This window comes from Abramis brama (genome assembly GCF_963993115.1).
Source record: "Abramis brama genome assembly, chromosome: 5".
Lineage (NCBI taxonomy): Eukaryota > Metazoa > Chordata > Actinopteri > Cypriniformes > Leuciscidae > Abramis > Abramis brama.
Window position 1 is genome coordinate 24,463,655 of NC_139967.1, and position 72,089 is coordinate 24,535,743.

At 32.8% G+C, this 72,089-nt stretch overlaps 4 protein-coding genes across 5 annotated transcripts; 3 read left to right on the forward strand and 1 right to left on the reverse strand.

The window, feature by feature from the left end:
* Positions 1-393: 393 nt before the first annotated feature.
* LOC311083027 (uncharacterized protein) lies at positions 394-7,925 on the forward strand. The gene is made up of 7 exons (XM_084114276.1): positions 394-435; positions 5,172-5,579; positions 5,695-5,781; positions 5,917-5,958; positions 6,249-6,373; positions 6,827-6,916; positions 7,341-7,925. The coding sequence occupies exons 2-7, from the start codon at positions 5,393-5,395 to the stop codon at positions 7,464-7,466; spliced, it is 657 nt and encodes a 218-aa protein (XP_083970402.1). The 5' UTR covers positions 394-435; positions 5,172-5,392; the 3' UTR covers positions 7,467-7,925.
* A 4,039-nt stretch (positions 7,926-11,964) lies between these two features.
* LOC311083029 (uncharacterized protein) lies at positions 11,965-20,673 on the forward strand. Its single transcript, XM_084114278.1, has 2 exons — positions 11,965-12,213; positions 18,019-20,673. Exons 1-2 carry the CDS (start codon positions 12,074-12,076, stop codon positions 18,248-18,250), a joined length of 372 nt encoding a protein of 123 aa, XP_083970404.1. The 5' UTR covers positions 11,965-12,073; the 3' UTR covers positions 18,251-20,673.
* Positions 20,674-29,996: 9,323 nt separating this feature from the next.
* LOC311082859 (uncharacterized protein) lies at positions 29,997-38,680 on the reverse strand. 2 transcript variants are annotated; one of them, XM_084114023.1, is made up of 9 exons: positions 38,548-38,680; positions 38,321-38,372; positions 34,716-34,913; positions 34,421-34,614; positions 34,152-34,170; positions 31,400-34,049; positions 30,728-30,881; positions 30,323-30,456; positions 29,997-30,219 (listed from the first exon to the last, which is right to left on the reverse strand). In XM_084114023.1, the coding sequence occupies exons 1-6, from the start codon at positions 38,575-38,577 to the stop codon at positions 34,000-34,002; spliced, it is 543 nt and encodes a 180-aa protein (XP_083970149.1). In that variant the 5' UTR covers positions 38,578-38,680; the 3' UTR covers positions 29,997-30,219; positions 30,323-30,456; positions 30,728-30,881; positions 31,400-33,999. The 2 variants fall into 2 exon arrangements, with proteins under 2 accessions (XP_083970149.1, XP_083970150.1); XM_084114024.1 differs by having other exon boundaries at positions 38,321-38,369; positions 38,548-38,677.
* Positions 38,681-41,731: 3,051 nt separating this feature from the next.
* Positions 41,732-44,709, forward strand: LOC311083928 (uncharacterized protein). Its single transcript, XM_084115704.1, has 3 exons — positions 41,732-42,260; positions 42,424-42,510; positions 42,925-44,709. Exons 1-3 carry the CDS (start codon positions 42,134-42,136, stop codon positions 44,094-44,096), a joined length of 1,386 nt encoding a protein of 461 aa, XP_083971830.1. The 5' UTR covers positions 41,732-42,133; the 3' UTR covers positions 44,097-44,709.
* The last annotated feature ends 27,380 nt before the right edge of the window (positions 44,710-72,089 follow it).

Consider the following 72,089-nt stretch of genomic DNA (forward strand, 5'->3'; position numbering starts at 1 on the left):
AGAGAAAGAGTTGCGACACTCATTGATGTCGCCGCTATGGCTGTCACGTGGTTCATGTAAGCCCCAATAGTTCCAAAACATACGCTGGCTGTCATGTTCTTCTATGGGACAGACAGCAGCGATTGCATTATTGAACGGTAAATATAAAATAAAACACACACCCAAGTAATTTTTCAGCTGTTATTGCATTATTGCATTTTGTTAATGTCAGTTTTGCATTTGGAGATAAGTTTTAGGCTATATTTTTGGAGGGAAAAGCTTAGTGTTCATGTTCGCATGGGTAGTAGCAGAGCCATAGAGAGAAAGAGTTGCGACACTCATTGATGTCGCCGCTATGGCTGTCACGTGGTTCATGTAAGCCGCAATAGTTCCAAAACACATGCTGGCTGTCATGTTCTTCTATGGGACAGACAGCAGCGATTGCATTATTGAACGGTAAATATAAAATAAAACACACACCCAAGTACTTTTTCAGCTGTTATTGCATTATTGCATTTTGTTAATGTCAGTTTTGCATTTGGAGATAAGTTTTAGGCTATATTTTTGGAGGGAAAAGCATAGTGTTCATGTTCGCATGGGTAGTAGCACTGGCTTTAGCGGCTCTAACTTAACTTTTCCATATCATTCATCTGATGATGGACGTCTCATGATATTTATTTTAGCACAACTGGGCTGTATTAGGCTATTGATTCCCGTGATTTTGCTTATAAATTTTGATTCAGCCATTACACCTTCGTGATCACGCAAAGAGGTCTGCCGTGGCCGTCCGTTCAGAGTTCGCTTAAATATTTTTTATTAAACAATGACAGACAACAAAAATGTGTGCTTGTGTGTGAACAAGAAAAACAAAAAACAGGGGCAGGTGATCCATGAAACAGACAGGACTGGTGATCCCATAACAATCCTAGAGGTCCAGCATTGTTCTCACAAGCCGCTTCACTCAAGACAATAAAACATAATGAAAAGTTAGTATATCCCAAAAAATTAAATTAAATAAAAGTTGCTATAAAGGTGGTATAGCGATTCATTACCGAACTCTTACTGTCACAGTGACAGCTGACGAAGTCGCGCTAGCTAACTAGCTAGCGCAGTGCTTGAAAATTGGTTGAAACATCCAACATAAAATATAAATAATTACGCTGTGCATACAAATGAAGACCAGTATAAGCATCGCAAAGGGCCTCTGATACAATATAGACAGTTGACAATTCAAAAGAGGTCGATATCTCAACAACTTAACTCTGGAACAACTCGACGCGCTGCAATGTAAGTGAATGGTGTCCAACGCCAAAATGACAGTGTTTGGAACTATTCCGATCTTCTAATCCCGGAAGTAGGCGGTTAAAAGCGCCGCCATTGTTTACAACGGAGGTCTATGGGAGTGTCGCAACTCTTTCTCTCTATGGCTCTGGTCCTAGGCTATATAAGCCAGTCTAAACTGACCTTGGGAAGGTAAAGACAGGGTCATGTGGCTGAATGTATCCATTGTAGATTTTGCTGCCTGTAGCAATTTGTTTTCTTGCGGTTGTTGATACATCAGAGTTTGCACTGAGTCAAGTGTATATTCATTTTTGTGAATATTTTATTTTTATTTAATTTCGTAATTTCTCTTTGACACCTCACTGTGAATATGTACACTCCTACTTCTCCACTGGCATTAAATAAAAATCCTCTTTGGATGATATCTAAGTCCTAAGCCTATCTACCACCTCCCCTTGATCTCTATGGGACAAGTTATGACAAGACATAAATTTAGTATAGTTCATTTAGTATACGCGGTTCTATGAATATGCAAATTAGCCCCGCCTCCACTCACTCACACGAGCTCAGAGATCCACTCGTTGACGTGATTGGTTACAAGGTAGTTTGTGACGTTAGAAACACCAGCGATTTCAAACTTCAATGCAGTTTTAAGGAGAAAATACTCAGCAATGGTTTGTCTTAAAACATATTAAAAACACCACATAGACATATAAACAACATTAAAAACTTGATTTTCACCACAGGGGGACTTCAAGTATAAATCAGATTATTTTACAGATTTTTTTATAAATTAAAACAACATTTAAATTGGTTCATTTTAAATGGATTGATTTCCAATTATTTCAGTAAATATGTAAATAAATATAGATTTAATGGCAGCAGTTGTTATGCTTGTGATTTTTATTATCTTTAAATTAAATGGTGAGATATCTTTTTTGTTGGCTTTATATCGGCTTTATATATATATTTATGTGTGTGTGTGTGTGTGTGTGTGTGTGTGTGTGTGTGTGTGTGTGTGTGTGTGTGAATTTAACTGCCACTTCAATTATTAATTTGGAGATAGAGATAGAGTCTTTTTATTGTCCCGTAGGGATAATCATTTCCACACATCCTTTTTTCCTTCTTCCATAGCACAGAAATATCACATATGAGGAACACAGAGAACGTAACACATATCCAAATACATATACAAACACACAGCTCATTAAGACACCCACATAAACACGTCAGATGTGAAAACTACAAGGCAACTGAGGTGGGGGGTGGCAGTATTACAGTTTGTTCAGCACTGTGATGGCGGTGGGGACAAAACTTTTTTTGAAATAGGCTTTAGTCCAGGTTAGTGCTCTGTATCTGCGACCGGATGGGAGTAGTGTGAAGAATTTATTCAGAGGATGGTCTATGTCAGCTGCTATTGCGCGTGCTAGGCGTGTGATGGCTGTGTCATTCATGTCTGATAGGCTGGGTGTGGGGAGATTGATAATCTTGGAGGCAATATGTGTGATTTTAGCGAGTTTGTTTTTGCAGGTGGCAGTTAGCATTGTGTAGAAACAGGTTGAGCAGTACAGCAGGGTGGGTTGAATGATGCTTTTGTAAAGTAGGAGCAGGAGGTGAGGGGCAACAGAGAGGGCTTTCAGTTTGCATATTACATGTCTTTGTTGTGCACGTTTCTGGATGGCAGTGACATGTTCCTTGAAGTTGATTTTATTATCTATAATGAGTCCCGGGTATTTAAAGCTGCTGACCTATGCCTACACCATTCCGGGAGGGGGCGGCGGGGGTCGCGGGGCTGAAGCCAACTTGATGTGTCGAATGCTCAGAGCACGTTATAAAACGTATTCTTAAAATACACATTTCTGTTTTAATAAATGCTCATGGTAAATCATAGCATATTGCCTAAAACATAAGGTAGGTACAAAAATAATCAGTGATACATTTGTGACCCATTAAAAATTAGGGTTGCAATGGCATTTCAAAAGGTCGCATATGCGACCATTTTGGTCGCAGTGTAGTTCCCTGCTGTCCCATGACAGTTTCACAGCATCCCTCCACCACCCCATCACCTCACTCTTGATTGGCTTTCTATCCCAGTCAAAAGGGGGGAGTACTCTGGGTTCAGGCTAAATTCCAAACTCGGACCCTTCCCCGAACAGCATGCTAAATATGCATAAATTACTATATCTGATTTCATGTATGTGTGAACTCGTGAAATGGAGGTGGAGGAACAGATTCCGAAAGCTGGATTTTTTGTTTCTTACACATATTTCTAATATGTAAAAAACTGATGCTGGTTAAGCTACATCCACACAGAATTAATTCAGCATCTTTTAAGCCACTGCATCAAAATCTCTCATCATGGGGTTGGGGGAACAGATTTTGACGGCTGGTTTTGCTAGAGTTGTGCCATGAGTATTGATTTGCCCTCCCTGATTCGGTTGATGACCTGAGGGAGCAGAGGCACTGGGGGGAAGGCATAATGGCGGAGAGAGGGCCACCTGCTGGCTAATGCGTCCTTTTCCTTCTAGAAGAATATTGGGCAGTGGGCCCAAGAACATATGTCCAGGAGCCAAAGCCCAGCCTGCTGTCGCATAGGACACCCCAATTTTGCTTGGAGGCATCCATCACGACTACTTACCTTGTAGAAAACCGAGCACACTTCTACTCTCAACTGATACAGATTGGGTGTTTCCAGGGGACCAGGGCTTTGGTACAGCCGTGATCCTGAGAATGAGGTGGCCCTCACCCATGCTCGAGGTGGGACGCAGGCTCCTTCAACCAATGTTGATGGCTGCATGTGTAACAGGTCTGCTGAGTAGGCTGCTGCCATTAGGCCCAGTAGCATCTGAAACATTTTCAGGGGGAGGTTGTCCCCAATTTTGAAGGACACAGCTAGTCTCTGAATTTTCAGGGAATGTTCCGATGAAATCCCCAAATATTTGGGACAAATCGAATACTGCCCCCAGGAACAAGATGCGTTGGCTGGGGGACAGAGAGCTTTTGCTTAGGTTGATCCTGAACCCCAGACTTTCCAAGTGGCTGAAGAGCAGAGATCTGTGCGCACATAGTTCCTCCTTCGATTGGGCTAAGAGCAACCAATCGTCAAGGTAATTCAGGATGCATACTCCCATCCGTCTCAGGGGAGAAAGGGCTGCATCCATGCATTTTTGCGCCTTAAAGGTTAATAGTAAACTAACTTGGGTTGTTGTCCTTGGAGGAGGCTCGAACCCGAGGCTCGGCTTGAGCTCCGAGTTAAAATCCCCCTATGATGGAATTGCACAGAAGAGGATAGAGATATTTTACTGGAGGAGAAGGGGAGGAGGAGGGCTGCCGGAAGAATTTGTCAATGGGATGACGTGGGATCTGCAGTTTATATAGTACACTCGTATTGATGAAAAACCTTCTATGAAGGCACATTCATACCTCCAGAACATTGCGTTTATGATTATTACTGTCCATTATTAGCTTTTGCATTTTGTATTACCATTTTATGCATGCTTGATGATAGAACCACCAGTTAATGCAACCACTGGTATCTACAAATTTTTATTTTGATGATCTTGATCGTGTATATTATATGTTGATACCAATGCAAACATATTCGTATTACAAGAATCTTTAATAGTTTCTGCATCAACATCCAATATGCAAATTACCATGCTCGAAGACAAAGAGTCGTAAACTTTCCCTCCAAAAGCACAGTGAAATCAACAGCACAGTGATATGCATATATTTAATTGCTGTCTGTGTGAACTGAGGTCTTCTGCACACTAAGTAAATGCAAGTAAGCAAGATTGCTTTTTGCTTTCCCTTCTGCTTTATTTGGCATTTTGCATAATGTGCAAAAAAAATATTAATACTAAAAAAGTTATAGTTATAAATCTTCCCGCTGCTTCCTTTTTTCGGTCTAGTCTGAGACTTAAACTGCACTGCTGCAATAAATCCATGTGGTCTGACTTTGGACAGAAAAGGAAGTGCAGAAGAGAAAAGAAAACCAGCAGCACAGAGAAATAAAGGTTTGCACGCAACGTTATCAGTATTTAGCATCACGACTAGTTTTTCAGTCTCGGAGGGTGTGATATATGATTCTTGTTATTGTGCGTATGTGTCATTACTTAAGTGTTTGAGAGTAATGGAGCTGGAGCAGCGTTTTTCTGTGTGTATAAATGAATATGAAGAGGGTGAGGGTGAGGGACAGGGACACACAGAAAATAGGGAGACACAGAAGAATTATGCTGTTAAAACAGAAGACATTTATCAATCTCTTCAGTACCCACCTGCAGACCAGGGAACTATTATTGGTACAACACTGTTCTCAGGTAAGACAACAGAGGATGTGTGGATGGAATTCATGGATGGATGGAATTCAAGCAAATTGTTCATGAAGTTTACAATCAGTGTTTCTATTAATCACTATTAATCTTTGTTTAACAGAGTTTTCTGAAAGGAAATATGTGTTTTTACTATTTGCTGTGAACATACTTATCTCAACCATCATCCTTATTATTGTGGGCCTAAATTGTAAGTTTCATGACACAGCATTTGAAATTTATTGAGGTATACTAATCGAGAAAAAATAAAAGTTTTGTGACAGTAAAGGTTTAAATGTATAGTTTGACAAAATATTTAAAAATAACATGCTTTTCCACCCCTTAGACTCTCACAATAAAGAAACACAACCAATAAAAGGACAAAAAGGTTAGTTTTAATTTTTATTAACTGATGAGAACAAACTAATTTTCAGCATGCATGTGTGAAACATCTGATATGTTACATTTATGTGTCTAAATGTTCACACATTTGATTGTTCTTAATTTTGGTTGTGTTGTTGATCATCGTATGAGCTACAACTGAAAACTGAATTGTTAAAATCGCTCTTGTGTGGTTTTGCTCTAGAACTGTCCTGGCATGGCAAGGAATATTAATACAAAACAATTTCTGTCAACTATACAGATACTTCATACTGAATGTTCTTTTTTATCTTTCAGAAGTGTGGCTTCTCTATGACAATGTGTTTTATTTGTTCTGGAGTGACAACAGTGACTGCTACGCTGCTGAGAGCTTCTGCTCTAAGAGGAATGCTAGTCTTGCCATGTTATCTGTGCATAACAAGGTGCAGCAACTATTCATCCACTTCTCTCTCTTTTTCTGCATAAGTACACTAGAAACTGATGCAAAAACAGAATGGAAAACAATGCATTAACAAACAATACCAGTAGCAGTAGTGGAATAAAAACACAATATTTAATATATTTTTTAAATCCAATATGAAATAATAAAGTGAACATTACTGTGCATGAGAGTAAACAGAATTAAAACGGTAATTACATTATTGTACAGAGCTTATGAAGATGATGTCTGATTCTGAGACTGGGTTGCACATTTGACTGTTCATATACTAAATCCATAATTTTACCTCATAAATTGGTTATTATTCATTATATGGTTAATATAGCTGAGAGGGTCTGAGAGTGGCTTAAATTATACTATATTACTAATCTTAAATGAATTAAAAGTGAACTTTGTTGTACACATGTTCTTGAATGTTGTCTGTGTACATGGGCAGGTCTGGTTGATGTCTAGAACCAATGGAAAGCAATTTCTGGTGTCAAAAGCCTCATTAGACGGATCTGGAGACAGTGCTTCTTCATTTGGGGTAATGCACTTACATTTTTTTTATTTTAAACCTTTAAGATATTTGTGAAAGATTTTTCTGAACAGTCAATTACCAAAATTAGACAGTTGAAAAGCTTTTGATGCTGTTGGATGGTTGTACAACTTCAGAGCAAAACAAATGGTGTACTGTATATGATGAATGACGAGGAGAACAGGCTCTACAGTTTATGTTTGTGGGTGAAAAAAAAAAGTAGGCCTATGTGTAGAAAAGATGAGAAAATTAATTCCAAAAAATTTCTGGGCTTAAAGTTTTGTTTTTTAGTAGGACTTTTATTTGTTAAAATCAATAAAATTATTAAGTATTTTAATATGAACTATATATGTTTAAATGTACATTCTGTGGACATAATTTTGATACATTTCCATAAAAATATATTTCTGACTGTATTCTGGTTGTGCTTCAGGATGATGATGATGATGATGATCATGAGTGTGGCATCATGACCTCTGATGTTGATATGGATCATGGTGAAGGATTTGTGTGTGAGAGAGTAGTGAGGGAACTCACTTCTTCACTAAAGAAGGCCTGAGAGCTGAAACATTTGTGCTTTTCCGCTAGAGTAAGCCTTTTGAATTTAATGTAGCCTATATATGGAGCAGTTCCATGTGTTTTTTGTTGTTGTTTTTTTTACTTTTTTTAAATAATATTTTCTACATTCAGTTTATATTATGAATTTTACTTACATTGAACTTTTTATATTGTTTTTTGCTGAATTTTTCTATCCCTGAATGTATAATGTTTAATGCTTTATTAATTTGTGCAAGGCGAAACTCTTCTCTGTAGCTACTAATAATAACTGTATTGTCTTCAGAAGTTAGAGATAAGAGGTTGTTTCCCTTCAAGGCTTTCAGTTACTTTTTAAAAAGCAATAGCCTACATTTATATTTGCTTTTTCTTGCTTTAAAAAGACTTGATGAATTAGTTTTTTAGTAAATGGAATCAGGTAGATCTTTGTCTATTCAATAAATTCAGTTCATTTCTTATGATCACTTGGTTTACTGTATTTTTATCCTCTCCTGCTTCTGCCCCAAGGCTGCAAAAGAGCTATCTTTATAAAAGTGGTATTTCCTCAAGGTAAATTTAAACGGATTTAAACTAGGCTTACTGTTTAATGCTGGGGCCGCACCAAGATATTTGGGCCGATTTCTCCCCTTCCGACAATCCTAAATTAAATCCTGATTATCTTGATGGTTCTTCAGATTATTTTATCAGATTTCCCTGTGGTGTGTGGTGTGAGGTGTGTTAAGAGTGACCGAACCTGCTCGGAAGAACGTCGGAGCCGCCCCGATCTCGAATACGGTGACGCATTGCTGCCACATACATATTATTTTTTCCCCTCAATTATGTCGTAATAACGAGATCTTATGTCGTTTTAACGACATCTTTTCTCGTAATAACGAGATCTTATGTCGTTAAAACGACATATTTTCTCGTAATAACGAGATCTTATGTCGTTTTAACGACATATTTTTCTCGTAATAACGAGATCCATATGTCGTTAAAACGACATCTTTTTCTCGTAATAACGAGATCCATATGTCGTTAAAACGACATCTTTTTCTCGTAATAATGAGATGCTATGTCGTTAAAACGACATATTTTTTTGCCCTTATAAGGACATGTGTAGTCATGTACAAAATATGCTTTATCCACATAAAATTGACAGCCTATCGCGCCTTTATCACACTTTTACGTTCAAAAAGCTTAAGCAAATAGTAGCAGCCCCCAATCATGCAAAATTAATCAATGAGGCCCTTTTTTTTAAATATATTTTATATAGGCCTATAAGTTTTTTTTTTTTAATATGATATTAGGCTATATAATAAGATTTATTTTGTTAATAGGCTATATCTTCATTACCTAGAGATATAATTAAACAAAAAGTAGTCAAAACACATCTAACAGAACATAGCCTAAGTTGTTTATTTTTTTACAACATTGTGTTCTTATTTTGTTTAATTAACGAAATGTCAATCTTCGTCTTTATAACAGAAGATACAATACAATACAAAAATCTTCAAGATGTATAACGGATTGTCACCTTATAAACAGTCCTTTGGAATGGAATAATAAACCCTTATAATAAAGAAAAAGCTTCAGTGATAAAGATCAAATGCTGTACACACAGAAAAGCAGATGAGCCCAGAATATGAACGCAATGCATTTAATTATACGTTAAGCGGTTTCCTTCCATAGAAACCCTTTATTATAAAGAAAATAAAGGTGGCTCTTAACGTGTCTTTCTATGGGAGGATGGGATTGCGGTGCAGCAAATCCTTTAAATGGTATTCAATGCAAAACAAAAATGAAAAATAGTAGGAGCCAATAAAATAAACAAATTATTGTGGCATTAATTAGCCCATAAACAATATTTATTTTAAAGCCTAAACGAATTTGTTTAAAGAAAAACACCAGCGCTGGGCGTTTATCTGTATAGGCTAAGTGTTTCAGCCGCCCTTTTCAAACTGGCGCAAGAAAATGCAATAGAATTTGATTTGTTAAACATGAAGAGGACTTATCAGTCTGGCATGGCCGCTCGCTTTAACGTAACCTAAATGTTTGCTATTATTAAGCGCATATCCGAGTGTTTGTGCGGAGTGTGGAGCGCGCACTGCATGACATGGATGCGCCGGTGCCATCACTCGCATTTTCCTATCAACAGTGGAAACAACTTAAAATACTCCATCATTTCTGGTCATAGTGTATAGACAAGCCTCACAGACATGAGAAATATAACTAACTATATAAAGTTTATTAAAAAAATGTCCACCAACGAAAAAAATCCAATCGAAAGCAAATACGGTACCATCTGATTATGTAATCCTGTCCGTATGAAAGGCGCATCTAGGCTACATTACAGCGGAGATGTATGGAGATACGTTTGCAGGGTGCCTAACCGCACTGATTTAGAAAAGACTAGTTCATTAATAAACAATTAAAATGCTTCGTTATTTTTTTCAGACACATTTATTATATCATTAGCCTACTTTTGCCAGTGCTTTGCGGCAAGTTTTGCATGCGCTTGAGCGCGGAATACAGGCTATAGCCATATATGAACCCAGGATTTAATATAAACGTGTGATTAGTCCTAATTGCTTAAATGAATGACTACTAGTCTAGAAAATCCTTTAGTCTATGGCAACTCTAATCAATAGCCTACATTTAATATTTGACATTATTTAATTAGTAATTAGTATCCAGCTCTTTACATTAAATTAGTTGAGTTAGCATAATTAGCTAATGAACTAATAAAATAAAGTTTAAATTAAGATAATACCGGTAACCATATATTTCTTTATTCCACCACCACACAAAGGACTGTTTATAAGGTGACAATCCGTTACATGTGAAGATTGTATGGCTGTATCTTGAAGATTTTTGTATTGTATTGTATCTTCTGTTATAAAGACGAAGATTGACATTTCGTTAATTAAACAAAATAAGAACACAATAAACAACTTAGGCTATGTTCTGTTAGATGTGTTTTGACTACTTTTTGTTTAATTATATCTCTAGGTAATGGAGATATAGCCTATTAACAAAAATAAATCTTAGGCTATATATAATATTATTTAAAAAAAAAACTTATAGGCCTATATAAAATATATTTTTAAAAAAGGGCCTCATTGATTAATTTTGCCTGATTGGGGGCTGCTACTATTTGCTTAAGCTTTTTGAACGTAGAAGTGTGATAAAGGCGCAATAGGCTGTCAATTTTATGTGGATAAAGGCATATTTTGTATATGACTACACATGTCCTTATAAGGGCAAAAAAAGATGTCGTTTTAACGACATAAGATCTCGTTATTACGAGAAAAAGATGTCGTTTTAACGACATAAGATCTCGTTATTACGAGAAAAGATGTCGTTAAAACGACATAAGATCTCGTTATTACGAGAAAAGATGTCGTTTTAACGACATAAGATCTCGTTATTACGACATAATTGAGTGGAAAAAATAGTATGTATGTGGCAGCAATGCGTCACCGTACGAATCGTAAATATTCAACAAGTTTTTAGATTTCTGATGGGGGGAACCCCGAGGACAAACCTATATGAGACAAACGCGCACATAGGCTAGCCTACTCTTTTGATTGTCAGGTGGAACGAAACGATATACCCAATCAGAAAGCGAGCTGACAGAAGAAGGAAGCACAAACGCAGTCATGGCGCAGCACAGAGTAAAATGGATATAGACACCAGAGATGGAGGATCAGCTTGTCGATTTGTGGCAATGTTCTGTTAAAAGCATTCCAAACACTACCATAGCAATTTCTCCCCGCCTATCGTCCGCAATATTTATTCTGAAGTCTCGAGAGATTTTGCGAGATTTCCCGTTTTCACAGTCGTAACGTTAGCTATCTCAGGTTGAAAATCTGTTCATGTGTGTTCTTCACATCGCGGCACACCACACTAGGAGCAAAGCTGTTAAATCTAACATTATTTGCCCTCATGTTTGTGGTCTCTCACATTTCAAAAATCGTATAAGATTTTAAATATATCTTGGTGTGGCCCCGGCATTTTGCAAACACCTGATAGAAGTCCTAAAGTCGCATGAGAGTTTTATCCTGGGGTTTAGCGCCCCCTTCCTGTAATGTTCTGAAGTGTTGGGTTTTAACCGTTAATTGTTGCAATTAAATAATAACAAAACGTAAATCTAACTAGTAGCCTAACATAAAGCTGGTATTCTCACATTAAGTTTTAAATAATTAAAATAATGTTATTATAGCCACAAATGTTTCTATATTTTTACTGTCTCCATCAATGACTGCAGCACGTTAACTGAGGTGATCAGAAGAATCAAACAGCGCAACTGAACAGACTAATCAGGTAACGTTAGGCTAACGTATAGCCTAATACATACAAAATCTTTTTGTTGTTGTTGTTTGTTTCAGTTCTCTAGAAATATTCTTTCAAAATAAGTAGTATTAAACAAACTTGCTGGCAGCGCTATATCAAACCGTTTCAGCAATTTCTAATGTAACTAGCGTTTATAGTTATTGTTCAAATTAACGTTACCTGTAGCCTATATTTTCTAGGTTTCACTTACCAGATTTAAATATCAGCAGCAAGACATGTTCATGAGTTTGTGTTAGCCTATTCCATTTCTAATCGATTTTAGTCTTTGCTGTAGGGATGGAATCAGGAGATTCTCTGTCACGGTGGCTGAACTCTGATATTTTCATCGTGTTTGTGGTGTTGCTGTTGCTCCTATTACTGGTCATCTTTGCTGTATGCTGGCTCATGAAAAGACATCGCACACAGAGATCAACAGAGTATTAAAACATACACAAACTCATATGCCTTCACACAGATAGGCTATTGTTTACTATAAACCAGTGGCGGAGCTAGGGGGTGGCCAGGGGTGGCCATGGCCACCCTTGGTCTAAGCTTGGCCACTTTGGCCACCCCTCTCACAACTGCTGTTTCTGTCTCTTTTTTTATTGACAAAAATCGCGTTTTTTAAAACGCTGAACCGTCTCTTTAAGACCACAAAAAAACGTGTGACTTTTCAGACGCACACTCCAACTTCACCTCAGCGCCAGGCGCAAGTCAAACGAGTGCAGAAATTTGCAAGTGCTGAATGAGCTTCAGCAGAACATCAGACAGTGATAAGCACATAGTAGGCTAAATATAGAGTCAATCTCAACTGGTGGGTTGCAAGACCGTTTTGAGGAAGTCGAATAGTGTGCAGTCAACAACAAACGTAATTCTCTTTTTTTCTGATGCTATTTTTATTTTAGAAAATGTGTGTGAAAGCTTGTGACACTTCTGTCAGATGCTGAGAAAAGCGCGTTGTCCTTATTCAGTTGGCTATCTTCGGTAAGATGAGATGTTGTCAGGCCAAATGTCAGTAAAACTAACTAACTTTCCTGTCATACGGCTGACAGCCGTTGTACTGTGCTTGCGGTACGCACATCACGTGCAAATGCGGCGTGCTGTAGCCGTAGTTCTGTCGTCAATTAACTCATGAATCAAAAAGGCGATTAAAGCTGTCAAAACTGCATGCATGTATTTGTTATACATGTGTCACATGTGTCTGGATTAAAATATTCTGCTATGTGAGATCACAATATAAGGCACAAATGGATATGTAATGTTTTAATGTCCAAATAAATGTGAGCACTGTGCATTTGTACTAGAAGATAGGCATTCATTTTGCGTTCATTTGTAAAGGACAAACAAAAATGGATAATTTTTAAATCCATAAAATAACTTAATTTTACATTCTGGCAACATTACATTATGAAAAACATAACATTTTACATTATGTGCTGTTGACTTCCGCCTTGTTCACATTCTTGCACATGGGGATTCAAAAGACAACTTTTGTTTTCCTTTTTAATTTATGTATGATAGAACTGTTGCAATTATTTATTTTGACAACTAATATAGAAAGTTAAACTTTTTTTTTTGACAAACTCAGAATTGGTTGAAGAGTTCATTGATTATATAAAACGCATTGAAGGTTCAATAATCTTTGGACTACAGTATTATCTGCATGTTATCTCATCCATGAAGATGCAACAATGTAGAACAAGCTATTAGAGATTTTGAGAACCAGAACCAAGCTAACAGAGCAAGTTGAACTTTAGCTATAGTGTGTGCCCTTTTATTACTATTTAATTAATTTTAATATGAGGTGGTGGGTAATAATAAAAAAATATATAAAATTCACTCAGTATTCCATGATTCCTAATTCACTACTATCTCAATTACAATTAAGTACAAATTAACTTTATTCAGTTGTGTAGGCACTAAAACAGTCCAATACATTATAGTCAAATTATTTTTTATGATAAAATAATTAAGATTTCTGTGCCACCCCAGACTGGTTGCTGGCCCTTGCCTGGCCACCCCTATGAAAAAATCCTGGCTCCGCCACTGCAGATCGGGTCGCGTTTCTGTAGTTCTAATCAAGGTTATTTTCGTAAACGAAAACTGAAACTTTAAGACTAAAACTATTGGTCAAAAAACATTTTCGTAAACTGAAATAAAATAGAAATTTCAACATTAATGAAAAACTAAAACTAAACAAAACTAACAACAGCATTTTTGTCTCAGTGCATGCATTGTTTTAGTTTGACAGGGTCGGCACTAGCTTAGCTTAGCACAATGAATGGAATCCTTTGTTGCCAGCTAGCATGTCCTGAGTAAAAGTGATAAAAACAAACAAAAAAAACCACATAATTACTTCTTGTGGCCTGCGTATTCACAACGAGTACAAATAGCGATGCAGATTAACACTAGGCGATTTCTTAGGCAGATATTGACTTGGGACTATATTATGGGGAAGCACAGGCGAAGCATGGCTACTTAGGCGAAGCACAGCTACTTGGGCGCAGACATATCACGCAACACATGAAATCCCACGACGAACAACACGCGTGATCTGCACCGAGTGTCTTCGCTTTTGGATTATTTTTTTTGAGAAGTTACAGCTACAGTTACAGCAAACATGGTAATTATCTGCGTAGCAAAAGGTTGTGAGAACAAGCAAAGGACATACACGAATGTAATGTTTCACAGAATTCCATCGAATGTGGAACTGAGAAATAAATGGCTAGCTGCTCTGGAGATCTGTACTTCAACACCTCTCTACAAAATCAAACAGTATCATGTTTGCAAAGAGCATTTTGCACCGGAGGACTAAGTTACTTTGAAAAAATGGAATATGGGCCCAGAAAGACGGTACTACGTCTGAAACATACGGCTGTCCCCATCCCATCTATTTTCAAAGCACAGGCAGAACAAAGTGCACATGTAAGTTGTCTTTTATTACTCTTCCTTATGTTAATCTGTGTCTTTATTCGGTTGTAAGATAGATGCTGAGAAGCTGTATATAGACTACGGTTCAAATAACGTTAGCCTCCTCTAGTATAACCTCACGTTGAATTCAACCTGTTTAGCATGAACAACCAAACTAAAATAAAAATCGCTGTTATCGTTACCTGTAAAATGAAATGACTGAGGGCTAAGTTAGCTATATTTCTCTCACCGAGTTAGGCTCAGGAGTTTTAGTATAACTACTATTCGAGGAGAAGGCTACAAGCAGTTTACTATACATGTGTCATGTTTAAAATAATCACTTACTCTGTGGACAGCTGTCCATTTGGTCCATTCGGCGTGGGGCGTTTTTTCCAGTTCACTTTATCACACCGGAAAAAAAAATCGAGTACTGCCGGATGGATCAGCACCGTGAAATCCTCGGTAGCTGTGACACAACTGCGGGCACGCTCATCTTGATCTGACACGTTGAGCCTGGTTATCGATGGCAGTAACTTGTCCCACTCGCCACAGCACAGACACTCTATTTCAGTCGGCATATTCCCCCACATTCACACCACCAGTTCGTGTTGGCTCTCATCCTCACGTCCTCGGGCTGTTGAGCGATCGCAACCTCCGCCTGTCGTTCTATTTCCACTAATTTTCTGTAAACTCTTGTGTATGGTTCTGGCTCACACAAAATCAGCCATGTTCATCGCCATTCATGTACTGTAGGGAAAATAGCCAGGCAGCTACTATTCACTATTCTAATAGGTATGTTGACGGAAGTCGTGGGATTTCATGTGTTGCGTGATATGTCTGCACCCAAGTAGCTGTGCTTCGCTTCGCCTAAGTAGCCGTGCTTCGCCTGTGCTTCCCCATAATATAGTCCCAAGTCAATATCTTCCTAAGAAATCACATAGTGTTAATCTGCATCGCTATTTGTACTCGTTGTGAATACGCAGGCCACAAGAAGTAATTAAGTGGGTTTTTTTATTTTTTTTTATCACTTTTACTTTCAGGACATGCTAGCTGGCAACAAAGGATTCCATTCATTGTGCTAAGCTAAGCTAGCGCCGACCCTGTCAAACTAAAACAATGCATGCACTGAGACAAAAATGCATTTACCCACCTATCTAAATGTATGAAAGAATGTGAATAAGCCCTATTTCAAAAAACGGTGGAGTGTTCCTTTAACTCAAATGGTTCTACCTTCTTTCCTCCAACGCTGGCCCTGACTCCACCCATTACTCTCTCTCTGTCTCTCGCGGTCACGCACGCGAGGGGGATGGGGGAGGGGGGTATGGTACGACCGTTTGATTGACGAACTCACTGTCCAATGATTCTAGGTGGTCTTGGAAATGATTGGCTGGAGTTTTTCGAGTCCTGCCCGTTCCACAGATTATTAAATTGCTTAATTTTCATTTCAGTGCTTCTAACTCAGTGGCTGTAAGTGGATTAGGAATAGGATTTCAAGTGATTTTGAAAAAATGGACAAAAAAGATAATCACATATAGGCCTACCCCACCTTTAATTCCAGGTATAAGCAGTGGCGGAGCCAGGATTTTTTCATAGGGGTGGCCAGGCAAGGGCCAGCAACCAGTCTGGGGTGGCATAGAAATCTTAATTATTTTATCATAAAAAATAATTTGACTATAATGTATTGGACTGTTTTAGTGCCTACACAACTGAATAAAGTTAATTTGTACTTAATTGTAATTGAGATAGTAGTGAATTAGGAATCACGGAATACTGAGTGAATTTTATATTTTTTTTATTATTACCCACCACCTCATATTAATTAAATAGTAATAAAAGGGCACACACTATAGCTAAAGTTCAACTTGCTCTGTTAGCTTGGTTCTGGTTCTCAAAATCTCTAATAGCTTGTTCTACATTGTTGCATCTTCATGGATGAGATAACATGCAGATAATACTGTAGTCCAAAGATTATTGAACCTTCAATGCATTTTATATAATCAATGAACTCTTCAACCAATTCTGAGTTTGTCAAAAAATGTTTTTAACTTTCTATATAAGTTCTATCATACAGTTTCTATCAACAGTTCTATCATACCTAAATTAAAAAGGAAAACAAAAGTTGTCTTTTGAATCCCCATGTGCAAGAATGTGAACAAGACGGAAGTCAACAGCACATTATGTAAAATGTTATGTTTTTCATAATGTAATGTTGCCAGAATGTAAAATTAAAATTATCCATTTTTGTTTGTCCTTTACAAATGAACGCAAAATGAATGCCTATCTTCTAGTACAAATGCACAGTGCTCACATTTATTTGGACATTAAAACATTACATATCCATTTGTGCCTCATATTGTGATCTCACATAGCAGAATATTTTAATCCAGACATATGTGACACATGTATAACAAATACATGCATGCAGTTTTGACAGCTTTAATCGCCTTTTTGATTCATGAGTTAATTGACGACAGAACTACGGCTACAGCACGCCGCATTTGCACGTGATGTGCGTACCGCAAGCACAGTACAACGGCTGTCAGCCGTATGACAGGAAAGTTAGTTAGTTTTACTGACATTTGGCCTGACAACATCTCATCTTACCGAAGATAGCCAACTGAATAAGGACAACGCGCTTTTCTCAGCATCTGACAGAAGTGTCACAAGCTTTCACACACATTTTCTAAAATAAAAGTAGCATCAGAAAAAAAGAGAATTACGTTTGTTGTTGACTGCACACTATTCGACTTCCTCAAAACGGTCTTGCAACCCACCAGTTGAGATTGACTCTATATTTACTATGTGCATATCACTGTCTGATGTTCTGCTGAAGCTCATTCAGCACTTGCAAATTTCCGCACTCGTTTGACTTGCGCCTGGCGCTGAGAAGTTGGAGTGTGCGTCTGAAAAGTCACACGTTTTTTGTGGTCTTAAAGAGACGGTTCAGCGTTTTAAAAAACGCGTTTTTTGTCAATAAAAAAAGAGACAGAAACAGCAGTTGTGAGAGGGGTGGCCAAAGGGGTGGCCATGGCCACCCCTGGCCACCCCCTAGCTCCGCTACTGCTATAAACACAGTATTAATCCCACTTCACCTTGTCTCACGGGTGCTCATTCCTGTTCCTGGTGATCCTGCAGAGTTCAGTTCTGCCTACTGGTCCAACACATCCGTTTTTTAATTATCAAGTGTTCATGAAGATCTTAATTAGATAGCCTAGTTATAGATAACTGGAGTTAAACTTTGATGGAAGGTAGATCTTCAGGAACAGGATTGAGCACCCCTGCTATTTAATTCTTGCTGACATTATGATTGACCTTGCTCTCTTCTTCTTAAGGAAAATGGCTGAAATAGAGATTACTCCAGTTGATGCTGCAGACTTGGGGAACTCAGCCAGATTCACCCTGAAGATTGTGACTGAGCAGACACATGCAACAGAGCTTGTGGAGATGTTAACTCGTAGAAGTTGCTCTGTTGAGGTTTCAGATTGCCATAGTAAACCCTCTGGCTCTGCTGTTGAAGATGATGACAACGATCAAGATTACACTGATGCGTTACAGAATATATAAATCATTGTGTAGTTTAGGATATATATATTTTTTAATCACAGCATTTAGTTTTCTTGAATGAATTCAATTATAAATATAGAACTATGTAAACAAGTGAATTTGTTATTTTGTGTGCAACAAGAACATGGACTGAAAGAGATATGAATCACTTTTTTTTATTTTATTATTGGACACACAAGTTCACTCATAGGCTCCAGCAATCCCAAAACCCTACACAGGACAAGCGGTTTGGAGATTGGATGGATAAATCTGGGCTACTCAGTCTAAATGCTTCATACATTGGCAGGGCCGTCGCTAGTGTGGTGAAAGGTGGTGACAATTATAGGGGCCCCCACAAAATCCAGCAGTTATACTATAGGCCCCTGTTGTATGAATAATTCTACTATTTATATTAGTTGTATGCCTGAGATTTAAATGAAAACCACAAAAACATGCAATTTGGTTAAATATGTTTTTCCAAATATCTGCTTCTCTTACCTTCCTAAAAATGCTTTAGTCCGATCTAAAGTATTTATTAACATCAAATGGACCCAATAAAATTGCAAGTCCCACCCCAGCTCGTGAACAGAACCAATCAGAGTTGAGGCGGCAGCTGCCTGATATGAACTTGGTGGAAGAGCAGGACTGACTGAAAAATGTCGGGGGAAAGAGGTTAGAGGTCAATTTGCATTGAATAGAAAGAATAAGAGGTTCAAAGTTCAGTTTTTATCTTTTTTTCTGATCTTTACATATAATTATACCTAAGTATTTAACTTTGGATTTGACTGGAATGTCACATATTTTATCATCAGTGGAATGTTTAATAGATAAAAGTTCACATTTGTGAATATTAAGAACTAAACCAGAAGAAGATGAAAAGAGATCAATTATATTTAAGGCTACAGAAACTTGATCTTTATTTTTCAGAAACAGTGTTGTATCATCAGCCAGTTGGCTTATTGATGATTGGTTTGCAACAGAGGTACCTTTCAAATTACTAGTTTAAATGTGGATGGCTAATAATTGCATAGGAAGCAGAAAAAGATACGGCGATATTGCCTTGACGGATGACTCTATATTAAATCTATGAGTAGTACCATGCTGTAATTTAATTGAAGCATTGGCATTATTGTACAAAGTTTGAATTGCATTGATAAAGTTGGGGCCAAAACCAAAAATATTCAAAGATTTAAGAATAAAAGGAAACTCAACAGAATCAAATGCTTTATAAAAATCAAGAAAAAACAAGAAACCGTCATCAGGGATCAGATCAGAGTAATCTAAAATATCAAGAACAAGCCTAATATTATTTGAAATAAGTCTTTCATGAAACTGAAAGTCATCATTATCTAAAACACATTTAATTACTTTAGTAAAAAATCATGGCTAGTATTTTTTAATCATTATTTAATAAGCTTATAGGTCGCCAATTTTCAAGTTGAGCAGAAAAATTTTGGTCCTTTTGAGGTTTAGGGATCAAATTTATAACACCCTGAGTCATAGAGCTTGGGAGAGGTCTGTTGGAAAGTTTTCTTTCATCGAAGCAGAGACCAGGAGACAGTTGGGATCGCGTTCAACAGAAGTAATTCTTTATTGAGAACTCCGCTGTACGTGACTGCAGTACTTCCAACATTATCTAACTAAACGCTCGTTTCCACTGAGCGGTACGGTACGGAACGGTACGCATTTATTTGCGTTTCCACTATCAAAAGTTGTGAATGGTACCAAAATGCCGAACCGTACCATACCACTTTTTAGGTACCCTTCCATTGGGGTACCTAGCACAGTGGAACGGTACTAAAAGGTGGAGCTAGACTCACTGCAGGACGTTGATTGGTTGACAGGGAATCGTCACTTGCGCGTGCCACAAGGGGAATGACAACATAAGAAGCGCCATTTTTTAATATACAGTTTAATATAATACTACTGTTACTGTATCACGAAATGTAATTTTAAGAGTTTTTCAGGCGAGAATGTAGTTGTTTAAAGCTCAAATCTGTGGTTTATTTATAAAGATGATTTTTTTTCCCCCGGTTGTGAGATCCATGCGGTCAGCGGGCGCTCGGCGCTCATGTTTCCCGGCTGGATGAGCCTTTCCTCGGCTAGTTCTTCTGACGTTCGCCGCTGACGGTAGTGGTTAAACATGAGAGATAATTTGTCTTGTGTAGACCTAACGGGCGATCTTTGGTCTCGTGAATATATAATTCGTTCCCTGTCAATCGTTTTGGCTAAGGGCTAAGTTTAGTTTCATATTAACGTTATAGGCTATTTGTATTTAACTTTACTGTTGTAATGTTAGACTAGAGCGCTGCATTTGGATATTTGACTGAATTGTTTGCTTTATGTCTTATTGTATAGCTTCTTGTACCTTTTACTTAAACTTTTATATTGGCTATTATTGATAAAACTGAAATTTTACAAAAAGAAATATGGTTTCTTGTCATTTTTTTATTACAAGATTATCACTGATGTTTATTGCAACATTTATACAAATGCATATATTGCCTGAAATATGTTGAATTTTTTTTTATTTAAACGAAAAGAGGTAACGTTAGGGTTGTTTTAAATTTCGTTTTGTTATAAATAGAATAACGAATAACGTGCAGTGAATAATCAATATGCGTTGCGCATGAACCACATTTGTGTCCCTATAATGTTTAATTTATTTAAAACGAAAATAAAATTATATTTATTTATATATGAAAACGAAAAGAGGCAGAGTGGTGTTTTATAACATATTACGTTTTATTGTTGCTTAAAATGTACATACAGAGTAACAGAGATAACCGGAGTAGCAGAGATGTAGCATGTAGGAGTCGCACATGGCAAGTACAAACTTTGCGTACTTGATATTGAGAAAAGCCTAATGTCGGCGCTTGTCTTCTTGTGACAAACATGTCGAGGAGCAAGAACAAGATCTGCTGTATGTCATCCATTGTAGTTTACTATGTTCTTCTTCGCGCAAAAATGACGTTGATCGAAACACCACGCCTAAGGGTACTGTTGGCAGTGGAAACGCTAGCCAGATCATGGATAACAGACCCGAACCGTACCGTACTGTCCCGTACCGTACCGTACTGCTCAGTGGAAACGAGCCATAAGGGAACTTTATATGGTATCTTATAGGCATTTTAGGAGGAGGGACTTTTGAAGGTGGAGACAAATTCAAACAAAGCATGTAACAGGTTTAGGTAACACCCTAGACTGAGGGTCTGGCCAATCCTAATTCAATCAGCATAAGGCTCCAAGAGCCATTTGGGTCCGAAAGCCATTTGCAGAACAAAAGGTGAGATTCTCAGTGAATCATTCGTGTGCTAATCCAATCAGCCTGACGGTATCACCCATACCTTCACATGATCACAGAGACAAAAGCACAGCTGTACATTGAGCTTACTGGTCAGGAAATGCATAAGGACAAAGGGTGAGGGAGAGAATCTCAGAAATTGACTCATTTAGAGAAACAGGACTGGCCGGAATCTCTTGATATAATCACCATAACCGCTGCTAAACTTTCTCAGTCTATATTGGAATCTAAATTAAAACCTCAAATGCTAAAATCAGAATTCTTCACCATGATGTTTATGTAAGGAAGCATATCTGAAATAGATTCTTTAAATTTGAAATTCCACAGTCCCCCGTTTGAGAGTTCTTAAAAACTCTCACAAAATACAAATTTAGACACTTAAAAGTTCATTCTTGTAACTTGAAAAAAGTAACAGGCACATATAACTTATTCTGTGTTGTGTCCTTGATTTACATGAGTGTCATAGTTCTTCTCAAAACCATAACTGTTGACATAAAATGTCGTATAAACTACATGATTACACAGAAAAACATGTAGCATAAGAGTGGAAGTCTTGGAAGTCCATGGCGCCTGAATTGCTGTGAAGTCTGTTTCCTGTAGAGTCCATTTCGCACGTAGAGTCGCTCTGATGACTTTTCCCTCATGAGGCTTGTTCATGGAAATCTGAGGTGATGCTTTCCACCGCTTGCGAAGACATCATGGCATACACACATACCTGTAACACAAGAAAACAAAGAAACGGCAGAACAGCAATATTCATGCATAGACTTCATTCTTCCATAAGTTATTTGATCGTATAGTGGTTTTAAGTCTAACTTTTATCAAAGTACACTTAAAAGTTCATTCTTGTAACTTGAAAAAGTTACAGGCACAAGCATGATCTGTGTTGTTCATCTGTAATTGCATGCTGACACAGAAACATAACATGCAATTAGGGTCCGTGAAGTCTTTACGAGTAGTAGTCTTTTCTGGTTGAAAACTGTTATTTCCTTGTGCTGGACGTGAGTCATTTGTTGGTTGACACACTTGATATTAACAGGTTTCTGAACCATGAAGAGTTATCTTCAGTCATATGTTGTAAAGATCAAGAATGTCTTGTAGTTTGTTCAAGTTCTCTGATGGATAACTGAAGTTCCCGTAGGTCTCTGCGTTGTGTATTTTTTCTTTTTCTTTTGTGATAGTTCGTTCAGCAGTTGTCGTCTTGAGGTTGTGGCTTCATATGCAGGTGTGACGGTCGTTGCATATGGGTCTCGGGACAAGTGTTTATCTGCACAGAGTAAGAAAGAAAACAAGAGACGACAGAGCAGTATTTCTTCAAACACTAGGGTTGTAGCAGTATTTGTTTAAATACGGGTTGTATCGTTTTCAGAGTCTGCTTTTGTTGTTTCATTCTTTCCCTATTTCTTAATTTATTTGACACCTATGGACCAGTGAGGTGGGGATAAGAGGGGGATGAGGAAATCTTCACCACAAGGTTTTGCCCCCGATGCCTGTTGCACTTCGGTTCTTCCCTGGGCTCCGCACTGGTCTGTGTGTCCTATTCTGTCCCTGTTGTGTGCACACTGTACAGTGTGTGAGAAAATTGGCACATTTCCATTCTCCAGTGAAACATCAGTCTTAATAGACATCATATAATACAGCATGGGGGTCTGACTGGAATATTTCTGTGGTATAACATTTAAGGCTGTGAGTATACTGAATGTCCCCCAAAAAAAGGCTGTGACAGTCAATAAGTCTTTCATCTTTGTTGTTAGTTACTGGGGAGATTAAGCAATCACAGCCCAAATGGTTAACACCTCAAAAAGCTTACCCACGAGTCCAATGACGAGGGGAGGGGCTGCTTCAGAGTAGCAAGCAAGTTTAGTAAAAGCTGCATAACATTGTTAACTTGTCTTAAGTTATTTTAGTTTTTTCTACATTCTTTTCCAAAATGTCCCTGCTTGCCACAGTAAGAACAACTGGCTTCTCTAAGACTTTTGCGTTTCTGTTTCTCTGAATTGACCTTAAAGGATGCTGCTGCAATTTTTACTCTTGCCTTGACATCAGAGTCTCTTTCCCAAGTAGCTAACTTGTCCAAGTTGTTTTGCACGGTTCTACTGGACCATGTTAATTCTAAGTAAGGCAATGCATTTTTATGTTCTGACAGAAGACCCTGAAACCATGCGCGAACTAGGGGACCATTATCACCTAGCACCTTCTCTGAAGTGTCAGCAATTCCACTGTACGCTGCAGCTGACTGACAGAATCGTTCTGTGTACTCACAAACAGTTTCACCCTTCTTCTGAACACAATTGGTAATTTTCGACCAAGTTGTTTTGGGTCCTAAGATATTCTTTAGGATTTTCAAAACACCTTCTCTCAAATCGCCTTTACTGGCATGTTGTAGTTCGGAAGTAACAGCAGACTCAAAATTGTTGAATTCAGATTCAGTTAGAATTTGTGACATCAGCTGTGTGACTTCTGGCAACGACATGTCGTAAAGACGCATTTTACTGATTAATGCTCTTCTAAATTCAGAAAAACTTGTGCGTGCTGAGGGTAAACTCTGGGATAGTCTATCTATATCCTTAGGACCTAAAGCTGTGTTGACTGCTTGTATTGGGGTTGCAGATGGAACTGGTGCATCAACCTCTTTTCCCCTATTCTGAGCCTTTTGTCTAGCTCCGCACACTTCAACTGCATTTACATCTGCATTGACATTGTCATCTATTCTATCAAAAGACTGTAAATCAGGATAGCTTTCATCTGACTGTTGGTTTTCTGAGTCACATTTGGTTGAGGCCTTGAGGCCCACCGTTTTCTTGAGAGAGAACACTTGAGTGTGCAATTGTTTGTTCTGTTCTTTTAACTTAGCAATACACTGAGCTTGTTCTTGTACAATGGATAAGCTAAATTCTCTGTGACAAAAGATAATACCTTTCACATTTTTCTTCCTGATACATGCACCCAACACTTTCTTGCAATCTTCAATTGACCATACTTTGTCTGCATCAATGCCAAATTTCTTTGTTAAATTCAATCTGACTGGCTCAGTCACGATGGAGTCCATGTGCTCTGATAACAAAGACTTGAATTCACTATCTGTCCATAAAGGTGTAATCAGTCTAGTACTTTTCCTAAACATTTTGTGAATTTCTATGTTACCACACAAACAAACACTAAACTTCTCTGATCAACAGAGGGTACACGTTAACACAGATCAACTATTGTTAACCTTCCTTGCCCAGAGCAAAGGATAACACAAATTACTAGCACTTTACGCTAAAACTTCCCTGCCTGACAAGAACAGAGGATCAATTTCATCTCTAAAAGACTTTAGAGGATAACTTAGTGTTGGAAACTCAGAATCGACAACCAGGAGACTTGGTTCTTTCTTCAGCAAGGATTCTTTATTGAGAACACGAGCTGTCGGTAGCTGTAGTCATCAAGTCTAACTGAGTTCTATACAGTATAGTTTTTATACATTTACAAGGAGGAGGGACTTTTGGAGGTGGAGACAACTCAAAACAAAGCAGAGGGATGATTTGATTCAATCAAGAATCAGCATAACACTATCATTCAAATGATCCAATCAGCCTGACAGTATCACCCATACCTTCACATGATCATAGCTTAACTTGGGACCATGACACTGTTCCGGATACAAAGGTTAATGTCCGCCACCTGGGCTGCTTGACTTAATCTTCTTTGAAATATCATCATCTATACCTCACATGCTAAAATCAGTAACCTCATTTAAACATTTAATAAATTTGTTATTCCACAGGTCCCTTATGCAGGCTTTCTAAATATACTTGGAGAAGAAATGGAGAAAGAAAATTTGAGAATTTCTTATAGAACTCTGTGGTCAAACCATCATTTCCAGGAAATGTATTAAGTTTCAGCTTGTCGATCGCCTCAGAAATATCTTTCATATGAATAGGAGATTCACACAGACTTTTGCCAATTTCAGCAATTTTTGAAATACGGTCTGAGTCAAGAGAATTAAAAAATAAATCTAAATTTTGTTGAGAGTGTCTAGAATGATAAAGATTTTTATAAAATTCTTCACAATACTTAGAAATATCTTTATGATCTTTTAAAACCACTCCATTTATGTTAAGACTGTTTATAGAATTGAGATGATTACGCTGTTTCTCTAATCTAAAAAAATAATTGGATTTTTTTTCTCCCTCTTCCATCCATCTCCTTCTTGAACAAACAAAAGCACCCTTTGCTTTACATATAATACAAGTCTAATGAGTTCTGAAGTTCAGCCATTTCTAATTTCTGGACAACTGATACATTTTAAAAGGGGATGCAGGAGAGACAGACAATACTTTTGATAATGTTAAGTTCCTCTAATTTGTCTTGCTTGGCTTTTTGAGATCCAACTTTGAATAACATTAACCTAATATTGTATTTTAATAGCTCCCGATTAGAACCAAAGTTATTCTCAGCTTGAGCTTTATTAAAAAAAAAGAAAGAAGAATTTTAGAAATTACAGACTGATAAGTTTCCTCATCCTCTAATAAAGCAGAGTTTAGTTTCCAATATGAACTGTATGTTCTTGAGTAAGATGGGTTATCAAAAGACAGAATAATAGACTTATGATTGGACAGTGGAGAAGGCAAAATTTCAACCTTATTGATGTAATCAGATAAAGAGTCAGATATTAACCAGAAGTCAATCCTAGACCTCAATGAACCAGAGCTACCAGGTAAATTGTGAAGCATGAGGATGTTTTTCCCTCCAAATGTCAGTCAGACCAAAACGGGAAATCAATTGGCCTGATGATCCATTAGATTTTCTAGGTGGTGATCTATCCAAAGAGCTGTTTATAGTTTGGTTAAAGTATCCACCCAAAATAATAAGCAAATTAGAATATTCCGATTTAAAATAGTCTAAATATGTTTCTATCGAATTAAACAATTTTAAGTTATTTGTTGCCGTGTTAAATCCATAAATGTTACCCAGGACAAAGATACAATCATTTAAGGTAACTAATAAAAAAAGAAAGTGACCTTCAGGATCAGAGATTGTCTCTATTATTTTACCCTTGTGCTTTAAAGTTAAGACTCCTGCTGAAAGTTTAGAACCATATGAAGAAAACAACTCATCACCCCATTGTGATTTCCAAAACTTAAAATCGCTAGAGTTTGCATGAGACTCTTGTATAAAACAAAAATCAGAGCTAAGAGATTTAGCATACAGAAAAATAGCTTTACGTTTGACGTCATTACGTAACCCTCGTGCGTTAATTGAGCAAACAGAAAGTTTAGGAAACATTAGAACAATATGACACCAGAACTGTAATAAGTCAGTCCATGACATCCTGTAAATGAAAAAATTACTCCTAAATAAGGTTGGGGTCATTCGAGAGAAAAAATAACACCAACCGCAGATGCACCTCAAATTAACTTTCCCAAGTCTGTTAAAGGTACAATATGTAATTTTATTTTGCTTTAAAAATAGCATATGTTATACATTTTTATATAATATATATAATATATGTTATATTTTTTTTTTAGTTGTGTACTTACATTATCCCGACTGTTTCCAACAACTTCCAAACCAGAAGAAATTTGTAATGTAATTCGAAGACACGTAGCGTTTCTTTATTTCCGTTTTGTCGCCGTCAATGGCGTCATATCCGCGTTCTCCCTGGTTTCCGCTCGTACTGCCATAGTAACCAGAGCCCTCTGATAGTAACCAAGGCGACAGACGTGGACAACTGTGTAGTTCGTAATGTCTATCTGCACGCTGTTGTTGTTTCGTTCAAACATTATGGACCATGGCAAGCAGACTTTGGATAAAAAAGGAGAACTAAAACGAGAATCAATATCAGCGCTGTGTTTTCGAGATGCCTTGAGCTCCACGTCTGAGACTTCGACCACTCCTACATGTACTTTATTAAACAGGTGAGCACATTTACATAAAACTAATCAATGTTATATAGTTCAACAATGATAATGTCAGGTTTGGCATAGACGAAGCAGACAGAATGGTAAGTTAAATGCTTTAATTTGCAGAATGGATCGGTACAGCGAAACAGGTGAGTAAACAGTAAGTTGAATTTCAGATGATAGCTTAACTGAAGTGTAACCAAGTCTCTCTCTCTCTCTTTCTCTTGCAGATGATGATGAAGGAGTTCCTTAGAAGACGGAATGGTGACTGGCTGAGAAGATCGGGATCGAAGGTAGGTATACAGGTAAGTATGGCAGAGAGTCTGTGTCATGTATAGACGAGATCAGACAATGACTGAATGTTTGTAGCAGGTATATATGGGTGAACTGATGATGAGGTCCAGGTGACGGTGATTAGTAATCAGGTGACAATGAGCGTGTGAATGACTGAGTGGGCGGAGTGAGGGAATGAGTGGAAGGAGATGGTGATGGAATCCTGACAGATAAAATGTTAGAATATGATCTGTATGTTATTCTAATGTTGATCTAGATTACTGCTAGTCTCATACAGACAAACTAACACATAGAATAACATAAATTTCAACACATTCAAATGCAGTTTAGTGTGCTAGTGTAATGTTAGACCAAGTGAAACAGCGCTGCATTACCTCACAAGTTTAATTTGTCTAATAAACTGACCTGTGAGTAGTAATTCTGCGTGTAGTTCGGTAGAATGAAATGTCCATATTCCTTTTATATCCGCGGGACTCGCGTCGCGTGTGGAGTTGATAGCTGTCTCTTAGCAATCCCGAACTGCTTCATATCACAGTCATGATAAAAACATTGATGTATTTACTCATCCATAGATCGGTCAGCTTGACGTTGACGACAAGATCCATAATTCTTAGCAAATGTTGCATCATCAAACTACACCTTTGTTATTGTAAGAGGTTAGCGGCGAAGAAAATTACATATTGTATGTTTAATCTTTCAATAAGCATTTTGAAGATTGAGAACTGTTACTTAAAGAGCAACTTGCAGGTTGGACACCCCTATATAGCATAGTGTATGTTGATGATAAAACAATTAGATTTTCATAACTGGAGCAATATATAACTATGCCATTAACGATATTTTGACATAAATTGTGATAAAATAACTTCCGCATCTATAAAGCACTAACCGGAAGTGACGATGGGCGAGGGAGTTCGATCAAGTTGAAGCTCAGGTTACAATGGATGTGAATGAAGAAACCGAGTTCTCCGAAGTCGACGAGCATGCCTATGATGGCCCACAGGCCTATAATTATGAGCCTCCTAGGCGAGATAGAGGCCAGGGGGAGATTAGGGGGAGGAACAATGGGCAGAGGAGAGAAGTAGAGTTGTGGTGTCAAGAAAACCAGTGGCGAATAGGGCAAGTGACTTGGTGAGTTAATGCAAGTTAGCACCGTGGCTAACGCTGGTTCATCTACTGTAGGGCTAGTACCTTGGTGTTATGCAATAAATCTGCTTTAGCAAACATACGTTCGACCTTGTTCTTGATTAAACATCCATTTATATTGTCTTAATTTAAGCCAGCAACGTTTTGTCTTCTCATATTCTACAACCTACGATTTTAACGCTGAGACAGTGATTATGCAGTCCATCCAAGCTGGTTAGCACTAGCTACATTGACTAATGACCATGCCATAACAACATAAATAAATAATGACAGTACCTAAGCTACAATAACAGTCTAACAATCATATCTGTATAAAAATCCAGTAAGTTACGCGGTTTTGCCTGCAAGAGGGAGGGAGAGAGGGGCAGAAAGGCAAGGGTCTCTCTGATGGCTTTTTGTTGGCTAGGTGCTTGTGCGGACATTGTGAGTCTATGGCGTCGGCGGTGGACAGCATGTGTTGTTGAGAGGTGGATGCCTATTGGGCCGTAGTTGAGGGTTTAGTTACGGCCACGGATATTACCTGCCTGACGCTCCATCCCGGCTTTGATACGTGTTGCCTCAACCCGTTTTCGCTGCAGGTAGCATACCTCAACTTCAGGCAGGAGCATGGCCCTCTCCAAGTCAACAGACCAGAGTATGTTTAGACGAAGTTATAACACCATTATTATATTATTATACACCTAATCTATTACAGTTGTCAGTTTTCTACACAAATAACAAACTTAAGAATGTGCATTATTGATGCTGAGGGTTTAGCAGATTTTCAAACTCAGATGTGCATACATACTTGAGGCTCTACAATTAACGTTACCATTATGGAATAGAATAACAGAAAATGTTACATCAAATACTTCTATCACTTGATTGTAGTGACTATAACAGGATTGTTAATATCATGATTGCCCCCTTCATTGCTCTAGGCAATTCCGATACACAGCCTACAGGCAGGTGGTCCGATGGGCATATGGGTTTCTGGGCAGGGAGATCAGGAAGGCGATACCTGCTTGTGTTGTGGTCGCAATCAGGAGGCAGTTTCCAGAGGAAGGAGGAACATACAGAGGCTTCCAATGGCCCCATATCGGAGGCAATCAATAAATATGTATTTTTGTACAAAATGAACACAAAATCACACAAACTGTCTTAGTGTATAAAATGTTTTTCTAATTTCATTGACAGTAATTAGGACTTAAAACGTGAATGACGTTCAAGATGGTGGCCGACTGCCTCATCCTTGGCGATTTTGTGATGCGTGGAAAGAGGGGCAGGTGCAGCTGAGGACAGGATGGCGCTGTCTTCTTTGAGGGCCTGTGGTGACCTTATATATCCCTCTCTCAGGGAGACCATCAGGGCCGATGCATATTCTTGATGAGGGAAACAAATATTGAGATCACATTCAGTTAACTAGTTAATTCATTGAGTCACCTAAAAAAATTATCATTAGAAACTGATCATGAAACTGCTCACCGTATGATGGTTTCTCTTTTATGCCACCCTTACGAAACCAGGGGTAACGGACTGCATAGCGCGCCTCACCATTGTTCGTTCGAGCTACGTTTCTGTCTCCATTGTTATTGAAGTGGAGGGCCGCTAAGAGAAGTCTGTAGGAAAAATGGTACACTTGAGTATTGATGTTTGTTGCTCAAACCATTCAGTCTGAGTCCCCACACTAACCATTTCAGGCTTTACCTGAACAGCTAAGATGAAAATAGATTAATGTTGTTAGTTGCACAACATCACATAGTCAGTGGTCACAACACATGCACAGCCACAACACTACAGTCCAGTATGAAATGTCTTCTTTCTACCATTAGAAGTAATTTGTAAATGTTTGTGCCACATACAGCTAATGATACATACAAGTTACACTACCTGATGAACGTTGCAGACATTTGATGTTGCACTGTGACCCACGATGAAGGACTAATGGTTCAGTATTGTGTAGAGAGAAGCCCTCTGTATCTTCAAAATCTACAGTGCTAGGTGCATCTATCCCTTCATTACTGGCTGCACTCTCTGCCAAAATCTGAAAACACGGCAAAATCACACAATAAAATAGGATACAAGCTTAGTTACCAACTGGATCAGTAATAAATCAGTAAATAAAAAAGATATAAAACCAAAGCAACTCTGACATGTCAAAACCTCCATTCAAACACATTACTAAAAGCATTTTAGAATTTGATCATTTGAAACATGGCAAGTCCCCTCTGACATGGATAAATGGCTTTCAAATAAATGCCTTCTGTACAATTGTGGTTTGTTTGCACAACCAGCATTATAATGTCCCAGGGAGCTACAACAATTCGGGCGGGAGGAACAGTTTGAATTGAAATGCGGGGGAAACGGGAGAGTTGGGCTAGCTGCCTGCCAATAGCTATAGCATTGTGCAAACTACTAAATTCATGTCAGAAGGCAGACAATTACGACAACCTGTCCTAAAGTTCAGTCTCTCTCCCTCTCTCTGTATTATTATACTAAAACATTACGAAATCACACAAATTAAGAGTTAAAATAATTAAAATAATTAAAAGTAAGACTTACTCTGCTAAGTGCTCGTTTTCGTTGCACAGAATGTCTGCTAACGTTAGTGCTAACGTTAGCACCCTATGGTCCTCCAGTCCCGCCCGCGCCACAAACGACCGAGTGTGTGGTGACAGACGCGACAGTGAAGTCTGCTCTCTTCACCTGCACAAAACGCACCCAAGAACGAAAAGCCTTGTTTTTCCTAGAAGGAAAATGATGGACACGATGTCCCGACAGGCTGGAATTTGTGCAACCAGCACAAACACAATAATTTACCATTATGGCTTCTCTAAAACTCGGATCTAAAACTTTCTCTGTCTCTCACTACTGCTCTAACTACATCTACATCCACAATGAGAGAGCTGAACGCGAGCTCTTATTTACCTCGCCCTACGTCATATGATGCGTTGCTATAGCGGGAAAGGCGTATTCCAGAGCCTAGCACATTTTCATCAAAATTTCTACATCAAATTAGATTTCATTAGTAATTTCTACATATGTGTTTTTAAAAAACCTCTTCAGACAATATCAAGTATTAATTCAGTTATAAATTCAACCTGAACATTGCTCTTTAAGTCAGAAACATGACAAAAAAAGGCAGAACAGTAGCTACCACTAGCAACATCGTCAAATTCAAATAATTCAACGAACTCCGTGTCTTGCAAATTAAGTTCTTTGCCATCAACGTACTTTGGACCAACGAAGTAAGCACGGTGTCCTTGCTGACGTCCTCTCTCAACTAGTGGCCAAAGTTTGTTACGCTGCACACGATCCTCGGGGGACAAGTTTTCTGCGAAACGCAAGTGGTGCGTAGCAAGATAAGGAGAGTTCTTTGCGGCTTTCCAGAGAGCATCCCGAAAATAACGCATTGTGAACTGAAGAATAATTCCGCAAGGTTTTTTATTGACCCCGTCGGTCCTCACTCTTCCCAAACGATGTAGGCCTACCACATCAGTTAACTCGTGAGATTTACCAGCAAAAGCTGGGACAACAGCCTCGCATATATCCAGAACTTTCTGCCTGATGTTTTCTCCTGGTTGTTCGGGTAAACCGTGAAGCCGCAGATTCCATCTCCTTTTGTATCTGGAGAGATCCTGTAGTTTATTCTCCAATTCACAGATTCATCCTTCAGCATTTGTCACTCGCTTATCAACTCGCTCCACATTCCCCTTAACATCTTTAATTTCTTCTGCCAGAAATTCGACTGATACCTTCACTTCTTCGATGCCTTTATCGAGGATGTCGGCTCTTTCATGTTATTATCATCATGGCTAAAGGGGAATGCAGATCTTCATCATCATCATCATCATCATCATCATTCTTGCCTTTTTTGCGCGATGGTTCCTTTATCGGAGTTTCAGGTAGAGTTGACGCGTTGTTACATTTTTGGAGAGGTGCACGTCAGGGTACGCTGAAGGGTACGTGCGCTACACACAGCCTACGACGTAGCTACGGCGTGAGTTCGACGCAGAAGTATAAATAGGCCTTAAGGCCTAACTAACGAAAATCTAAATAAAAGGATAGGCCTAATTCACGACAACGAACACAGAATAAAAAAAAGAATAAGTAACAGAACAGACCCCTAAATGATCAAAAAGAGCTTTCAAGTATAAATTATTAAACGAGATGCACTTTAAATTACATGTTTAAAGGCAATTGGTCACGGACTGATTCAGTCACACTGTCAGCTTCACACCGCCATTTTCCCCTCTCTCCTTTTTATTATCGGTGCGCACCACAATCGACCAAATGATTACGTGGTCAAAATTCCTGTCTTTTTACACTATTGTAAATAGAGTTCAAAAATTGACACGAGAAACGACACATTGCATTAGGCTATGCACCTGACCTGCCGGCTGATGATGTATTTATTACATCAAGAAAACACGAATACAACACACTGCACTTGGATGTATACATTTATTAGATGTATTTAATAATATTACCAGTTCCATATTATCTTTATTAAAAAATAAGACAATAAATGATTTTATTTTTTAAATTTGACTGCATTCTTGTCAATTTCTTAATGTTTACTTTTTGATTTATTAATTATAACAGACTGATGGGGGACAAAAACATTATTTTGCTGTTACTTTTTTTAAAATTGTATTTTTTTAATTAAAAAATTAAAATTTTATTAAAATTGTTTTATTATTATTTAACAATTTCTTGCTTTTTGTTAGTTTTTATTAGTTGTAATTTCTATATAAACATTTAACTTTTAAAATAAAGGTTTTACAACAACATCACCATCTTCTGTTATATGTGGGCCTCCATGCTCATCTATTTACAGTATATGATATTGGTGAAGGGTGGTGGGGGCCCACAACAACATTTTTTCAGGGGGCCCCGAATCCTCTAGCTACATTGGTATGCAGTATCTGTAACTTGAACATGACAAAATGAGGTTGTAAAATGTACAATGTTACATATTGCTGGAGGATTTAATTGGCTATCAATACACATACACAATCAAGCTAATGTATTCAATTAGATTAGGGTTCAATGACATTGGTGAAGATCAGGAAATGTAAAATATGTGAAACAATTCGTCTGTGCAGAATTTCAACTGGAATTTTGTCAGCCTTTGGGTTTTTTTTTTTTTTTTTTGCTTTTCAGAGGATTGTACAGCAGGTTTTGGCAGGTCTTTTTTTTCCACTCTTTTCTGAAGATTAAGTGTAAAAACAAAAACAGTTATCTAATCTGGCTTTTTAGATATTATTAACCATAACAAATTAGTAAACAAACTTACTAATTAGTAACTTACTTTGCTGCTGTCCACTTTTCTGGTGAGGGAAAAAAAAATAAAAGTGTTATCAGCATGTTAATCAAATAAAGTTTTTGAGTTCTTGAATGTTAAAACTGACTTCTTTTTTTTTAAATGCACACGCTAATGTGCATGCACCCACATGTAAACATGCATTAATGTAGAAAATGGAAACTTTTAAGTGAGTAAAGTTATGTAATTGTAACAAACAAAATTAAGCTGAGAAAAAAAAGCAATATTCATGTAATGCTGATGAAATGCAAACATACTTGTGATTTCAACCACTTAACGGCATCGTCATAAGCTTTTTTATTACGTTCACACTCTAGTAGTCCTTTATCCTCAAAGAACAGACAGTCCACTACAAGTGTGTTCTCTCTTTCCACAAATTTACTGCTGTCTGACACAATGCACTCAGGGTCAAATGTGTGATGAAGCACCACTAAAATGGCTGGCTTATTGTCTAGAAAGTAAGAAAGAGTAGATAACTGTCAGTTATCCAGTATATGTAACCATTTTACATGAAGGAATGAAATGCAACATCTTCTGTAAACCATTTCTTACCTGTAATGTCTCTGACTGTAGCGTCAATGTCAGTACCAGTGCGTGAAACAATTGGAAAGAAAACTAAAGTAATAGCCTCGTCAGAATATCTGTCATTTGCCTCTTTTAACTTGATTGATTGACCAATCTTTCCAATTTTGTGCCTGAATATATTGGGAATGTCTTTGACACTGTCAGGAGCTTTCGTTGTATATCTAACTAGAGAAAAAACATGATAGGGATACAGGTTAATGGATTAAAGCAACTGCAAATTGAATCCAACACAACTGCATTTAAACTATTGTGTTATTGTGTATATAATTGTGAAGTTTAAAAGCTTCTAAATTTCTTCAAACTTTTATTATAACTTGATAGTTATATAACAGGTCAAACAAACTGCTGTGTTGAATTCGTTATTTCAATTGGCACTGAATGTTGTTATTATTAGCCTTAAATGGGATAGTTCACCCAAAAATGATAATTCTGTTATTTAAGGCTAATTTCACTAAAAAGACGAAGAAAGTTTTGCTGTTTTTCAATAAAATAAGTAACTAGAAGAATAACAGTGAAGTAAACAGTAAAACTGTTTGCACTACAGTACAAACGGTATTTATGATTACAATAATTAATTAAAATAATATGATATGATAATACATAGCAACATCAAGAAGTATATTGAACAGTTTTTGCACATCTATAGTTTTTATCTGCACATTCAAGTTTAAAATGGCTCATATTAGCACAAAGTGAAATAAACCGTGAACAGCATAATATGCATGTGCAAAGCTGAGTTCAATCAGCGACATTATGCCAAAATAAGAAATTAACCCTTGTACATCAATTAAAAAAAGTTACACATAGGTCCATAGTGGACAAAAATGTCTTTGTCAAAAAACTTAAGCTTGGAAGCACAGACTTATGTTTGGTCTCATTTTAAAGAAGACCCTTGGCAGATTGTTACTGAAGTAAAAAAAAAAAAAAATGTAATAAGTGAAACCAAAATATAACCTTTATTTAAACAGGAAATGTCCCATTGAGACACGTCTCTTTTACAAGGGAGTCCTGTAATAATCACAAAATTTAAGTTATATAGGTTTAAGTTTATGAAAATGAGTTTTGAACATTATTTTATATTTTATATTATATGTTTTATATGTCTTCCTGATCGGACATATTCACACTAGGGCCATATCGAGTTTGTACGATAGGTAGGCCTACGACATGTGCTGATACTATAGCCTAGCGCTGTTTAATGAGTTTGAGATGTAGTGCTTTCCTCAGTGCATATTTTACATGTCACATATATTCTTCATCTGTAAATGTTAGAAACTCGTGCAAATATTTCCATTTTGTTGTCAGGAATGAATCTCCACTAAACTTGACAGATTTCCATGACCGAGCGCCACCGCGCGCATGCGCGAAAAACAGACTGAGCACAATAAAGAGCGCAATAATTCTAACAAAAATGGAGGAAAATCGGCCAAACATATCAGCCAAAAACATCGACATCATATATCAGCCGTTGGCTGCCCTGATTTCTAAATATCGGCATCGGCCAGAGAAAAACCCATATCGGTCAACCTCTAGTTAATATCTAAAAAAATTACCTTTCAGTAAGATTTTGTTTGGGCGCAGTACCACATTTTCCCCACTGGATGCCAGCAAAACTCCACTGGTGTACACAATGGTTGGATTTGTTTTTTGTTATCTCTCTCAAATACTACAAACGAACACGTGTCAGGCACACATATTTTTTTTATTCCACATTTTATAGTTAAATGGCCCTGGGATTAAAAAAATGCAGTTTTAATGGGTTTCAATGCGGACATTTTTGTCCAAAAGGTGCAGAGAGGAACTATTTTGTGGACCTACACTGTAAAAAATTATATGATCAACAAGTTATGACAACATTTGACAACTTATCAAAATAAGTTAAGCAATAACTTTTTTTTATGTTTTTATGTTTTTTATGTTTTTTTAGGTCAGTTTAATGTAGGCTAATTTAAGTTGAAATGACTTAAACATCCAAGTTGATTGTACTTAAAAATTATAGGCAACAACTTTTTTTTTTTTTTACAGTGTAGTGCAAAAAAATATTTTTTAAAGGAAATGGGGGTGAAATAGTAAAATTACAATAAAAATATACACCTGTGCCAAATTTTATGCAGTTAACATTAAAGGTGCTCTAAGCGATGAGAGTGTTTTTTAGGCCGAAACATTTTTTGTCACATACAGCAAACATCTCCTCACTATCCGCTAGATGCCTGTCCCCTGAACACACTGTAAAAAAACGCGGTCTCTGTAGACAGGCCAGGCTGCACAAATGGCAACAAAAACAAACTGGCCCAACCTGGACCACGAAACATAACAAACAGTGTTCCAACCAATAACTGACAAGAATGATGTGGGGGTGGGGTTGGGGGGTTAGTGCGTGCACATGAAGGGGGGTGTGGGGAGTGAAGGAGAGAGAAGCATGAAGAGGGAAGTTAGCTAGAGGAGAGATGTCCTAGACAACGACTAACATTAGAGTTATATTCTCTTGAATTTTGATATGGCCGACACACAACCAAAGAGACATTCCGATGAACAAATAGCAAAGAAGATGGAAAAGGAGAAGGAACGCGCAAAGTCCCGAAAAGCATGGAAGGGAGGGTGAGGGGACGGGATGAGGAGGAGGAGGGAGGGTTGAGCTAGCTTCCGTTTTGTTTGACAATACTTCGAACGGCAACAAGAAGTGACCCAACATCGCTTAAAGTACCTTTAACAAAGGCAAAGTGATCAAAAAAGTGATAAAGTTCCCTTGGCCTTTGGAATTAAAATAGCCCCACATCATCACATAGCCCTCACCATACCTAGAGATTGGCATGGAGTACTTTCCATAAGATCATCTCTCAATGTAAATCAAACCAGCTATTAGGCTAACTGAAATAAAACCATGCCAATCTCTAGGTATGGTGAGGGCTATGTGATGATGTGGGGCTATTTTAATTCCAAAGGCCAAGGGAACTTTATCAGGATGCATAGTATCCTGGATCCATGAAGTAACTGGCCTTTAAAAATAAAAATCTGCCTGCCTCTATGGGAATTTAACATAGGGGTGTCCAGACTTATGCACCCTGTATTTTAAGGAAGAACATTTATTTATTTACGATACATTATTCATTCACAAAGAAAATTGGTGTCCTTAAATGTTGGATTTTTCCTAATTTTTTTAATTAAGGCATAGTTCAATTTCCAAAAGATGATTTTTTATTCCTCTTTTTAGTCAACTTTAGCATGGGTGTCTAAACTTATGCATAGCACTGTAAATAACTAGCTATAAAAACTAGCTTGAAATAAAACACAAACTGCTACACCCTTATACTTGTCAAATCAATAATGACCGTTTGAAACTTTAACCTTTAACTTTTTCAGAGCTCTTTCGCAAGCCCTTTTGCGCTGCATCGTTACATTCCAGCGGGCATTGTGTCATTCTGCCAAACAACATTTTTTTTCACAGGCCTACATTTTAAAGAACATGAACATAAGTAAATATTTTTTTTATTTTGGATGAACTGTCCCTTTTAAGCTAGGCTTCTTAAAAGATTGGATAGTTACTCATTGTTATACAAAATGTCGTGACTTACTAGTCTTCGGCATTGTGTTTTTCTGAAGTGTAGAGATGGAAAACGTTCGCTGCTGAAAGAAAATGCGACATTAATCAGCACAGTGGTTTGGATTTTGTATATGTCGCGGTTAAACACCAATAAAGGCCTATACAGTTTCTTATAGAAAGGCCTGTGATTAAAGCGAGTCTGACAGATTATCTAGCCAAGGCTGCTCGTTTGCATTCGGCAAACGTTACTTCTCTCACCTGCTTGTTCTGTTGAATGTTGTTGTTCATAAAAATCTTGAAGGGTAGGTAGCCTAATTGATATTTCACCACTATAGCCTAACGCTGAAAACGTCCGGTGAATGCTTTGGCAGAATGTGAAAGTGAAAGTGACTTTAAAACCAACGTCATACATTTGAAGTGACACAACCAAACTAAGGTAGCCTACCAGACCGGAGTATGCTAAGACTAAGAAAAATAAAGAAAACGAGATACAGGCTATTATAAACATCGTAATTGCCTTAAGGGGATACGAAAAATGATCGCGGCTAAAAGACACTGAGACAGTATCAGCACAATTGTTGTTTTTTTATTTAGTTTTTTATTTTGTCTGTCGCTTCTAAATTGCAAACCCATAATAACAGTAATAAACCTTATAAAAGGACGGTGGCAAAATCGATTCTGATGGGTTAGCATAGCCTTATTGTTTGTATTCAAATGATCATATTCTGCAAACGTTACATTTCTCGTAGGCTACCTTGTTTGTCCTGCTTAATAGGCCTTGTTGTTCATTGAAATCTTGAAGGGTGAAATTTATGTTTCACCACTGAAACTGTCCGGTGAACGCTTTGGAATTGCAGACTGTGAAAGTGCTGTAGACTACTTTAAAACCAACGGAGAGGGAGTAAAATCTTTCCGTGGCAGGGGCAGCTGCCACCGGCGCCTGTCACTCGACCTGCCACCGTTATATGCTGGCGCGGATTAATGCACAGGCTTGCCTAGGCTGCAGCCTAGGGGCCCCACGTGTGCAGGGGCCTCGGATTGGCCAGACAATTTTTATTTTTTTATTTACTTAAGCGCAAAGGCACGGCGCCAGGATTCCAGTTTTGGATGGGCCAGACCAATTGTGGGTGGGCCTTAAATTAAAAACCTTATCCAATCACTGTTTAACCTAATAAAAATGACTGACTAATAGGCCTATACTGTTATATTATCTGTGCGTAGGCTATACATAATATAGATTTTAATAGCTTGATGCTCTTTAAATATTTTGTACTTTTAAACGAAAATATTCAAAACCAAAAGAATTGTTTATTAATAAACAATTAAATGTCTCCTTGCTATTTTAGACACATTCATAATCATTACTTTTACCAGTTCTTTGTGGCAAGCTTTATGCGTGCGGTCGTGCGCTTGAGTGCGGCTATATTACGTAAACGCTCATTATCCTGGGTAGGCTATATAGCCTATTTAAGTAATTAAAATAATATACGATTTGTCCACGAATGGCTTTATATGAAAAACTACTAGTCGACTAGAAAAAAAAAAATTAGTCGGAGGCAGCCCTTATTCCGCATATTTTCGAACCAGCAGGCCATTCTGGGTTGAGCGAGCGACCCTGCGGAATGAGTGAGCGGAGCGGAATATTCAGAAATGCTCTCTCCGCTTACGAGCTCTGGGCCCGTATCCCTAAAGAATTTTTGTGCAAAAAGTGGCTCCTAGCGGCCAAATTCTAAGAAAATTCTCAGAGTCATGACGTTTTCTTAGAATTTCCCCTAAAAGTGACACGAAAATCCCAGTTAATATAAAAGCTATTCCTCAAGATTCCTAGCGCTTAAAAGGGCTCTTAAGGCGAGATCTGCTAAGAGCAGGGAAGAGGACTTTTAGTGGCTTAGGAGTTCCCCTAAGCAGCTGCACAAAATGGCCAACAGAGGAGGCAGGAGAGATGTCCTGCAAACACTGGATGACAGGGAATTATTGAGACGCTACAGATTGGATCGTGCAGGAATCGTTAAGACCACACTGAGTTGTAACGTTGCAATTTCTACTTCATTAAGGACAGCCCCTTGAGATAGGCCATCTTGTTTTCAATGGGGTCCATATGGGAGTGAAAGTACAAAATATGCCAGCTAGGATATTAATATGAGCAAATAAGACACAAATCATTATTTGAACAGGGTGTAATGAGCTTAAGTTTTCACATATTTTAGATTCTAATGTTAGGCTATAACCCCTACAGCTTACTATTCATTTTCCAGATATTTTCTTGAATGTGAAATATTATTTACAATTACAGTCTGCATAAGATTAGAGTGTATAATTATGTTTATTGATTTGAGGGTACATCCTTTGCTCATTATCACCAAAAGTTCATTTTCATCAAACTTGTAGGATCAACCAATCACGGCTTTTGAAATGATGACTCATACCTAGCAACGGGGTCAACCACACCTCCTCACTAAGATAGGATTTTCCATCCATTCCTTGCTCAGAGTTCACTGAAAATGTTCTGGAATCACTTCTAAGCTAAAACTCCTGGCAAGGAATTTTTAGGTTAAGTTAGGAGCTCTCTGAGAGGATTCTCAGAATCTTTAGGGATACGGGCCCTGATCGGAACAAACCCGAACCACTGTCTGCTGAACTTGCGCAGAAACATCACAACATAACCAGCTTTTTAAAATTGTTTTTAAAACTAAACATTTAGACTATTTTAGCACAAATGATGAGCTTATTGCCGATTTTTTATAATTCTTGACAAAATTAGAATATATTAAAAGTTTTTTTCTTTTTGAAGAAAGAAACGCCGTGCATGGCACAAAACACACACAAATGGCGACACATGCTGGTCAAAACTGTAAATGTAATACAGGCCAATCACGTAATGATGATACCTTTTACAAACCAACTGCAAATACGTTTAACAGTTACAAAGTGAAATCTATTAAATGCAATCAACTGTAATACTGTACGGATAAATAAGAACGGTCTATAATGTTTGTTTGCTATTTGTAGGGGTTTTCAAGCTAATGTGTTATTTTAGTTATTGATTAATAGGCATTTAAAAGAATAAAGAAAAAAAGAAATACGTTTTTGTGGCTAATTGTAGCCTTGTTGTGAGGTAATCAATTTAGGCTAAACTCTTTGTAAATAATATTTTATTTAAATAATACCCCAGACCCCCTCCTCCCTCCTCCCTCCTCAAAATCACACACAGAAAAGAATGGTGAAGCTGTTCTCTCTTACATAATTTGTTAAAAAAGATCAATCAGCTACATCAAAAACAAAATTGTATTGATATAATAATGATTTTAGAAATCTAAACTTAAATCTAATAAATTGAGGTTAATTCAGTGGAGTCACATGGATTACTTTGTAAGGCTAGAAGTTTGCGCTGCTATTTTGAACAAATAATCAGTTCTAGGTCAAGGTCAAGGTCAAGGTCAAAGTTTATTTATAAAGCACATTTACAAGCAGTCACTACTGCCCCAAAGTGCTGTACAGGCATAAGAAATAACATAAAATACAAAACTATTTCAAAAAATATTTAAAAAACAAACAACAAAAAGTAAAATATCACAGCTCAGCCAATATTAGAACGCCAATGCAAACAGATGAGTTTTTAATAATGATTTAAAGCACTCGACAGAAGTAGCAGCTCTAATACTGAGAGGAAGCGAGTTCCAGAGCGTAGGACCTGCTATTGAAAAAGCTCTGTCTCCTCTGGTTTTCCGTCTAGACCTTGGACAGTCTAACAACAACTGGCCAGTAGATCTTAGTGTTCTAACTGGAGTGTGCAAAGTAAGCATAAGCATAGTTCTACCCATATTTCGCTCAGCCCTACACTTTAATGATGTCTTTACTACCTTTCTGGACCTTGAAAGTGGTAGTTGCAAAGGCTGTCAATGGAGGGACCAAAAACTCTCAGATTTCATTAAAAAGATCTGTTCCGACTGAGAAACAAAATCAACTTGAGTGTGAGTGATAAATGACAGAATTTTCATTTTTGTATTAACTAACCCTTAAAGAAAATAAGCATATTATGAAATCCATTCTATGTGTATATGATTTTACTGCATTTGTATTACTCTTGCAAAATATATTACACAACATGAGTCTATGATTATGTCCTTTATTAAGGTCAAAGTGATGTGTCTGAAAGCCCTTCCAGCAACCGACTGTCCTCAAATACAGCCTGTGACAGTCCTGATGAAATGTCCCTTTCTGGTGAGTACATGGTGTACTGAATGCCTTTAATGGAACATTTAGCTCTATTTTAGATCAACTTCTAGTATTTCAGGAAAGTTTGATGAATTTTGTCACATTTTTCACGTAAAGAATCGTAGGGTGAACATTTCATTCATCACACCTGAATTTGCTTGTTAGGTGTTTTTCAATGATAAAATAATGTTCACACACTGTTGTACAAGCCATAATTTATTGCAATTATAAAACAGGATGTAAATATGTGAGGCTCTTCCAGCAACTCCTAGTGTATCATCTGTTTATTTGATGGATTGAAACATTAACTAACCCACACCCCGGATTTTACAGTGTGTGGAAAAATAGATGGCTTTGCAGTGCATGTAGCATCATTTCATTACAGCCTATATTTTTGTGTGTACTTCTGCATATCTTTAGGTGCCCTCAGCTCAGCAAGTTCAAACTTAGTGTCAACATCTAGTTCAAGTGTGGGTTTCACACCTCATCAACTGCCTGACAACAGCTGGGATTATAGTTTTGAAATGTCACAAGAATGTCTTCACAAGAATGTGAATGATGTCAACACACACATCCTCACACTCACTTTCTTACCCACATCCTCTCATACGCTCACTCTCACACACATCCTCACACTCACTCTCTCACACACATCCTCACATACGCTCACTCTCTCACACACATCCTCACACTCACTCTCTCACGCACATCCTCTCATACGCTCACTCTCACCCACATCCTCACACTCACTCTCTCACACCCTCACATACGCTCACTCTCACCCACATCCTCACACTCACTCACTCGCTCACACACATCCTCACACTCACTCTCTCACACACATCATCACTCTCTCACACACATCCTCACACTCACTCTCTCACACACATCCTCACACTCACTCTCTCACACACATCCTCTCATACGCTCACTCTCACCCACATCCTCACACTCACTCTCTCACACACATCCTCTCATACGCTCACTCTCACCCACATCCTCACACTCACTCTCTCACACCCTCACATACGCTCACTCTCACCCACATCCTCACACTCACTCTCTCACACACATCCTCCCATACGCTCACTCTCACCCACATCCTCACACTCACTCTCTCACACCCTCACATACGCTCACTCTCACCCACATCCTCACACTCACTCTCTCACACACATCCTCCCATACGCTCACTCTCACCCACATCCTCACACTCACTCTCTCACACCCTCACATGCTCACTCTCTCACACGCATCCTCACACTCACTCTCTCACACGCATCCTCACACTCACTCTCTCACACACATCCTCACATATACTCTCACACGCAACGTCACACTCACTCTCTCAAACACACCCTCACATACACTCACAACATACACATACACTCACAACATACAGTCTCTCTCACACAAAACACCCTCTCACATGCACATCTTTGTTGCTAATGTCCACTACAAGCATCCCCTGTGCAAATTCCCACTATTCTGCTACTTTTATTGCTAATATAGCATATTATACAGTCCATGATTTGTTACTGAGGTTTCTTTTTTCTTTTCTCTTTTATTTGACAGATGCCTTTTCAAGATAAACCCAGAGAAGGGATCAAAAGTAGAAAAGAGCACATCAAGAAAGCAACTGGCTCTCACACACATCATCACACTCACTCTCTCACACACATCCTCACACTCACTCTCTCACACACATCCTCACACTCACTCACTCTCTCACACACATCCTCACACTCACTTTCTCACCCACATCCTGTCATACGCTCACTCTCACCCACATCCTCACACTCACTCACTCTCTCACACACATCCTCACACTCACTCTCTCACACACATCATCACACTCACTCTCTCACACACATCCTCACACTCACTCTCTCACACACATCCTCTCATACGCTCACTCTCACCCACATCCTCACACTCACTCACTCACACACATCCTCACACTCACATCCTCACACTCACTCTCTCACCCACATCCTCACACTCACTCACTCTCTCACACACATCCTCACAATCACTCTCTCACACACATCATCACACTCACTGTCTCACACACATCCTCACACTCACTCTCTCACCCACATCCTCACACTCACTCACTCTCTCACACACATCCTCACACTCACTCTCTCACACACATCATCACACTCACAATGTAATAATTTCACAATGTATTATTACATTGTAATAAAGGTATAATAACACAATGTATTATTACACTGTAATAAAGGTATAATTACACAATGTATCATTACACTGTAATAAAGGTATAATTTCACAATGTATTATTACATTGTAATAAAGGTATAATAACACAATGTATCATTACACTGTAATAAAGGTATAATTACACAATGTATTATTACACTGTAATAAAGGTATAATTACACAATGTATCATTTCACTGTAATAAAGGTATAATAACACAATGTATTATTACACTGTAATAAAGGTATAATTTCACAATGTATTATTACATTGTAATAAAGGTATAATAACACAATGTATTATTACACTGTAATAAAGGTATAATTACACAATGTATTATTACACTGTAATAAAGGTATAATTACACATTTATTATTACATTGTAATAAAGGTATAATAACACAACGTATTATTACACTGTAATAAAGGTATAATTTCACAATGTATTATTACATTGTAATAAAGGTATAATAACACAATGTATTATTACACTGTAATAAAGGTATAATTACACTGTAATAAAGGTATAATTACACAATGTATTATTACACTGTAATAAAGGTATAATAACATTACACTGTAATAAAGGTATAATAACACAATGTATTATTACACTGTAATAAAGGTATAATTACACAATGTATTATTACACTGTAATAAAGGTATAATAACATTACACTGTAATAAAGGTATAATTACACAATGTATTATTACACTGTAATAAAGGTATAATTACACAATGTATTATTACACTGTAATAAAGGTATAATTACACATTTATTATTACATTGTAATAAAGGTATAATAACACAACGTATTATTACACTGTAATAAAGGTATAATTTCACAATGTATTATTACATTGTAATAAAGGTATAATAACACAATGTATTATTACACTGTAATAAAGGTATAATTACACAATGTATTATTACACTGTAATAAAGGTATAATAACATTACACTGTAATAAAGGTATAATTACACAATGTATCATTTCACTGTAATAAAGGTATAATAAAACAATGTATTATTACACTGTAATAAAGGTATAATTACACAATGTATTATTACACTGTAATAAAGGTATAATAACATTACACTGTAATAAAGGTATAATTACACAATGTATCATTTCACTGTAATAAAGGTATAATAACACAATGTATTATTTCACTGTAATAAAGGTATAATAACACAATGTATTATTACACTGTAATAAAGGTATAATAACACAATGTATTATTAGATTGTAATAAAGGTAAAATGACACATTTATTATTACATTGTAATAAAGGTATAATAACACAATGTATTATTACACTGTAATAAAGGTATAATAACACAATGTATTATTACATTGTAATAAAGGTATAATAACACAACGTATTATTACACAGTAATAAAGGTATAATTACACAATGTATTATTACATTGTAATAAAGGTATAATTACACAATGTATTATTACACTGTAATAAAGGTATAATTACACATTTATTATTACATTGTAATAAAGGTATAATAACACAATGTATTATTACACTGTAATAAAGGTATAATTACACAATGTATTATTACACTGTAATAAAGGTATAATTACACAATGTATTATTACACTGTAATAAAGGTATAATAACATTACACTGTAATAAAGGTATAATAACACAATGTATTATTACACTGTAATAAAGGTATAATTACACAATGTATTATTAAACTGTAATAAAGGTATAATAACACAATGTATTATTACACTGTAATAAAGGTATAATTACACAATGTATTATTACACTGTAATAAAGGTATAATTACACATTTATTATTACATTGTAATAAAGGTATAATAACACAACGTATTATTACACTGTAATAAAGGTATAATTTCACAATGTATTATTACATTGTAATAAAGGTATAATAACACAATGTATTATTACACTGTAATAAAGGTATAATTACACAATGTATTATTACACTGTAATAAAGGTATAATAACATTACACTGTAATAAAGGTATAATTACACAATGTATCATTTCACTGTAATAAAGGTATTATAACACAATGTATTATTACACTGTAATAAAGGTATAATAACACAATGTATTATTACACTGTAATAAAGGTATAATAACACAATGTATTATTAGATTGTAATAAAGGTATAATAACACAATGTATTATTACACTGTAATAAAGGTATAATTACACATTTATTATTACATTGTAATAAAGGTATAATAACAAAATGTATCATTACACTGTAATAAAGGTATAATTACACAATGTATTATTACACTGTAATAAAGGTATAATAACATTACACTGTAATAAAGGTATAATTACACAATTTATCATTTCACTGTAATAAAGGTATAATAACACAATGTATTATTACACTGTAATAAAGGTATAATAACACAATGTATTATTAGATTGTAATAAAGGTATAATTACACAATGTATTATTACACTGTAATAAAGGTATAATAACATTACACTGTAATAAAGGTATAATAACACAATACATTACACTGTAATAAAGGTATAATTACACAATGTATTATTACACTGTAATAAAGGTATAATTACACATTTATTATTACATTGTAATAAAGGTACAATAACAGAACGTATTATTACACTGTAATAAAGGTATAATTTCACAATGTATTATTACATTGTAATAAAGGTATAATAACACAATGTATCATTACACTGTAATAAAGGTATAATTACACAATGTATTATTACACTGTAATAAAGGTATAATAACATTACACTAATAAAGGTATAATTACACAATTTATCATTTCACTGTAATAAAGGTATAATAACACAATATATTACACTGTAATAAAGGTAAAATAACACAATGTATCATTACACTGTAATAAAGGTATAATTACACAATGTATTATTACACTGTAATAAAGGTATAATAACACAATATATTACACTGTAATAAAGGTAAAATAACACAATGTATCATTACACTGTAATAAAGGTATAATTACACAATGTATTATTACACTGTAATAAAGGTATAATAACACAATATATTACACTTTAATAAAGGTATAATAACACAATGTATTATTAGATTGTCATAAAGGTATAATAACACAATGTATTATTACATTGTAATAAAGGTATAATAACACAATGTATTATTACACTGTAATAAAGGTAAAATGACACATTTATTATTACATTGTAATAAAGGTATAATTTCACAATGTATAATTACACTGTAATAAAGGTATAATAACACAACGTACTATTACACTGTAATAAAGGTATAATTTCACAATGTATTATTACATTGTAATAAAGGTATAATAACACAATGTATCATTTCACTGTAATAAAGGTATAATAACACAATGTATCATTACACTGTAATAAAGGTATAATAACACAATGTATTATTTCACTGTAATAAAGGTAAAATGACATTTATTATTACATTGTAATAAAGGTATAATTTCACAATGTATAATTACACTGTAATAAAGGTATAATAACACAACGTATTATTACACTGTAATAAAGGTATAATTTCACAATGTATTATTACATTGTAATAAAGGTATAATAACACAATGTATTATTTCACTGTAATAAAGGTAAAATGACACATTTATTATTACACTGTAATAAAGGTATAATTACACAATGTATTATTACACTGTAATAAAGTTATAATAACATTACACTGTAATAAAGGTATAATTACACAATGTATCATTTCACTGTAATAAAGGTATAATAACACAATGTATTATTACACTGTAATAAAGGTATAATAACACAATGTATTATTACACTGTAATAAAGGTATAATAACACAATGTATTATTACACTGTAATAAAGGTATAATTACACAATGTATTATTACACTGTAATAAAGGTATAATAACACAATGTATTATTACATTGTAATAAAGGTATAATAACACAATGTATCATTACACTGTAATAAAGGTATAATAACACAATGTATTATTACACTGTAATAAAGGTATAATTACACAATGTATTATTACACTGTAATAAAGGTATAATTACACATTTATTATTACATTGTAATAAAGGTACAATAACACAACGTATTATTACACTGTAATAAAGGTATAATTTCACAATGTATTATTACATTGTAATAAAGGTATAATAACACAATGTATCATTACACTGTAATAAAGGTATAATTATACAATGTATTATTACACTGTAATAAAGGTATAATTACACAATTTATCATTTCACTGTAATAAAGGTATAATAACACAATATATTACACTGTAATAAAGGTATAATAACACAATGTATTATTAGATTGTAATAAAGGTATAATTACACAATGTATTATTACACTGTAATAAAGGTATAATAACATTACACTGTAATAAAGGTATAATAACACAATACATTACACTGTAATAAAGGTATAATTACACAATGTATTATTACATTGTAATAAAGGTACAATAACACAACGTATTATTACACTGTAATAAAGGTATAATTTCACAATGTATTATTACATTGTAATAAAGGTATAATAACACAATGTATCATTACACTGTAATAAAGGTATAATTACACAATGTATTATTACACTGTAATAAAGGTATAATAACATTACACTGTAATAAAGGTATAATTACACAATTTATCATTTCACTGTAATAAAGGTATAATAACACAATATATTACACTGTAATAAAGGTATAATAACACAATGTATCATTACACTGTAATAAAGGTATAATTACACAATGTATTATTACACTGTAATAAAGGTATAATAACACAATGTATTATTACACTGTAATAAAGGTATAATAACACAATATATTACACTGTAATAAAGGTATAATAACACAATGTATTATTAGATTGTCATAAAGGTATAATAACACAATGTATTATTACATTGTAATAAAGGTATAATAACACAATGTATTATTACACTGTAATAAAGGTAAAATGACACATTTATTATTATATTGTAATAAAGGTATAATTTCACAATGTATAATTACACTGTAATAAAGGTATAATAACACAACGTATTATTACACTGTAATAAAGGTATAATTTCACAATGTATTATTACATTGTAATAAAGGTATAATAACACAATGTATCATTTCACTGTAATAAAGGTATAATAACACAATGTATCATTACACTGTAATAAAGGTATAATAACACAATGTATTATTACATTGTAATAAAGGTATAATAACACAATGTATTATTACACTGTAATAAAGGTATAATTACACAATGTATTATTACACTGTAATAAAGGTATAATTACACATTTATTATTACATTGTAATAAAGGTACAATAACACAACATATTATTACACTGTAATAAAGGTATAATTTCACAAAGTATTACATTGTAATAAAGGTATAATAACACAATGTATCATTACACTGTAATAAAGGTATAATTACACAATGTATTATTACACTGTAATAAAGGTATAATAACATTACACTGTAATAAAGGTATAATTACACAATTTATCATTTCACTGTAATAAAGGTATAATAACACAATATATTACACTGTAATAAAGGTATAATAACACAATGTATTATTAGATTGTAATAAAGGTATAATTACACAATGTATTATTACACTGTAATAAAGGTATAATAACATTACACTGTAATAAAGGTATAATTACACAATGTATTATTACACTGTAATAAAGGTATAATTACACATGTATTATTACATTGTAATAAAGGTACAATAACACAACGTATTATTACACTGTAATAAAGGTATAATTTCACAATGTATTATTACATTGTAATAAAGGTATAATAACACAATGTATCATTACACTGTAATAAAGGTATAATTACACAATGTATTATTACACTGTAATAAAGGTATAATTACACAATTTATCATTTCACTGTAATAAAGGTATAATAACACAATATTTTACACTGTAATAAAGGTATAATAACACAATGTATCATTACACTGTAATAAAGGTATAATTACACAATGTATTATTACACTGTAATAAAGGTATAATAACACAATGTATTATTACACTGTAATAAAGGTATAATAACACAATATATTACACTGTAATAAAGGTATAATAACACAATGTATTATTAGATTGTCATAAAGGTATAATAACACAATGTATTATTACATTGTAATAAAGGTATAATAACACAATGTATTATTACACTGTAATAAAGGTAAAATGACACATTTATTATTATATTGTAATAAAGGTATAATAACACAATGTATCATTTCACTGTAATAAAGGTATAATAACACAATGTATCATTACACTGTAATAAAGGTATAATAACACAATGTATTATTACACTGTAATAAAGGTATAATAACACAATGTATTATTAGATTGTCATAAAGGTATAATAACACAATGTATTATTACACTGTAATAAAGGTATAATAACACAATGTATTATTACATTGTAATAAAGGTATAATAACACAATGTATTATTACACTGTAATAAAGGTAAAATGACACATGTATTATTACATTGTAATAAAGGTATAATTTCACAATGTATAATTACACTGTAATAAAGGTATAATAACACAATGTATTATTACACTGTAATAAAGGTATAATAACACAATGTATTATTACATTGTAATAAAGGTATAATAACACAACGTATTATTACACTGTAATAAAGGTAAAATGACACATTTATTATTAAATTGTAATAAAGGTATAATTTCACAATGTATTATGGCACTATAATAAAGGTATAATTACACAATGTATTATTACACTGTAATAAAGGTATAATAACACAATGTATTATTACAATGTAATAAAGGTAAAATGACACATTTATTATTACATTGTAATAAAGGTATAATTTCACAATGTATTATGGCACTGTAATAAAGGTATAATTACACAATGTATTATTACACTGTAATAAAGGTATAATAACACAATGTATTATTACAATGTAATAAAGGTATAATAACACAATGTATTATTACACTGTAATAAAGGTATAATAACACAATGTATTATTACAATGTAATAAAGGTATAATAACACAATGTATTATTACACTGTAATAAAGGTATAATAACACAATGTATTATTACACTGTAATAAAGGTAAAATGACATTTATTATTACATTGTAATAAAGGTATAATTTCACAATGTATAATTACACTGTAATAAAGGTATAATAACACAATGTATTATTACACTGTAATAAAGGTATAATAACACAATGTATCATTACACTGTAATAAAGGTATAATAACACAATGTATTATTACACTGTAATAAAGGTATAATAACACAATGTATTATTAGATTGTCATAAAGGTATAATAACACAATGTATTATTACACTGTAATAAAGGTATAATAACACAATGTATTATTACATTGTAATAAAGGTATAATAACACAATGTATTATTACACTGTAATAAAGGTAAAATGACACAATGTATTATTACACTGTAATAAAGGTATAATAACACAATATATTACACTGTAATAAAGGTATAATAACACAATGTATTATTAGATTGTCATAAAGGTATAATAACACAATGTATTATTACATTGTAATAAAGGTATAATAACACAATGTATTATTACACTGTAATAAAGGTAAAATGACACATTTATTATTATATTGTAATAAAGGTATAATAACACAATGTATCATTTCACTGTAATAAAGGTATAATAACACAATGTATCATTACACTGTAATAAAGGTATAATAACACAATGTATTATTACACTGTAATAAAGGTATAATAACACAATGTATTATTAGATTGTCATAAAGGTATAATAACACAATGTATTATTACACTGTAATAAAGGTATAATAACACAATGTATTATTACATTGTAATAAAGGTATAATAACACAATGTATTATTACACTGTAATAAAGGTAAAATGACACATGTATTATTACATTGTAATAAAGGTATAATTTCACAATGTATAATTACACTGTAATAAAGGTATAATAACACAATGTATTATTACACTGTAATAAAGGTATAATAACACAATGTATTATTACATTGTAATAAAGGTATAATAACACAACGTATTATTACACTGTAATAAAGGTAAAATGACACATTTATTATTAAATTGTAATAAAGGTATAATTTCACAATGTATTATGGCACTATAATAAAGGTATAATTACACAATGTATTATTACACTGTAATAAAGGTATAATAACACAATGTATTATTACAATGTAATAAAGGTAAAATGACACATTTATTATTACATTGTAATAAAGGTATAATTTCACAATGTATTATGGCACTGTAATAAAGGTATAATTACACAATGTATTATTACACTGTAATAAAGGTATAATAACACAATGTATTATTACAATGTAATAAAGGTATAATAACACAATGTATTATTACACTGTAATAAAGGTATAATAACACAATGTATTATTACAATGTAATAAAGGTATAATAACACAATGTATTATTACACTGTAATAAAGGTATAATAACACAATGTATTATTACACTGTAATAAAGGTAAAATGACATTTATTATTACATTGTAATAAAGGTATAATTTCACAATGTATAATTACACTGTAATAAAGGTATAATAACACAATGTATTATTACACTGTAATAAAGGTATAATAACACAATGTATCATTACACTGTAATAAAGGTATAATAACACAATGTATTATTACACTGTAATAAAGGTATAATAACACAATGTATTATTAGATTGTCATAAAGGTATAATAACACAATGTATTATTACACTGTAATAAAGGTATAATAACACAATGTATTATTACATTGTAATAAAGGTATAATAACACAATGTATTATTACACTGTAATAAAGGTAAAATGACACATTTATTATTACATTGTAATAAAGGTATAATTTCACAATGTATAATTACACTGTAATAAAGGTATAATAACACAATGTATTATTACACTGTAATAAAGGTATAATAACACAATGTATTATTACATTGTAATAAAGGTATAATAACACAACGTATTATTATACTGTAATAAAGGTAAAATGACACATTTATTATTAAATTGTAATAAAGGTATAATTTCACAATGTATTATGGCACTATAATAAAGGTATAATTACACAATGTATTATTACACTGTAATAAAGGTAAAATGACACATTTATTATTACATTGTAATAAAGGTATAATTTCACAATGTATAATTACACTGTAATAAAGGTATAATAACACAATGTATTATTACACTGTAATAAAGGTATAATAACACAATGTATTATTACATTGTAATAAAGGTATAATAACACAACGTATTATTATACTGTAATAAAGGTAAAATGACACATTTATTATTAAATTGTAATAAAGGTATAATTTCACAATGTATTATGGCACTATAATAAAGGTATAATTACACAATGTATTATTACAATGTAATAAAGGTAACATGACACATTTATTATTACATTGTAATAAAGGTATAATTTCACAATGTATTATGGCACTGTAATAAAGGTATAATTACACAATGTATTATTACACTGTAATAAAGGTATAATAACACAATGTATTATTACACTGTAATAAAGGTATAATAACACAATGTATTATTACACTGTAATAAAGGTATAATTACACAATGTATTATTACACTGTAATAAAGGTATAATAACACAATGTATTATTACACTGTAATAAAGGTATAATAACACAATGTATTATTACATTGTAATAAATGTATAATAACACAACGTATTATTACACTGTAATAAAGGTATAATAACACAATGTATTATTACATTGTAATAAAGGTATAATAACACAATGTATTATTACACTGTAATAAAGGTAAAATGACACATTTATTATTACATTGTAATAAAGGTATAATAACACAACGTATTATTACACTGTAATAAAGGTATAATAACACAATGTATTATTACACTGTAATAAAGGTATAATAAAACAATGTATTATTACATTGTAATAAAGGTATAATAACACAACGTATTATTACACTGTAATAAAGGTAAAATGACACATTTATTATTAAATTGTAATAAAGGTATAATTTCACAATGTATTATGGCACTATAATAAAGGTATAATTACACAATGTATTATTACAATGTAATAAAGGTAAAATGACACATTTATTATTACATTGTAATAAAGGTATAATTTCACAATGTATTATGGCACTGTAATAAAGGTATAATTACACAATGTATTATTACACTGTAATAAAGGTATAATAACACAATGTATTATTACACTGTAATAAAGGTATAATAACACAATGTATTATTACAATGTAATAAAGGTATAATAACACAATGTATTATTACACTGTAATAAAGGTATAATAACCCAATGTATTATTACATTGTAATAAAGGTATAATTTCACAATGTATTATTACATTGTAATAAAGGTATAATAACACAATGTATTATTACACTGTATTAAAGGTAAAATGACACATTTATTATTACATTGTAATAAAGGTATAATAACACAATGTATCATTACACTGTAATAAAGGTATAATAACACAATGTATTATTACACTGTAATAAAGGTATAATAACACAATGTATTATTAGATTGTCATAAAGGTATAATAACACAATGTATTATTACACTGTAATAAAGGTATAATAACACAATGTATTATTACATTGTAATAAAGGTATAATAACACAATGTATTATTACACTGTAATAAAGGTAAAATGACATTTATTATTACATTGTAATAAAGGTATAATTTCACAATGTATAATTACACTGTAATAAAGGTATAATAACACAATGTATTATTACACTGTAATAAAGGTATAATAACACAATGTATTATTACATTGTAATAAAGGTATAATAACACAACGTATTATTATACTGTAATAAAGGTAAAATGACACATTTATTATTAAATTGTAATAAAGGTATAATTTCACAATGTATTATGGCACTATAATAAAGGTATAATTACACAATGTATTATTACACTGTAATAAATGTAAAATGACACATTTATTATTACATTGTAATAAAGGTATAATTTCACAATGTATTATTACATTGTAATAAAGGTATAATTTCACAATGTATTATTACACTGTAATAAAGGTATAATTACACAATGTATTATTACACTGTAATAAAGGTATAATAACACAATGTATCATTACACTGTAATAAAGGTATAATAACACAATGTATTATTACACTGTAATAAAGGTATAATAACACAATGTATTATTAGATTGTCATAAAGGTATAATAACACAATGTATTATTACACTGTAATAAAGGTATAATAACACAATGTATTATTACATTGTAATAAAGGTATAATAACACAATGTATTATTACACTGTAATAAAGGTAAAATAACACAATGTATCATTACACTGTAATAAAGGTATAATAACACAATGTATTATTACACTGTAATAAAGGTATAATAACACAATGTATCATTTCACTGTAATAAAGGTATAATAACACAATGTATCATTACACTGTAATAAAGGTATAATAACACAATGTATTATTACACTGTAATAAAGGTATAATAACCCAATGTATTATTACATTGTAATAAAGGTATAATTTCACAATGTATTATTACATTGTAATAAAGGTATAATAACACAATGTATTATTACATTGTAATAAAGGTATAATAACACAATGTATTATTACACTGTATTAAAGGTAAAATGACACATTTATTATTACATTGTAATAAAGGTATAATAACACAATGTATCATTACACTGTAATAAAGGTATAATAACACAATGTATTATTACACTGTAATAAAGGTATAATAACACAATGTATTATTAGATTGTCATAAAGGTATAATAACACAATGTATTATTACACTGTAATAAAGGTATAATAACACAATGTATTATTACATTGTAATAAAGGTATAATAACACAATGTATTATTACACTGTAATAAAGGTAAAATGACACATTTATTATTACATTGTAATAAAGGTATAATTTCACAATGTATAATTACACTGTAATAAAGGTATAATAACACAATGTATTATTACACTGTAATAAAGGTATAATAACACAATGTATTATTACATTGTAATAAAGGTATAATAACACAACGTATTATTATACTGTAATAAAGGTAAAATGACACATTTATTATTAAATTGTAATAAAGGTATAATTTCACAATGTATTATGGCACTATAATAAAGGTATAATTACACAATGTATTATTACAATGTAATAAATGTAAAATGACACATTTATTATTACATTGTAATAAAGGTATAATTTCACAATGTATTATTACATTGTAATAAAGGTATAATTTCACAATGTATTATTACACTGTAATAAAGGTATAATTACACAATGTATTATTACACTGTAATAAAGGTATAATAACACAATGTATCATTACACTGTAATAAAGGTATAATAACACAATGTATTATTACACTGTAATAAAGGTATAATAACACAATGTATTATTAGATTGTCATAAAGGTATAATAACACAATGTATTATTACACTGTAATAAAGGTATACTAACACAATGTATTATTACATTGTAATAAAGGTATAATAACACAATGTATTATTACACTGTAATAAAGGTAAAATAACACAATGTATCATTACACTGTAATAAAGGTATAATAACACAATGTATTATTACACTGTAATAAAGGTATAATAACACAATGTATCATTTCACTGTAATAAAGGTATAATAACACAATGTATCATTACACTGTAATAAAGGTATAATAACACAATGTATTATTACACTGTAATAAAGGTATAATAACACAATGTATTATTAGATTGTCATAAAGGTATAATAACACAATGTATTATTACATTGTAATAAAGGTATAATTTCACAATGTATAATTACACTGTAATAAAGGTATAATAACACAATGTATTATTACACTGTAATAAAGGTATAATAACACAATGTATTATTACATTGTAATAAAGGTATAATAACACAACGTATTATTATACTGTAATAAAGGTAAAATGACACATTTATTATTAAATTGTAATAAAGGTATAATTTCACAATGTATTATGGCACTATAATAAAGGTATAATTACACAATGTATTATTACACTGTAATAAAGGTAAAATGACACATTTATTATTACATTGTAATAAAGGTATAATTTCACAATGTATAATTACACTGTAATAAAGGTATAATAACACAATGTATTATTACACTGTAATAAAGGTATAATAACACAATGTATTATTACATTGTAATAAAGGTATAATAACACAACGTATTATTATACTGTAATAAAGGTAAAATGACACATTTATTATTATATTGTAATAAAGGTATAATAACACAATGTATCATTTCACTGTAATAAAGGTATAATAACACAATGTATCATTACACTGTAATAAAGGTATAATAACACAATGTATTATTACACTGTAATAAAGGTATAATAACACAATGTATTATTAGATTGTCATAAAGGTATAATAACACAATGTATTATTACACTGTAATAAAGGTATAATAACACAATGTATTATTACATTGTAATAAAGGTATAATAACACAATGTATTATTACACTGTAATAAAGGTAAAATGACACATGTATTATTACATTGTAATAAAGGTATAATTTCACAATGTATAATTACACTGTAATAAAGGTATAATAACACAATGTATTATTACACTGTAATAAAGGTATAATAACACAATGTATTATTACATTGTAATAAAGGTATAATAACACAACGTATTATTACACTGTAATAAAGGTAAAATGACACTTATTATTAAATTGTAATAAAGGTATAATTTCACAATGTATTATGGCACTATAATAAAGGTATAATTACACAATGTATTATTACACTGTAATAAAGGTATAATAACACAATGTATTATTACAATGTAATAAAGGTAAAATGACACATTTATTATTTCATTGTAATAAAGGTATAATTTCACAATGTATTATGGCACTGTAATAAAGGTATAATTACACAATGTATTATTACACTGTAATAAAGGTATAATAACACAATGTATTATTACAATGTAATAAAGGTATAATAACACAATGTATTATTACACTGTAATAAAGGTATAATAACCCAATGTATTATTACATTGTAATAAAGGTATAATTTCACAATGTATTATTACATTGTAATAAAGGTATAATAACACAATGTATTATTACATTGTAATAAAGGTATAATAACACAATGTATTATTACACTGTATTAAAGGTAAAATGACACATTTATTATTACATTGTAATAAAGGTATAATAACACAATGTATCATTACACTGTAATAAAGGTATAATAACACAATGTATTATTACACTGTAATAAAGGTATAATAACACAATGTATTATTAGATTGTCATAAAGGTATAATAACACAATGTATTATTACACTGTAATAAAGGTATAATAACACAATGTATTATTACATTGTAATAAAGGTATAATAACACAATGTATTATTACACTGTAATAAAGGTAAAATGACACATTTATTATTACATTGTAATAAAGGTATAATTTCACAATGTATAATTACACTGTAATAAAGGTATAATAACACAATGTATTATTACACTGTAATAAAGGTATAATAACACAATGTATTATTACATTGTAATAAAGGTATAATAACACAACGTATTATTATACTGTAATAAAGGTAAAATGACACATTTATTATTAAATTGTAATAAAGGTATAATTTCACAATGTATTATGGCACTATAATAAAGGTATAATTACACAATGTATTATTACAATGTAATAAAGGTAACATGACACATTTATTATTACATTGTAATAAAGGTATAATTTCACAATGTATTATGGCACTGTAATAAAGGTATAATTACACAATGTATTATTACACTGTAATAAAGGTATAATAACACAATGTATTATTACACTGTAATAAAGGTATAATAACACAATGTATTATTACACTGTAATAAAGGTATAATTACACAATGTATTATTACACTGTAATAAAGGTATAATAACACAATGTATTATTACACTGTAATAAAGGTATAATAACACAATGTATTATTACATTGTAATAAATGTATAATAACACAACGTATTATTACACTGTAATAAAGGTATAATAACACAATGTATTATTACATTGTAATAAAGGTATAATAACACAATGTATTATTACACTGTAATAAAGGTAAAATGACACATTTATTATTACATTGTAATAAAGGTATAATAACACAACGTATTATTACACTGTAATAAAGGTATAATAACACAATGTATTATTACACTGTAATAAAGGTATAATAAAACAATGTATTATTACATTGTAATAAAGGTATAATAACACAACGTATTATTACACTGTAATAAAGGTAAAATGACACATTTATTATTAAATTGTAATAAAGGTATAATTTCACAATGTATTATGGCACTATAATAAAGGTATAATTACACAATGTATTATTACACTGTAATAAAGGTATAATAACACAATGTATTATTACAATGTAATAAAGGTAAAATGACACATTTATTATTACATTGTAATAAAGGTATAATTTCACAATGTATTATGGCACTGTAATAAAGGTATAATTACACAATGTATTATTACACTGTAATAAAGGTATAATAACACAATGTATTATTACACTGTAATAAAGGTATAATAACACAATGTATTATTACAATGTAATAAAGGTATAATAACACAATGTATTATTACACTGTAATAAAGGTATAATAACCCAATGTATTATTACATTGTAATAAAGGTATAATTTCACAATGTATTATTACATTGTAATAAAGGTATAATAACACAATGTATTATTACATTGTAATAAAGGTATAATAACACAATGTATTATTACACTGTATTAAAGGTAAAATGACACATTTATTATTACATTGTAATAAAGGTATAATAACACAATGTATCATTACACTGTAATAAAGGTATAATAACACAATGTATTATTACACTGTAATAAAGGTATAATAACACAATGTATTATTAGATTGTCATAAAGGTATAATAACACAATGTATTATTACACTGTAATAAAGGTATAATAACACAATGTATTATTACATTGTAATAAAGGTATAATAACACAATGTATTATTACACTGTAATAAAGGTAAAATGACATTTATTATTACATTGTAATAAAGGTATAATTTCACAATGTATAATTACACTGTAATAAAGGTATAATAACACAATGTATTATTACACTGTAATAAAGGTATAATAACACAATGTATTATTACATTGTAATAAAGGTATAATAACACAACGTATTATTATACTGTAATAAAGGTAAAATGACACATTTATTATTAAATTGTAATAAAGGTATAATTTCACAATGTATTATGGCACTATAATAAAGGTATAATTACACAATGTATTATTACACTGTAATAAATGTAAAATGACACATTTATTATTACATTGTAATAAAGGTATAATTTCACAATGTATTATTACATTGTAATAAAGGTATAATTTCACAATGTATTATTACACTGTAATAAAGGTATAATTACACAATGTATTATTACACTGTAATAAAGGTATAATAACACAATGTATTATTACACTGTAATAAAGGTATAATAACACAATGTATTATTACACTGTAATAAAGGTATAATAACACAATGTATTATTACACTGTAATAAAGGTATAATTACACAATGTATTATTACACTGTAATAAAGGTATAATAACACAATGTATTATTACACTGTAATAAAGGTATAATAACACAACGTATTATTACACTGTAATAAAGGTATAATAACACAATGTATTATTACATTGTAATAAAGGTATAATAACACAATGTATTATTACATTGTAATAAATGTATAATAACACAATGTATTATTACACTGTAATAAAGGTAAAATGACACATTTATTATTATATTGTAATAAAGGTATAATTTCACAATGTATAATTACACTGTAATAAAGGTATAATAACACAACGTATTATTACACTGTAATAAAGGTATAATTTCACAATGTATCATTACACTGTAATAAAGGTATAATAACACAATGTATTATTAGATTGTCATAAAGGTATAATAACACAATGTATTATTACATTGTAATAAAGGTATAATAACACAATGTATCATTTCACTGTAATAAAGGTATAATAACACAATGTATTATTACATTGTAATAAAGGTATAATAACACAATGTATTATTACACTGTAATAAAGGTATAATAACACAATGTATTATTACATTGTAATAAAGGTATAATAACACAATGTATTATTACACTGTAATAAAGGTATAATAACACAATGTATTATTACATTGTAATAAAGGTATAATAACACAATGTATCATTTCACTGTAATAAAGGTATAATAACACAATGTATCATTACACTGTAATAAAGGTATAATAACACAATGTATTATTACACTGTAATAAAGGTATAATAACACAATGTATTATTAGATTGTCATAAAGGTATAATAACACAATGTATTATTACACTGTAATAAAGGTATAATAACACAATGTATTATTACATTGTAATAAAGGTATAATAACACAATGTATTATTACATTGTAATAAAGGTATAATAACACAACGTATTATTACACTGTAATAAAGGTAAAATGACACATTTATTATTAAATTGTAATAAAGGTATAATTTCACAATGTATTATGGCATTATAATAAAGGTATAATTACACAATGTATTATTACACTGTAATAAAGGTATAATAACACAATGTATTATTACAATGTAATAAAGGTAAAATGACACATTTATTATTACATTGTAATAAAGGTATAATTTCACAATGTATTATGGCACTGTAATAAAGGTATAATTACACAATGTATTATTACACTGTAATAAAGGTATAATAACACAATGTATTATTACAATGTAATAAAGGTATAATAACACAATGTATTATTACACTGTAATAAAGGTATAATAACCCAATGTATTATTACATTGTAATAAAGGTATAATTTCACAATGTATTATTACATTGTAATAAAGGTATAATAACACAATGTATTATTACATTGTAATAAAGGTAAAATGACACATTTATTATTACATTGTAATAAAGGTATAATAACACAATGTATCATTACACTGTAATAAAGGTATAATAACACAATGTATTATTACACTGTAATAAAGGTATAATAACACAATGTATTATTACACTGTAATAAAGGTAAAATGACACATTTATTATTACATTGTAATAAAGGTATAATTTCACAATGTATAATTACACTGTAATAAAGGTATTGTGACGGTTATGTGTGTTTAACTGTGTGGTGTTTGGCAGTTTACAGTTTCCTTTTGTCCCTGAAGGTCAGTGCCCGTAATTCAGATGGGCAGCACCTGTGTTAGAGCCAGATTGGGAACACCTGTGCTAGACGCTGTGGGAAGGATAAATACTCCAGCTCTTTGGATTTCGCGCTCTCTCTGCTTCGGTTCCACTCCTGCTAGCAGCACCATACTTTTGCTTTGTTTTATTTCGTTTTGTTATCGCTTCTCAACACCAAAACGCTACTCTAGCCACTCATCCACATTTTACACCACTGATGTTACTGACTAACACACTCTATATTGTTAATTGTTAGTTTATTGTTTAAGTTGTTATAATAAATATGTTTATGTTTGGCAATCTTCCGTGTCCTCCTTGCATTTGTCACGGCCTGTGAGCCGAGTTATGACAAATTGGGGGCTCGTCCGTATGTGATTTTTTTCCGTTGGTACCGCGATTCTTTGGTGCGGGGCTGGTAAGCTTGTTTGGATTAATAGGAAGGACACGCACTCGAAGATAACTTTGTAGGTAAGCTGCATGTTATTTCTGTTTATTGTCTCTTACCTGTAGTTTGGCTTTAATAAGCACTTGTTGTTTGCCGGTGGTTTGTACGGTGATCAGTTGATTCAGTTGACGTTTTCCATTTTTCCTGTGGATAATTTTGTCGGGTGCTGCGGAGTTTTCCCTGATAGGTTGTAGCGACGTTCCCCTTTGGGTTCGTTGAGCTGTTGGGGGGTAGTGTTGTGGTGAACGTGGCAGAAGCTTTGCTTGGGAGCATGTCCGTGGTTTCAGGGGGGTTGCTGGTTCACCAGTCGCTTTACTGATCCAGCGGTCTCTAGTGCGTAAATACCCACCACAACTAACCACATGAAGACTAGGGGGGAGCTTAGTTAATTATGTTGGTTTTAGATAGTGGGGAAACTCCGAGCCACGTTGGGAATTAGTCCTCTTGGGCACACAGTTGAACGTCGAGTGTCTATCTGGTATCGAAGTGACGTACATTTATTTAGTGTTTTTTTTTTTTTTTTTTTTTTTTTTTTTTGTGTAGGCTATTTAACATGTCTGAAGTCGAGGCATTTATTACTGATCCATCTCAGGAATCCCTGGATAAGTGCACAAAAGAGCAGTTGCTTCAGATTGCTGAGCATTATTCAGTTGAGATTGTTGGAGATAAACGGGTCAAAGAAACTATTAAGTCCGCTATTAAATCTAAGTTATTGGTAGCTGGAATTATGTTGGAGCCTAAAGCAGGTTTTTCTCAGAGTCCAACGACATATGGTTTAACTTTTGAGCAGCAGAAAGAGATGTTGATGTTGCAGTTGGACTATGAGAAAATGAAACATGAATTGGATGTTAAAAAGCAGCTGGAAGTGGAGAGAATTCGCCAGAGCTTAGAGAAGGCAAAGATAGATTTAGAAGGAGATCGGTTGTCAATGATCAGAGATGGTTTATTGTCAAGTGATGCTCATGATACGCAGCAGTCTAGATCGTCTGACCGTTTTGATATAAGTAATTTGCGCTTGTTGCCACAATTTAATGAAAAAGATCCAGATACATTTTTTCTGTTGTTTGACCGTCTGGCTAAGGCCAGGAACTGGCCTGATGGTGATTGTGCTCTAATGCTTCAGTGTGTGCTTTCTGGGAAAGCACAAGAGGCGTATGCGTCTTTAAGTCCTGAAGATAGCTCTAGTTATGATAAAATAAAATCAGCTGTTCTTAGAGCTTATGAGCTTGTACCAGAAGCATATCGCCAGCGGTTTAGGTCTTGGGAAAAAGAGAGTGGCCAGACATATGCAGAGTTTGTAAGAGATCTTTCAAGTCACTTTAGGCGGTGGTTGACTGCACTTGAAGTCACCACCTTTGAGGATCTGTGCAATTTAGTAATATTGGAGCAGTTTAAGAATAATCTGCCAGAACGTGTTTCCACATACATTTCGGAACGAAAAATTGTTACCGCTGGGGACGCGGCGGTTGCAGCTGATGAGTATGTCTTACTTCATAAAAGCAGTTTCAGGGAGCGTCATGGAGCTTCTGATTTTGGTGCACGACATAGTGGTTTTGATGCGCCTTCTGATATGGTGCGTTCAAGGAAAATCGGTCATATGAAACATGATGGTACACCGAGATTTTGTTCTGATTTTAGGAAAGTAAATGCTGTCACAAAATCAGATTCTTTTCCGATTCCACGCATGGATGATTGCATAGATCAGGTGGGATCTGCCAAATTCGTTAGCAAATTTGATTTGCTTAAAGGTTATTGGCAGGTGCCTTTGTCCAAGCGTGCACAGGAAGTTTCTGCGTTTACTACACCTTTGGGTTTATATTCGTATAAGGTGATGCCATTTGGGTTAAAGAATGCCCCCGCAACATTTCAGCGGTTGATGAATTATGTAGTGTCGGGTTTGACAGGCTGTTCTGTTTATCTTGATGATGTGGTCATTTATAGTGACACCTGGTACTCACATCTCCAGCGCATTCGTTCATTGTTTGAGCGTTTGGTGGAAGCACACCTTACCATCAATTTGGCTAAATGTAGCTTTGCCATGGCCACAGTGACATATCTTGGCCGTGTGGTAGGTCAGGGCCATGTGGCTCCAGTCCAGACTAAAGTCGTGGCAATAGCAGAATATCCACAACCCACTACAAAAAAGGAACTTCAGAGGTTCTTGGGTTTAGTGGGTTATTATAGAGGTTTTTGCGAAAACTTTTCCACGGTGGTGTTTCCTCTCACTGAACTGCTCAAGACCAAGATGAAATTTGATTGGTCTGCTTGTTGTCAACAAGCCTTTGATAATGTGAAAATGTTGTTGTGTTCTGCTCCCGTCCTTGCAGCTCCTTGTTTTGATCGAGCTTTTATGCTTCAAGTGGATGCTAGTCAGGTGGGAGCAGGTGCCGTTTTGCTCCAGCGGGATGACCAGGGTTTGGTGAGGCCAGTCAGTTTTTTCTCTAAAAAGTTTAACAGTTACCAAGGTAACTATTCTGTCATTGAGAAGGAGGCGTTGTCACTTATTTGGGCCTTACAACATTTTGAGGTCTATGTAGCAGCAGGAGAGCCAATTGTGGTTTATACTGACCACAATCCGCTAACTTTTTTGCGGTCGCTCAGATGTCCTAACCAGAGATTGACTCGGTGGTCATTGTTTCTCCAGGCTTATAACCTGGATATTAGATATATAAAGGGGTCAGAGAATATTATTGCAGATGCACTTTCCCGTGCTCCTCTGCATTGATGGGGTTTAGTATGAGCTCCAAAGTTGATGATGTCTCTTGTACTGTTCTATATCTGTTTCTTTTGTATGTATTTCTCTTAATCTGCTTTTCAGGTATCGGGGTTACTGAGGATAAGTGAGGAAGTTTCCAGGTGAAGTGGCTGAGACGGAGGTCATGTATCTTCTTTGTGTCATATTGATTTAATTTATGTAAGTTAGGTTATTTAGATACATTGAGTAGTTTTGTTAGGTGTTACTGCTGGGCCGGTGGTCTTTGGGAACACCGACTTTAAGGGGGGGGGTGTGACGGTTATGTGTGTTTAACTGTGTGGTGTTTGGCAGTTTACAGTTTCCTTTTGTCCCTGAAGGTCAGTGCCCGTAATTCAGATGGGCAGCACCTGTGTTAGAGCCAGATTGGGAACACCTGTGCTAGACGCTGTGGGAAGGATAAATACTCCAGCTCTTTGGATTTCGCGCTCTCTCTGCTTCGGTTCCACTCCTGCTAGCAGCACCATACTTTTGCTTTGTTTTATTTCGTTTTGTTATCGCTTCTCAACACCAAAACGCTACTCTAGCCACTCATCCACATTTTACACCACTGATGTTACTGACTAACACACTCTATATTGTTAATTGTTAGTTTATTGTTTAAGTTGTTATAATAAATATGTTTATGTTTGGCAATCTTCCGTGTCCTCCTTGCATTTGTCACGGCCTGTGAGCCGGGTTATGACAGTATAATAACACAATGTATTATTACACTGTAATAAAGGTATAATAACACAATGTATTATTACATTGTAATAAAGGTATAATAACACAACGTATTATTATACTGTAATAAAGGTAAAATTACACATTTATTATTAAATTGTAATAAAGGTATCATTTCACAATGTATTATGGCACTATAATAAAGGTATAATTACACAATGTATTATTACACTGTAATAAAGGTAAAATGACACATTTATTATTAAATTGAAATAAAGGTATCATTTCACAATGTATTATGGCACTATAATAAAGGTATAATTTCACAATGTATAATTACACTGTAATAAAGGTATAATAACACAATGTATTATTACACTGTAATAAAGGTATAATAACACAATGTATTATTACATTGTAATAAAGGTATAATAACACAACGTATTATTATACTGTAATAAAGGTAAAATGACACATTTATTATTAAATTGTAATAAAGGTATAATTTCACAATGTATTATGGCACTATAATAAAGGTATAATTACACAATGTATTATTACAATGTAATAAAGGTAACATGACACATTTATTATTACATTGTAATAAAGGTATAATTTCACAATGTATTATGGCACTGTAATAAAGGTATAATTACACAATGTATTATTACACTGTAATAAAGGTATAATAACACAATGTATTATTACACTGTAATAAAGGTATAATAACACAATGTATTATTACACTGTAATAAAGGTATAATAACACAATGTATTATTACATTGTAATAAATGTATAATAACACAACGTATTATTACACTGTAATAAAGGTATAATAACACAATGTATTATTACATTGTAATAAAGGTATAATAACACAATGTATTATTACACTGTAATAAAGGTAAAATGACACATTTATTATTACATTGTAATAAAGGTATAATAACACAACGTATTATTACACTGTAATAAAGGTATAATAACACAATGTATTATTACACTGTAATAAAGGTATAATAACACAATGTATTATTACATTGTAATAAAGGTATAATAACACAACGTATTATTACACTGTAATAAAGGTAAAATGACACATTTATTATTAAATTGTAATAAAGGTATAATTTCACAATGTATTATGGCACTATAATAAAGGTATAATTACACAATGTATTATTACACTGTAATAAAGGTATAATAACACAATGTATTATTACAATGTAATAAAGGTAAAATGACACATTTATTATTACATTGTAATAAAGGTATAATTTCACAATGTATTATGGCACTGTAATAAAGGTATAATTACACAATGTATTATTACACTGTAATAAAGGTATAATAACACAATGTATTATTACACTGTAATAAAGGTATAATAACACAATGTATTATTACAATGTAATAAAGGTATAATAACACAATGTATCATTACACTGTAATAAAGGTATAATAACCCATTGTATTATTACATTGTAATAAAGGTATAATTTCACAATGTATTATTACATTGTAATAAAGGTATAATAACACAATGTATTATTACATTGTAATAAAGGTATAATAACACAATGTATTATTACACTGTATTAAAGGTAAAATGACACATTTATTATTACATTGTAATAAAGGTATAATAACACAATGTATCATTACACTGTAATAAAGGTATAATAACACAATGTATTATTACACTGTAATAAAGGTATAATTTCACAATGTATTATTACACTGTAATAAAGGTATAATTACACAATGTATTATTACACTGTAATAAAGGTATAATAACACAATGTATTATTACACTGTAATAAAGGTATAATAACACAATGTATCATTTCACTGTAATAAAGGTATAATAACACAATGTATTATTACATTGACATAAAGGTATAATAACACAATTTATTATTACATTGTCATAAAGGTATAATAACACAATGTATTATTTCACTGTAATAAAGGTATAATAACACAATGTATTATTACACTGTAATAAAGGTATAATTACACAATGTATTATTACACTGTAATAAAGGTATAATAACACAATGTATTATTACACTGTAATAAAGGTATAATTACACAATGTATTACACTGTAATAAAGGTATAATAACACAATGTATTATTACACTTTAATAAAGGTATAATTACACAATGTATTATTACACAGTAATAAAGGTATAATTACACATTTATTATTACATTGTAATAAAGGTATAATTACACAATGTATTATTACACTGTAATAAAGGTATAATAACAATGTATTATTACACTGTAATAAAGGTATAATAACACAGTATTATTACACTTTAATAAAGGTATAATTACACAATGTATTATTACACTGTAATAAAGGTATAATTACACATTTATTATTACATTGTAATAAAGGTATAATTTCACAATGTATTATTACACTGCAATAAATGTATAATTACACATTTATTATTACATTGTAATAAAGGTATAATAACACAATGCATTATTACACTGTAATAAAGGTATAATTACACATTTATTATTACATTGTAATAAAGGTATAATTTCACAATGCATTATTACACTGTAATAAATGTATAATTACACATTTATTATTACATTGTAATAAAGCTATAATTTCACAATGCATTATTACACTGTAATAAATGTATAATTACACATTTATTATTACATTGTAATAAAGGTATAATTTCAAAATGTATCATTACACTGTAATAAAGGTATAATTACACAATGTATTATTACACTGTAATAAAGGTATAATTACACATTTATTATTACATTGTAATAAAGGTATAATTTCACAATGCATTATTACACTGTAATAAATGTATAATTACACATTCATTATTACATTGTAATAAAGGTATAATTTCACAATGTATTATTATACTGTAATAAAGGTATAATTACACATTTATTATTACACTGTAATAAAGGTATAATTACACATTTATTATTACATTGTAATAAAGGTATAATTTCACAATGTATTTTTACACTGTAATAAAGGTATAATTACACAATGTATTATGGCACTATAATAAAGGTATAATTACACAATGTATTATTACACTGTAATAAAGGTATAATAACACAATGTATTATTACACTGTAATAAAGGTATAATTACACATTTATTATTACATTGTAATAAAGGTATAATTTCACAATGTATTATTACACTGTAATAAAGGTATAATAACACAATGTATTATTACACTGTAATAAATGTATAAATACACATTTATTATTATTACACTGTAATAAAGGTATAATTTCACAATGTATTATTACACTGTAATAAAGGTATAATAACACAATGTATTATTACACTGTAATAAAGGTATAATTACACAATGTATTATTACACTGTAATAAAGGTATAATAACATTACACTGTAATAAATGTATAATTACACATTTATTATTACACTGTAATAAAGGTATAATTTCACAATGTATTATTACACTGTAATAAAGGTATAATTACACATTTATTACATTGTAATAAAGGTATAATTTCACAATGCATTATTACACTGTAATAAAGGTATAATAACAGTGTATTATTACACTGTAATAAATGTATAATTACACATTTATTATTACATTGTAATAAAGGTATAATTTCACAATGTATTATTACACTGTAATAAAGGTATAATTACACATTTATTATTACATTGTAATAAAGGTATAATTTCACAATGTATTATTACACTGTAATAAAGGTATAATTACACATTTATTATTACATTGTAATAAAGGTATAATAACACTATGTATTATTACACTGTAATAAATGTATAATTACACATTTATTATTACATTGTAATAAAGGTATAATTTCACAATGTATCATTACACTGTAATAAAGGTATAATAACATTACACTGTAATAAAGGTATAATTTCACAATGTATTATTACACTGTAATAAAGGTATAATTACGCATTTATTATTACATTGTAATAAAGGTATAATAACACAATGTATTATTACACTGTAATAAAGGTATAATAACACAATGTATTATTACACTGTAATAAAGGTATAATAACATTACACTGTAATAAAGGTATAATTACACATTTATTATTACATTGTAATAAAGGTATAATAACACAATGTATTATTACACTGTAATAAAGGTATAATAACATTACACTGTAATAAATGTATAATTACACATTTATTATTACATTGTAATAAAGGTATAATTTCACAACGTATTATTACACTGTAATAAAGGTATAATAACACAATGTATTATTACACTGTAATAAAGGTATAATTACACATTTATTATTACATTGTAATAAAGGTATAATTTCACAATGTATTATTACACTGTAATAAAGGTATAATAACAAAATGTATTACACTGTAATAAATGTATAATTACACATTTATTATTACATTGTAATAAAGGTATAATTTAACAATGCATTATTACACTGTAATAAAGGTATAATAACATTACACTGTAATAAAGGTATAATAACACAATGTATTATTACACTGTAATAAAGGTATAATTACACATTTATTATTACATTGTAATAAAGGTATAATAACACAATGTATTATTACACTGTAATAAAGGTATAATAACATTACACTGTAATAAAGGTATAATAACACAATGTATTATTACACTGTAATAAAGGTATAATAACACATTTATTATTACATTGTAATAAAGGTATAATAACACAATGTATTATTACACTGTAATAAAGGTATAATTACACATTTATTATTACATTGTAATAAAGGTATAATAACACAATGTATTATTACACTGTAATAAAGGTATAATTACACATTTATTATTACATTGTAATAAAGGTATAATAACACAATGTATTATTACACTGTAATAAAGGTATAATAACATTACACTGTAATAAAG

Coding starts and splice junctions, on each gene's coding strand:
- LOC311083027 (XM_084114276.1), top strand. CDS start 5,393: ATGGAGCTGGAGCAGCGTTTTTCTGTGTGTATAAATGAATATGAAGAG. Junction 5,959..6,248: donor ACCAATAAAAGGACAAAAAG/GTTAGTTTTAAT, acceptor TTTATCTTTCAG/AAGTGTGGCTTCTCTATGAC. Junction 6,374..6,826: donor TGTTATCTGTGCATAACAAG/GTGCAGCAACTA, acceptor GTACATGGGCAG/GTCTGGTTGATGTCTAGAAC.
- LOC311083029 (XM_084114278.1), top strand. CDS start 12,074: ATGGAATCAGGAGATTCTCTGTCACGGTGGCTGAACTCTGATATTTTC. Junction 12,214..18,018: donor CGCACACAGAGATCAACAGA/GTATTAAAACAT, acceptor CTTCTTCTTAAG/GAAAATGGCTGAAATAGAGA.
- LOC311082859 (XM_084114023.1), bottom strand. CDS start 38,577: ATGAACAACAACATTCAACAGAACAAGCAG. Junction 38,373..38,547: donor ACATTCAACAGAACAAGCAG/GTGAGAGAAGTA, acceptor ATTTTCTTTCAG/CAGCGAACGTTTTCCATCTC. Junction 34,914..38,320: donor AAACACAATGCCGAAGACTA/GTAAGTCACGAC, acceptor TTTTTTCTCTAG/TTAGATATACAACGAAAGCT.
- LOC311083928 (XM_084115704.1), top strand. CDS start 42,134: ATGATGTCTTTACTACCTTTCTGGACCTTGAAAGTGGTAGTTGCAAAG. Junction 42,261..42,423: donor GAAACAAAATCAACTTGAGT/GTGAGTGATAAA, acceptor TCCTTTATTAAG/GTCAAAGTGATGTGTCTGAA. Junction 42,511..42,924: donor TGATGAAATGTCCCTTTCTG/GTGAGTACATGG, acceptor GCATATCTTTAG/GTGCCCTCAGCTCAGCAAGT.